A 67603-nucleotide genomic window follows, 5' to 3' on the forward strand; every position below is an offset into this window, starting at 1 on the left:
AATTTAGAACATCTGAAAAACATGCAACAGTGATGTAAAAACTGATACAAACAATCCAGTTTCTTTTGTTTTTCAGTTAGATTACAGTTTAGGTTTTACAATTGCCTCTAACATGTCTGAAATTAGCCAAATCCCCAGGAACATGGTTAACCAAACGAGGACAAATTATAAAGTGGGGTCATTAAATACCAGTTGTAAATACACACATACTGTCCGTCATATGTCGTTCAATCTAGCTAGCTAAACTACTGATTTAAAGAAAAGCTATTTGTTTACAGACATCAAGCTAGGCTAGCGCCATATGCTATGTGCTTAATTTATGTTACTCACCCTCATAGTTGTGTAGCTACGTAACTTGATATGTCCCACTTCAAAGCTTTCTCCCGTTTCCTGATGGGTGCAGGTGAAAGACCGTCGACCATTCTGTGCACATTATTGACATATACTAATAATAAAGCGATGGACGGCGGGGTTAAATAAACTTGGGTTACAGACCCATGGTTACAGAGGAGCCGGCCGCAACGGATGTTCTCACATAAAACGAACGCACCCTCAACGGGGCAGGGATCATTTCATTGGTCAACAATTTTGATAGTGTTGTAACGCAGAAAAAATCCAAGCGCGCAGGAGAGATCCGAGAGCAGCAGATTTGCAAGCGCGCAGAATCAGGCTGAGTGCGAGGAGAAGGTTCAAAGCTGAGAGCAGGAAATCTGTCCACAGAACAACATATCTGAGTCTGAGTACAAAGTTTGAGCACAAGCAGAGCAAATCCAAGCGCGAGCATGACCATTTGAGTGTGAGAGCAAGGTTTTGAGGGAAATTATTACAAAATCTGAACGTAATATCAGTGAGAAATGCTCTCAAATTGAAAGAATGCGCTCTTGAATAAAGATAGGAATATAACTCCATAAGTTCCGCTTTTGGCGCTCTCGTGTAAAACCAAAATAAATTCATAGGGCCTAATTTACTAACACTGGCGCAGTTTGCGCTGCATCTGTTTATGCGAGTTCGGTAATAGCGCACGCTATGCTTCCACATTTTGCGTAGTATTTATCAACCCTGACACCCATCAGGCAATCAGCGTCTTTCCCCGCCCACTACACCGTAAATTGCGCTGTAGATTGCACTGGGAGCCCTGTTAACTGCGTAGCCTTCTCACTCATGGTAGTAACTTCATAACACAACAATTAATAACCCACAACTAACTATCTTTAAAAGGATAAAACACCAAAGCATATAACAATTTGAGACAAACATTTTCTAACACTAATACTTTTACATTTACAAATGTAGCTACACCGCCGAATGGCATGCTGGGTAACATTACAGCTGCTAGCCTAGCTAGCCAGGTAGCATAACAGTCTGTTAAGCTGGGAGAGGCTCCGGTCGGTAAGAACCGAGAAGAAAGTTAGCTAGAGGATGAAGAAAGACCGGAGATACACCAGAACAACGTGTGCTCAAGAGAGGAGCAGTCTGTTGTTCCCAAGTTTTTTGTTTCTAACAAATCGGACATAATTTAGCCACTGTTGTTGCCCGTTACTCGGCCGTGATAACGTTAAAGACGTGTCACTTCAAGCATGCAGCGGACAGGGGCGGACTTTACCATTAGGCAAAGGTCGGCAATTGCCTTGGGCCCCGAGCTACCTAGGGGCCCCCAAAATGCCCCATTAACTTATGCTTAAGGTTTTGTTTTTTCTTTTACTTTTTCGCAAATTATATATTTCTAAAACTCTATTTGCGAAAAATGGCAGCAAATCATTAGTTTCGCAGACCGGAGGGCCCCCACCCCACCTCACTCACTACATTGGACTATTCCATTATCTCACTTACTGCGCATGTGCGAAAGTGACAAGGCTGTGAAGCGCCAAAAGCAAAAAACGGAGAAAAGAAAGTGACAGACAGACAGAGAGCGTGTACAGAGTAGAGTAAAAATGAAGCGAAACTACCCAAGCGGTGCTGAAAAAAGGAGGAAGCGGGAGGAAAGCAAAACGTTTTTAAAAAAATTGCCGAAGTTAACAAACTTTTTTGTGATGCCTGCCACTGACAATGACAACAACGCTACAACCCATGCACTCACTCACTCACTCACACACACACACACACAGACACACACTCACTCACTCACACACAGACACTCACTCACTCACACACAGACACTCACTCACTCACACACAGACACACACTCACTCACTCACACACAGACACACACTCACTCACTCACACACAGGCACACACTCACTCACTCACACACAGACACACCCACTCACTCACACACACACACACTCACTCACTCACACACAGACACTCACTCACTCACACTCACACAGGCACACACTCACTCACTCACACACAGACACTCACTCACTCACACACAGACACTCACTCACTCACACACAGACACTCACTCACTCACACAGACACTCACTCACTCACACACAGACACTCACTCACTCACACACACACACACACACACACACACACACACACACACACACACACACACTCACTCACTCACTCACACACACAGACACACACTCACTCATTCACACTCACTCACTCATTCACACTCACTCACACTCACACACACACACACACACACACACACACACACACACACACACACACACACACACACACACACACACAGAGAGATCAGCCCAAGATGTCCTTCATTTGTTACTCACCCATTAAAGCTGAGTTAATTAGTAAGAGAAAGCCAAAGAAACTCAATGTACATAAATACATTCAAGAGAGAGGAAGAGAATACAAAGACATAGAAGAAAGGTGAGATGAAGAGAAAGATGGACAACTACAAATAGAAAATGGAGAAGGAGAAAGACAAAGACCAAAGGGAGAAGAAGAAAAAGACAGCCAAAGACCAAAGGGAGAAGACGAGAAAGACAGATGCAAAAACAGAGACAAGAGAAATTAAGAAATGGTCAGAAAAAAAGGGAGAGCAGGAGAAATTCAGTGAAAGAAAAAAGGTAAACATTTTAAGTTATTTTTATTAAAATGATGTCTCCATAATTGATCACTTATTGTCTTGTGTGTTTCTTCTCACTTTAGTAACACAAGACAGAAGTCCACAAACAACATGTAGCAGCAAGCAGATCCATATAAGAGATACGCCAAACAAGGTAAATGACAACCAATGGCAGCTCTTCCCTATAAAAAGACAATACATATTATTGTACTGAGAAAATTTTAAATACAATTTTACAGTGGATGCATCTGTTAAACAGAATGTTCTGTGTTTTTCTTTCTTCTTTTTTTCTTACAGATGCAACTCCAGATGTCTAGACATCATTGCTGTGTGAAGACTGCTGAAGAGAAGTTACAAGTAGGACTTTCTTAGAAAAATAAGGATGGACAAAAGGGCGGAAACAAGAGATGTAGAGGGCCCCATGTCTGTGTTTGCCTTGGGCCCCAAAATGACTAAATCCGCCCCTGGCAGCGGAGCAACATTATGAACGCAATCCACCTCCGGTCCCGCTACAGACCGTTGAGAAAGACTGGTTCAGAGCAATGATTAAAACACTGGATCTAAGATGTCTCGCCTCGCTGAAATACGTCCGCCAACCTGCTAACATTATTCAAACAGCGAAGGAGGCTGACAGCGGAGCTCCGTTCACTCGCCCACTACAACAACACTACATCCTAACTTACCTGTGGCCAATGTAGCTTAAAACTATTTTGTTTTGAAAGGGAAACAATGTTAAAGTTGTTTGTATGTGTATTCATTCGGTTTTAGTTTATTTTAATACTTTGCAGTTTGCACAATACAAATAGTTTAGCTTTTGTAACTGTTTCATGGATTCTCCTTCATATAAAGTTATTGTATAATGTCGTGGAGCCAAATCCTTTAGTAATAAAAGCTTTTAGTAAACATGATGACATTAACATGTTTTTGAGATATTCTATGTACTCCTGACAGTAGAATAAGCCATTATAAACCTATATAAAGATGGCCCATTATTATTTATTTAAATTTATTTTAAGAAGTTTGATTACATTATATTTTCGATTTGAATGCACATTTGTTTTTTAAATAACAAATAAATAAGAATTCAATACATTACATCTATGTTATTTTGTCTTAGTTAGGAAAGTAATGTTTAGTTAGGAAGGTCTGGTGCCTTTACTCTCTCCCATATGGTGGAAGGAAGGTATAAGGTGGAAGATATACAGATTATTATTAATTCAGCGACGGTATTGGATCGGTATCGGGTATCGACCGATACACAAAGCCCTGGCATCGGTATCGGTATCGAGACTGAAAAAGTCGGATCGGTGCATCCCTAGTTGTTACAGTGAATAAAACTTGTATAATCCAAAACTGACAAAAAAATACTAAATGGGTGATTTCTGTGAGTTGCTCTTTAAAGGAATATGTAATATTAGGTCCTTGGATGTTTTATTCTTAATTAAAAACACTTTTGAAAATTACAAATCCTGAAAAATGGTCTGTCCTCAGCCAAATTTGAACTACCTTGTCCATAATTTTGTTATTCTGAAAACTGTTATTTCGAAAAAAAAATCTGTACTCATTTAAAGTTTAAGTTGTTATCATTCACATTAATTGATACAAAAACATTAAATGTTACATCAATTCTACAAATAAATGGTATTTTACAACTGTCCCCATGTTTTCGGTCAGCCCTCACGTTACATCTAAAACAACATAAAAAGTGTTTAATACCCTTTAAGGTTATGACTCAGAGGACGTGACATCATTTGACTGAGTTGATGCTGACACTAGGCTCGTTCGAGATGAGCCGGATCTGCGCAGAATCGATCACCGGCGATTGCCGCCATGCATGCCGGTTAGATTTGTGTCCGACTTGATCCTGACTTGCTCTGACGTCATGCACACGTGGGCAACGATGACCTCACGAGCTCAAGGCGGTCGCAGTTTTTAGAGCCAGGAGACGCAGTTGCTCTCCACCGACTGAAAGACCCAGGCGGACGCAGGCGGACCCAGGGGCATGCTGGGAAACGCCGGCCTCTCAGCTGATCAAACAGCTGACTGGTTCAGAATCGACTCAACATGATGACGTTTTATATAAACTTTTTATTGATTTGGAATCGGAGGGATTTTAACTGTGATTTCTCTGATTTATTCTGTACAGAACACATGTTGTGTGGCTGATAGTTATGTTTAGAAGTCGGAGCGACTAAATCTGTTCAGATTATGGATCATCTACAGTCTGTTTTTTATTAAAATCAGCAACAGATCGCATGTAGAGCATTTTGACAGCTACTCTGTCATAATAAAATCAACTGGAGACTGTGTACAAGCTGATTTATGGGTTTGATAACATTTTATTAAATTCTGTCACTTCCTGTTCAGCCTGAAGGCTGCTGGAAACAGCTGGAAAACTGTCCGACTTGAGAGCGGATTGTCACCGCCCCCGGCTGCTGCCGCCTGCTCTCGTCTACTTTACAGGCGAGGCGCAGTTCATCTCCAACGAGCCTAGTGATAAAGGGTAACTTTTTCTCAATCACTTTCATGATTTAAAGCTTGTTTTTGCATGTTTTTGGGGGAGGACGAGCTAAAGAGTCATGCGCTGTCACACTAAAATATCCTAGAAAACAATGAAAGTTTTGGAAAACCAAAACATATCTAAAAACGTTACTGAAATGCCTTGCTTACAAGCTTACAGTTTTGATGCTAGGAAGCTAGCATGCTGAGTAATGGCAGTGAAAATGGCCGACTGTCAGGCCCCGTCACATCAGGCCCTGTCACGGCTGGTCACGGCCCTGTCTGACAGTATTTTATATATCATATTATATTATATTGGCTGAACATGACCATGTTAGTCTCATAACATGTACATTACAATAATAATAATTCCAAATTGGAATACTTACTAAAACTTCATTAAAGAACATAAAAAATAGATTTTCCTGCATCAACAAAATCCATCAGTCCTGTCATGTCACGGTCAGTCCTATCACACATCACATTATGATATAAAAATCGACTATTTAAGGAATTATTCATTAATTAATCTCTTTAAATGGGTACATGAAGGCGGGGGTGTATATCCACTATTGCATATTTATAAAAATCTGTGATGTAAAGGAAGATTTTTTATCGTATGAGTAGCTGGTGGTTATTCTGTGCTTACCATCCACTAAAATTAACCACAAAGTCACATATTTATTATATGAGTTACAAAACATGTGATCAATAAGAAAATGCTATTTGTATCAAAGAAAGTCACAAGGAAACCATTTAGAAATGTATCTGTGACAGGGCCTGACATTATAGGGGGCGAAAAATGTCTTTTATTCAGGCATAAAAACTTGCTGAGATGGCACGATATGTGTTTCTCATAGTTTAAGTCAGTCTGGTGGAAATATGCTGGCTCTATACACGCTAAAAGTCCTGATTATTTACATGGAGTCTGGTGGAAATATGCTGGCTCTATACACGCTAAAAGTCCTGATTATTTACATGGAGTCTGGTGGAGATATGCTGGCTCTATATACGCTAAAAGTCCTGATTATTTACATGGAGTCTGGTGGAAATATGCTGGCTCTATACACGCTAAAAGTCCTAATTATTTACATGGAGTCTGGTGGAGTTTGGTGATGGTGATTTCGGGGCTGTTTCATGTTAAACTAAAAGGATCTTACTCTTTATCTAAAAGCTCTATCTCTGTAGGGATCCTTTCCATAATGTTGTCAGACACTTAGAATAATAATCTGAGTCTGTCAGCGGCAACAACAGAACTTTTAGTGGATGGAAACTTTACCTTTTAATTAGGAGTTTAAACACAGACACAACAGGAAGAATAAATCCATCAAATCAAGTCACAAATAATCAGCATGTGGCCTTGTTTTATTTAATTCATTTAGCATTGAGTTGTTCCACATTCCCAGACATTTAAAACAATTCAATCATTGAGGTTATTCTACAAGTCAGATGAATAAATCAGCTGTTTACTATCTGACCTGGTCTGTTTCCTGCTGCTCCATCATTCTTTAGTGTCCTCTGGAAACAGTTTGCTTTCTATTTTCTGACTTTGTATGATATCATCAGTGTCTTTGCTTTCAGTCTGAACACACCTCAACAGATTTAAAACCACATTCAGTCACAGAAAATACAAACAGGGAAGATAAAATGTCAGAAGAAGATTATTAAATGAAAAGTTCACATTTCTCTCTAACTCTCTCTCTGTATCTGCTGTGTGTTTCCTGTGTTCAGCTACGTCTGTTTGTTTTGGAGGAAAACCTCTCTCTCTCTGTCTCTCACTCTCTCTGTCTCTCTCTCTCTCTTTCTCTGTATCTCTCTGTATCTCTCTCTCTGCATCTCTGTGTGTGTGTCTCTCTCTCGCCCTCTCTCTCTCTCTCTCTCTCTCTCTGTCTCTCTCGCCCTCTCTCTCTCTCTGTCTCTCTCTCTCTGTATCTGCTGTGTGTTTCCTGTGTTCAGCTATGTGTGTTTGTTTTGGAGGAAAACCTCTCTCTCTCTGTCTCTCACTCTCTCCCTCTCCCTCTCTCTCTCTCTGCATCTCTCTCTCTCTGTCTCTCTCTCTCTCTGTATCTGCTGTGTGTTTCCTGTGTTCATCTACGTCTGTTTTGGAGGAAAACCTCTCTCTCTCTCTCTCTCTCTCTCACTCTCTCCCTCTCCCTCTCTCTCTCTCTTTCTCTGTATCTCTCTGTATCTCTCTCTCTGCATCTCTGTGTGTGTGTGTGTCTCTCTCTCTCTCTCTCTCTCTCTCTGCATCTCTCTCTCTCTCTCTCTCTCTCTCTCTCTCTCTCTCTCTCTCTCTCTCTCTCTGTCTCTCTCTCTCTCTAACAACAGAATGAACAGATGATAACAGTGTGTTGTGAATATGTTACATTCAAATTCTATGAGGAGAACTCTAAAGAAAGTCGTTCTCACCCATTCATTCATAAATTGTAACACTGTTTTCCTCCCAAAATATGTATCTGTGAGTTAAATATCATTTTTGGATAACACTCTTATCAATACATTATAGTAATAGTGTTGTTTGTTATATTTGAGGTATTACAGTTTATCATACTGCATGTATGCCATGTATGCCAGTTCACTTGTGTGTAATGATGGAGACGATGAACAGAGCCGTGAACATGTATGGAATAAATAACGATATAAAACAGACGCTCCGCTTATACTTTCACGTCAAGTTCAAGTCAGTTAACTTAACACCCCCCATCTGTTTTTTTCATATATTGCACCCTGCACACACATTTTATACTTTTTCATCCTCAATTCAAACTACAAAGTAAAATGAAATTAGATGTTATAATAATATTAATCCTTTGAGTTTTTGGGACAAAGAGTCTATGTACATGAAGGATTGTTTGTTCCACAATGACAAAACTATCAGATCTGCAGAGGGTCAGTTACTGGCTTGTAAGAGAACTAAAATCCAAACTTTAAGAGTCTGACTGGCCAACAGGAATAAAAGACGGAAAAAGCAATAAGATGAGACAGCCATTAGGCAGAAGGGTTAGAACCCTAGTGCTACCAAAGCAGAAGGTAATAGCAGAACCATTAAAAGGTGAAGGAAGTAAGGTCAATATTGGGATGGCATTTATTGTTGAGGAGTCATTCTGCAGCAATGGAAACAAGTCACACATTTAGAAACTTTGGTTTTTGTCATCACACAAGGCTAATTGATTATGAATTATTGATATAATCAAGTGTAGCAGTCATTAACATGTGTCCTTGTTTTTAGACAGCTGTGATGCTCCACCAGATGTTCCAGCTGCAGTCAGTTAGCTGCACATGTCCAAACTGTGCAGCTTGATGCAGAATCAACAGTAGCAGTTGACAGGCTGTTGTTCTACCTCACATTCCTCCTGTTTAACTACACTGGGCACTTTTCCCCAGGTTTGGGAAAAGACTTGGGTGACCATATTTGGCGGGGGGTTTAGGGGTACCCCCGTTAAGAAAATGTGACGATTTAAAAGAAAATGCAATCTGACAGCATTGTGGAGCATTATTATTACCATATCTGTGTCTAAAACAGTTAGTTGTGATGCTCAGATTGATTTTACATTAACTTGGCTTCGGGACTGTCCAAAACTGCTGGAGTCTGTGATGAAGACTGAAGCTAAAAGTTCAGATATAATATTCACAAAGTCAACATTAATTAAAGTGGTTGGACTCACAGTGTGTGTGTTGGTTGGCTTTCCCAGCTGATTTCTGCTGATTGGAAACATCTCCAACTTTCCATCCGACAACTGAAGAAGGAAAGTGAACCGACAGCAGCTCCTGTCCATCCATCAGGTCACGTGGAGCGGGAGGGAGGGACACGAGCTTCAGCTGTTCGCAGTGATCGCAGCCCCTACCTTTACACTGAAAGGTTGTTTCTACCTTAAAAAATACTGGATTTTAATTCTATCTGACAGATTATAGCCCACAAGAACTTAACCAGTTTCAATACATTCTTTAAGAAGCAATACATCCATAAAATGCACATTTCCGCTTGCCAAAAAGTGATCGCAGCTCCTAGCTTGTGTTTGAAATGCTGTTTCTGAAGAGAACATGAGAGAGCGCAAACAAGACCCATGTTCATGTCTTAATCATCAAAATAATCTGCCTCAGGTTGAGCAGAATAAAAGTGAAATAAAAAGTGACCAAACTAAACTAAAGATTAAAGTCAAAGTAGCAATAGGCTACCACAGGGTAGAAATACTCTGTTACAAGTAAAGATCCTGCAGTAGAAAGTCTACTTGAGTCAAAGAAGGCTACATACTTACTTAGCACTAACTTGAAGTATTCAAAGTAAAAGTACTCACTGTGTACATTTCAGAGTGTGAAATTATGGAGTCTTCAAGGTTCTGAAAGATGATATATTTTCTATTTTAGGCATAAGTCTTATTATGGTGTGCAGCAAGATTAAAATGATAGATTTTTAAAGCCTTCAGTCTGAAAAGGTTTAATGAACAGTCTCTTTTAGCATGTTCATGCACAACACTGATGAGCAAGTTGAGCAAAAGTATGAAAGAGACCATCCATCCATCCATCCATCCATCCATCTTCGTCTGCTTATCCGGTATCAGGTCGCGGGGGGAGCAGCTCCAGCAGGGGACCCCAAACTTCCCTTTCCCGAGCAAAATTAACCAGCTCCGACTGGGGTACCCAAGGCATTCCCAGGCCAGGTTGGAGATATAATCCCTCCACCTAGTCCTGGGTCTTCCCCAAGGCCTCCTCCCAGCTGGACCTCCCTCCACCTAGTCCTGGGTCTTCCCCGAGGCCTGCTCCCAGCTGGACCTCCCTCCACCTAGTCCTGGGTCTTCCCAGAGGCCTCCTCCCAGCTGGACGTGCCTGGAACACCTCCCTAGGGAGGCGCCCAGGGGGCATCCTTACCAGATGCCCGAACCACATCAACTGGCTCCTTTCGACGCGAAGGAGCAGCGTCCCTTCTCCGAGCTCCTCACGGATGACTGAGCTTCTCACCCTATCTCTAAGGGAGACGCCAGCCACCCTCCTGAGGAAACCCATTTTGGCCGCTTGTACCCTGGATCTTGTTCTTTCAGTCATGACCCAGCCTTCATGACCATAGGTGAGGGTAGCAACAAAAACTGACCAGTAGATCGAGAGCTTTGCCTTCTGGCTCAGCTCTCTTTTCGTCACAACGGTGCGATAAATTGAATGTAATACCGCACCCGCTGCGTCGATTCTCCGACCAATCTCCCGCTCCATTGTCCCCTCACTCGCGAACAAAACCCCAAGGTACTTGAACTCCTTCACTTGGGGTAAGGACTCATTCCCTATCTGGAGTAGGCACTCCATCGGTTTCCTGCTGAGAACCATGGCCTCAGATTTAGAGGTGCTGATCCTCATCCCAACCGCTTCACACTCGGCTGCGAACCGATCCAGTGAGTGCTGAAGGTCGCAGGCCGATGATGCCATCAGGACCACATCATCTGCAAAGAGCAGCGATGAGATCCCCAGCCCACCGAACTGCAACCCCTCCCCACCCCGACTACGCCTCGATATCCTGTCCATAAATGTTACAAACAGGATTGGTGACAAAGCACAGCCCTGGCGGAGGCCAACACTCACCTGAAACGAGTCCGACTTACTGCTGAGAACCCGGACACAGCTCTCACTTTGGTCGTACAGGGATTGGATGGCCCTGAGTAGAGACCCCCTCACCCCATACTCCCGCAGCACCTCCCACAGTATCTCCCGGGGGACCCGGTCATACGCCTTTTCCAGATCCACAAAACACATGTAGACCGGTTGGGCATACTCCCAGGCTCCCTCCAGGATCCTTGCGAGAGTGAAGAGCTGGTCCGTTGTTCCACCACCAGGACGGATTCCGCATTGTTCCTCTTCAACCCAAGGTTCGACTATCGGCCGAACCCTCCTTTCCAGCACCTTGGAGTAGACTTTACCAGGGAGGCTGAGAAGTGTGATACCCCTGTAATTGGCACACACCCTCTGGTCCCCCTTTTTAAAAAGGGGAACCACCACCCCGGTCTGCCACTCCTTTGGCACTGTCCCAGACTTCCACGCAATGTTGAAGAGGCAGGACAGCCCCTCCACACCCAGAGCCTTGAGCATTTCCGGACGGATCTCATCAATCCCAGGGGCTTTGCCACTGTGGAGTTGTTTGACTACATCAGTGACTTCCGCCTGGGAAATTGACAATGATCCCCCATCATCCTCCAGCTCTGGCTCTTACATAGAGGGCGTATTAGTCGGATTCAGGAGTTCCTCAAAGTGCTCCTTCCACCGCCCTATTACCTCCTCAGTTGAGGTCAACAGTGTCCCATCCTTACTGTACACAGCTTGGATGGTTCCCCGCTTCCCCCTCCTGAGGTGGCGAACACTTTTCCAGAAGCACCTTGGTGCCGACCGAAAGTCCTTCTCCATGTCTTCTCCAAACTTCTCCCACACCCACTGCTTTGCCTCTTTCACGGCAGAGGCTGCAGCCCTTCGGGCCCTTCGGTACCCTGCAACTGCCTCCGGAGTCCTGTGGGATAACATATCCCGGAAAGACTCCTTCTTCAGTCGGACGGCTTCCCTGACCACCGGTGTCCACCATGGTGTTCGTGGGTTACCGCCCCTTGAGGCACCTAAGACCCTAAGACCACAGCTCCTCGCCACAGCTTCAGCAATGGAAACTTTGAACATTGTCCACTCAGGTTCAATGGCCCCAGCCTCCACAGGGATGCACGAAAAGCTCCGCCGGAGGTGTGAGTTGAAAGTCTGTCGGACAGGGGCCTCCTCCAGACGTTCCCAATTTACCCGCACTACCGGTTTGGGCTTACCAGGTCTGTCCAGAGTCTTCCCCCACCCCCTGACCCAACTCACCACCATATGGTGATCAGTTGACAGCTCCGCCCCTCTCTTCACCTGAGTGTCCAAAACATACCACCTCAGATCAGATGAAACGATTATACCTCTGGTACCAAGTACACTTATGAGCATCATATGTTCGAACATGGTGTTTGTTATAGACAATCCATGACTACCACAGAAGTCCAACAATAAACAACCACTCTGGTTTAGATCAGGGAGGCTGTTCCTCCCAATCACGCCTCTCCATGTGTCTCCATCATTGCCCACGTGCGCGTTGAAGTCCCCCAGCAGAACAATGGAGTCCCCCACTGGAGCCCCATGCAGGACCCCAGTCAAGGTCTCCAAAAAGGCCGAATACTCTGAACTCTTGTTTGGTGCATATGCACAAACAACAGTCAGAGTTTTCCCCCCCACAACCCGCAGGCGTAGGGAGGCGACCCTCTCGTCCACCGGGGTAAACTCCAACATAGCGGCGCTCAGCCGGGGGCTTGTGAGTACAACACAGAAGGAATCAAGTGTAAGGAACATAAATTAATAGTAATAATTATGACTTTGTGAGGCAAAATAACATGAGGAGATACACATCAGATGTTGAATGCAAGGGGGTAACTTTGGTTTCAACATCGGGGGGTTATGAGAAATTGGAATTTTGAAAATCAAACATTTCATTTCGGCATTCTGGGTCATTTTTCTGCAACAATTTGTTTCTTTTCTGCATTAATTTATGGTGCAAATGTCTTCATGTATGTACAGGAAATATAATATGTTTTTGGAGTAGGCTGCACTGAGTTACAGTTTAATTCCAAAGGGGCGTCGCAAACGGACGCCGCTCAAATGCCGCTGGGCGCAATTGTATAGTCCTTCAACCAATCAGACCAACGATCTGGGTGACGCTGCGCTTTGGTAGCCGTCATGTTGAATGTAAACAAAAAGCTGCTCGCCGTTGCTGCGCTGTCGTCATCGCGTAAAGCCCGCCTTAGCGGTTGTGATTGGTGCCTCAAATTAGGGGACATTGAAAATGGATTTGAATGGGCTTTTCGCCAGACTGATTTGTAGAGCAAATTTCAAATTTGCCGGAAGTCCATCAGGGTTTACCCAGGCTAGGGGTGTATCAGTCTCAGTAAAGAGAGTCAACTGATGAACAAAATCATGATATGATTAAATGAACAAATGATCTCCCTCAAGATGAAACGTATAGATTTTATTAAAAGCATTTAGAAACTTTAGACTATATGATGATTGTTTATAGAAACATTTGTTTTCCAAATTTTGAATATATTACAATATGATTAAAAATAAAAAAAGGACATAATAGTAACCAATAACAGTTGATTATTTTTTAGATGTTACATATACATGTGTGATGGTGAACAGACTGAACTTTGATTTTAGCAGCTGATCTTCAGTCAGTGTTTCTGTCCACAGGAGAGACTCTCAGTCCTGCAGAGGACACAGAGACACTGAGGAACCAGACCAGAACCCAAACCCAGCATAAAGAGGTTCAGTGAATGTGGTGTTGAAGGTGTAGAGGTGGATCAGTGAGTCAGAGGAGACGGTGTAGAAGGACAGAGAGCCAGCAGTAACGTCCACATACACTGCTACTCTGTCAGAGACCGAGGAGGAGGTGATGCATGTTTTTCTCTTATTGTGCATGAAAGAGGAACCATGTTCATCAGAGCAGTGCAGTCTCCAGGAATGATCATTCCATCCTAACAAACATTCTTCACTGTCTCCTCTCCTGCTGATTCCTCTGTAACTCACTGCTATATAAACCTTTCCTCTCCTCTCGACCTCCCAGTAACAGCGACCAGTCAAACCATTTCTACACAGCAGCTGAGGCCAGTGGTCAAATCTGTCTGGATGATCAGGATATGACTGATCCTCCTCCTCCACATTTGTCACCTTCATGTTGTTGTCAGACAGTTTGAGGTATCCGTTTACTGTGTTTGTGTCCACTTCCAGATCACAGACATCTGATGGAGAGAACAAGACACAACACAGCTGCAGGTTATCATCTGATGATTTAACAACTTTACTAACAATAACTGAAAGAAAATCAAACGTTCATTTCATATTCAGCTGTAAGTGATGTTTAACAATCCAGTTCTAACAACATGAACAGTTAGTGAAAATGAGAGTCAACATGTCAACAATGTTCAGCTTCTTGTGTTGACCTGATGATGACAGCTGATGATCCAAATCTAGAAACATGAACTGAATAAAGTCTCACTAATAAAACTGTCACATCTTCTTCTACTGCAGCACAAAGCAGCTCTGAACCATGTGCTTTCTAAAACTGCTATTAGCTAATGTTCACTTTATAGAAATACCAGTTAATGTAATTAGTATTTATGGTATGTTTGTGTCTGTGTTGTATATCTGATACCAGGTCTCCCATCAGTGAGGAACTGGACGATAAATCTACCTCAACTCACTTTATTCACCTTTTAAACATCTTTGTGACATTAATTATTCCGTGTTGTGTTTATGAACTGTGAGTTTTGTCAACACTTATTCATTAAAAACATTCAGAGAAGAAAACTGAAGGCTACTTGAACACGACAACTTAAATATAAAAAATAAAGAAACAAAGTTATGCTGTTTCTGGGGGCTGCTATGGGGTTGCTCGACATTTCAGTGAGGATGCTCTGAAAATTTACGGCTTACTAAGATTGATTTATGTTTTTAACTGAAGTTAAAACTAGAGTTGCCGATACAACAACACCATAAAACTGTGAATAGCCCACCGAACATATTTCAAATAGCAGCCAACAAGCCGGTTTAGACAATCATTACTGCAGCTTTCATACAGTAGCTTATATCTGCAGAAGAGTAATGCAGACTAATGGACTAAGGCTGTCAGTATGAAGAAAATATGCCATAACATTGTTAAATATTGCAATAATGATATTATTACGATTAATAAACAGATGTTAAAGTTTTCTCAGTTCTGCATTTTAAATTCAAATTGTTTGCCAACATTCTTGTATTGAACCAATTGAACATTACGTTTAACATTTAACATTAACAGAAAAGGCAGTTAAATCTTAACGTGTTAAAGTTTTCTACTGATCTTTTCTTCCAACTATCTAAATAATATCCAAGTGTGTTTCGCGGTGTGCTTATTGCGGCATTTGATATCGAGATGCGGATAAAAAACATATTGTGCGGCCCTATGGAGGACAGTGTTAATTAGCCGCTGTGGTTACTGCCTTGTATAAGGAGGGACTCCGCCGTCGGACCTGAGTGCCACACAGACGATTGCCTGGTGAACCTTGCCTGCAGCGGTTTCATCAATCCAGCTCGTTGACTCTACTCGGCTGTTTTCTTCTTCGTTAAGAAACGGGGTAATCTGGCTATTCTCCGCAGTGGGAGTGTCACTGAAACAGCCCATTTGTGTAACATCCTGTTATGTTCTTAAACCCCAAACAAAGCACAAGTAGAATTTATATTTCACAGTTACTGTTTTCTGAGAAAGAAAAGAGACTAGCGAGTGTTTTGTTGTTGGAGGAAACAGTTCAGTGCTTGCGTTTAATTTTTTTCCCCTCAGATGTTTCCTGTTTCTGTACGGGACTCTCACACCGCCTCAAACCATAGCTCAAAACACCCTGACAAGTCTGATCTCCGGTTACATGATTGGCCACCGCAGCATTACATGGTGATGAGTCGGTCTGGTGTGTCGCAGCTCTAAAGGATTTAAGGATTAAGTGATTATGAATCCCAAAGGTTAAAAACCCAAGCACTTTGTTACATTTGGAACATTTAAAAAAGTTAAAATGGTTAAATCCCAAAAATATAAATAACATTTAAAGTGGAAACTTTATATTTTATAAGCTAAAAGCATCGGAAGCATTGGTTAACTCTGTTGTGTTCTTGTGAGAATAAGAAAGGAGTTAAATTTTATTTTGAAGGGTAACTTACCTATGTATACAGTAATTTAGGTCAACTACCAACATTTCATATTTAAGTGAAAAAGGGTTAGAGGACAGTTGCTTGAAATGTATTGGTAGCAATCATTTTCTCTAAGGGATTTTTAAGTGCATTGGAGCGTGTTTAGAGTTTTTAAACCAAGGGAGTCCTGAGAGCTGCAGCAGGCAAAAAACGAATTCCAGAATGTAGAACAGAACAGGGTTTCCCAAAAAACTATGGCAATACAAAAAAAACATGGGTTAGGGTACTGAGGCTGGTGGTACTCGGGGATCAAAGGATTGAGGGCACTTGGACTCGGGGATCTGGAAACAGAGGGCAGAGCAGTGGGACCCGGGGATCGGGGAACTGAGAATGGGGGGACTCAGACTTGACAGACTTGGACATGAAAGACTCAGACAGGACAGACTCAAACAGGGCAGACTCAGACAGCACAGATGGGACTGACTTAGACTCAGGGGCGGGGAAAGGAATAGGAACACAGATCGTGATGAGTACAGTAATAACCGACACAGGGATGGGACTGAGGACAGAAACACAGAGGGGCATGGTGACAGGGACAGAGACAGGCACGGTGACGGGGACAGAGATGGGCACTGTGACGGGGACAGAAACGGGCACTGTGACGGGTACAAAGGTAGGCTCACATGGGCTGGAGACAGGGGACGGGTCAGCTAGACTGGAGTCAGGGGACAGGTCAGCTGAAGTTGGCCACTGACAGAGCTCGAGGGGCAGGAATTGGCCGGGTCGCCGACAGGGCACGGGGGGCTGGAGTCTCTGGGAAGCCGGGCACCGGCAAAGTCACTGGGGTGGTCTCAGGGGTGCCGGAGACTGGTAAAGCCTCTGGGGCATTCTCTGGGGGGCTGGAGACCGGCAAAGCCTATGGGACAGTCTCTGGGGGGCCGGAGACTGGCGAAACCTCTGGGGCAGTCTCTGGGGCGCTGACCAGTGGCAAAGACTCTGGGAGGCCGGTCGGCGCAGACTCTGGGAGATCCGTTGGCGCAGACTGCGAGATCGGTCAGTGCGGACTCTGGGAGATCGGTCAGCGCAGACTCTGGAAGATCGGTCAGCGCAGACTCTGGGGGGCTGCACACCAGCTGGGACTCTGGGGTCAGCTCGAGAACACTGGTCATCTCGGGGACACTGGTCATCTCAGGGACACTGGTCATCTCGGGCTCAGGATCACTGGATAGTGAGTACTCTGGGGTGAAGAACGGGACATGGCGACAGGAGCCATGATGTCCTTTTCTGCGTCTTCGGCCTCCACAGGTCTCAGAAAAGATGGCCAAGCAGACACCCTCAAAAGACTGCTGGTGGTCGGGGGTGTACGCCGACCAGGTTGCATCAGGGAGGCTGGTAGTGGAAATACTGGGCCTCTGACTAGCAGCTCGGCACATAGCAAACTGTCCGAACAAGGATGTGAAAGTCTTTGGCTCCTCTCCAGGTGGAGCGGCGGCTTGACTCGGAGAAGAGGCAAAGGGACAGGCTGGGCGACAAACAATGCCCCAGTAGCTACGGTGTTAACAGACGGAAACAGCTTCCTCTTAATTTCATCGGTAACACTTTACAGTAAGTGTACATTAATTAGCATTAGTTAATGCATTAATAAGAATTAACTAACCGTTATTAAGGGTTGAATAAATTGTGTAATAAACATTTATTAACAATGCTCATGTTAACTAAGGTATTAATTGATGCATTATTTACCGTTAGTTGATGCCTTAACTAACTGTTAATCACAGTTAACTAAGGTTTCTATCTTACCATTAGTTAATGCAGTAATAAGCCCTGACTAACTATTAAAAACAGTTAATTAAGGTGTCTATTATATCATTAGTAAATGCAATAATAAGCCTTGACTAACTGTTAATAACAGTTAAATAATGTGTTTATTTAACCATTAGTTAATGCAGTAACAAGCCTTGACTAACTTTTAATCACAGTTAACTAAGGTGTCTATTTTACCATTAGTCAGTGCAGTAACAAGCCTTGACTAATTGTTAATAACAGTTAACTAAGGTGTATATTTTAAGATTAAGTAATGTGCTAAAAAGCCTAAAGTGGAAATAAAAGCTACATCCTTAGTTGATGTTGATGAAGGTATTTCCTAACAACAAGCCTTAATAAACCATCACTAAACAGTTATTAATGCTCTTTGGTAGACTTATAAAGTGGAGAACATATGCACCTATACTAACACTTAATTAATGTGTAACAATACTGAATAAGCCTTACCTAACCATCAATAAACAGTTATTAATGCTCTTTGGTGGACTTATTTTAAAGTGAAGAAGATATGCACCTTTACTAATACTTAATTCATGTGTAACAATACTGAATAAGCCTTAATAAACCATCAATAAACAGTTATTAATGCTCTTTGGTAGACTTATTGTAAAGTAGAGAACATATGCACCTTAACTAACAATTAATGTGTAACAATACTGAATAATACTTGGGAACAAATATATACTTCCGGTTTCGATCTTTTCAAAATAAAATCGCTAACGCTGGAAACTGCAATAGATTATTAAATGAGTGAAACGAACTAATATGTGGGTCACTTAGAGCTAGCTTGGCTGTTATGTTAGCTCTAACATAAGTTAATCGCAGAAAAATCTGCCAGAGAACAGGGTCATTTTGGTTACCTAAAGCTAGATAACTTGCTAGCTAGCGCTTTTATTTTGAAAAGATCAAAACCGGAAGTATTATAAGCGGGCTGAGGCCACGGGCAACATGTGCTGCTGATACTCTGCAAAAGAAAGCAAGGTGTATGCTTATCTTGTTTATCATCTGGCTGATAAAGGAACAAGGTTTGTCAGTGTTTACTCTAATATTGTTTGTATTGTCAGTCACTTTATGATATGCCGTTTAATAGTTTTACGGACTTGGAGAGGAGTATTTCCAAGTAAAGCTAGCATGTCAACATATTTTAGCCTGCAGTTAATTACCAGGCTAATGAGCCTGTTTAGCTACATGAAACGGTGTAACTTGAGAGATAGAAATGCAATTACTAAGGTATATTGGATGTGACAGAAGGTTCAATGGAGAATCATTTTAATATTGCATTAGGCTTTTAATTTAGGTTGATTTCTGCATAGAAAGTGAATAAACTATCCAACCATGAAGACCATCTTTCAGCCGGGGAGGCTACACTATGATAATGATTATTTACGGTCCATAGTATACTGTGATCTATACAAACAAACATTTGAATGCTGTGATTGCTGGCTATCAGATGCATCAATGCATTCATATTCCGGACACTATCTAGATAATGGATAATCATGATCGTCAAGGTAGCTCACCACTCACTAGGTAGAGTGTGTACCATTAAGGCTGCCCTATCATGTTTTGTTGTCATTTGTACAATATGCTGTTGATCTAGTGAACGATCAATTCTTGCATCCGTAACTTTTGCATGCATTTAAAAGAAATTGATATATCCCACTTTGTTTGTTAGGTTTCAAGAGAGGAAAACTATCCAGAAGACATGACAGTGAAGATGACAAGAGCAAGATGACAATTTCCAGTGTAATCTCCATACAGGATTTAAACTGTTATAGCTCTCAGCTCTCTCTATAGTCTCAGTGGAAAGAAAGATGAGAACTGACTCAGAATCAAATGAAAACCTTGTTTACATTTTGAATATGTGTGCATAAAAGAAGGTTGTCATGAAGATTTGATTTCACATTGACAATGTTTCACTAATGTTTAAAACAGTGTGAATGTTTAAGTCAAAGAGTATTAATAAACTATGAATCATTGTTTAGTAATGCTTTTTCAGCACTCTTATGCATTTATCAAGTGTAAGTTAAGGTGCATATGTTCTTAACTTTACAATAAGTCTATCAAAGAGCATTCATAACTGTTTAGTTATGGTTTAGTAAGGCTTGTTCAGTATTGTTATACATTAATTAAGTGTTATTTAAGGTGCATATGTTCTCTACTTTACAATAAGTCTACCAAAGAGCATTACTAACTGTTTAGTTATGGTTTAGTCAGGCTTGTTCAGTATTGTTAAATACTAAATTAAGTGTTAGTTAAGGTGCATATGTTCTCAACTTTACAATAAGTCTACCAAAGAGAATTAATAACTGTTTAAGTATGGTTTAGTAAGGCTTATTCAGTATTGTTATACATTAATTAAGTGTTGCACCGCCAGATATACAGCACAAGGTGTAGGGTTTTATCGATTTCCTTCAGAATCTTTATCCAGCCGAAGCGAGTGGATGTCGTCAAAACTAGCGCTGCAGAGAAGAGACTGCCTGTAAATTAGGCTACTGCCGATGGTGGGTCTCCCTTCCAAGCAATTTACTAGCGTTGCCATAGGAACGCTTTGGCTTTCGCCACCCGGAACAACGTCTATTATTGTTGTGACGTCATGGTGAATTGTCGTATAGTTACACATTAATTAAGTGTTAGTTAAGGTGCATATGTTCTCTACTTTACAATACATTACATTACATTACATGTCATTTAGCTGACGCTTTTATCCAAAGCGACTTACAATTGCTACATATGTCAGAGGTCGCACGCCTCTGGAGCAACTAGGGGTTAAGTGTCTTGCTCAGGGACACATTGGTTGATGTATCGCAGCGGGAATCAAACCCGGGGCTACCACACCAAAGGCATGCGTCATATCCACTGCGCCATCACCACCCCCACAATAAGTCTACCAAAGAGCATTATTAACTGTTTAGTGATGGTTTATTAAGGCATATTCAGTATTGTTACACGTTAATTGTTAGTTAAGGTGCCTATGTTCTCTACTTTACAATAAGTCTACCAAAGAGCATTAATAATTGTTTATTGATGTTTAGGTAAGGCTTATTCAGTATTGTTACACATTAATTAAGTATTAGTAAAGGTGCATATGTTCTCCACTTTACAATAAGTCTACCAAAGAGCATTAATAACTGTTTATTGATGGTTAGGTAAGGCTTATTCAGTATTGTTACCCATTAATTAAGTGTTAGTTAAGGTGCATATGTTGTCTACTTTACAATAAGTCTACCATAGAGCATTAATAACTGTTTAGTGATGGTTTATTAAGGCTTATTCAGTATTGTTACACGTTAATTAAGTGTTGGTTAAGGTGCATATGTTCTCTACTTTACAATAAGTCTACCAAAGAGCATTAATAACGGTTTAGTGATGGTTTATTAAGGTGTATTCAGTATTGTTTCACGGTAATTAAAGTGATGGTTCGGAGAAATTTCACCCTAGGCTGCTTTGCACATTGACCTCGAGCCAAACAACCCCCCATTAGCTTTTTTCCCTTGTTATAACGTTGGTCGAGTTAGCATTATCAGCTGGTTAGCTTGGTGCAGGTGCTAATGGATCCACGTTTGTGCGTCATATCCACTGCGCCATCACCACCCCCACAATAAGTCTACCAAAGAGCATTATTAACTGTTTAGTGATGGTTTATTAAGGCATATTCAGTATTGTTACACGTTAATTGTTAGTTAAGGTGCCTATGTTCTCTACTTTACAATAAGTCTACCAAAGAGCATTAATAATTGTTTATTGATGTTTAGGTAAGGCTTATTCAGTATTGTTACACATTAATTAAGTATTAGTAAAGGTGCATATGTTCTCCACTTTACAATAAGTCTACCAAAGAGCATTAATAACTGTTTATTGATGGTTAGGTAAGGCTTATTCAGTATTGTTACCCATTAATTAAGTGTTAGTTAAGGTGCATATGTTGTCTACTTTACAATAAGTCTACCATAGAGCATTAATAACTGTTTAGTGATGTTTTATTAAGGCTTATTCAGTATTGTTACACGTTAATTAAGTGTTGGTTAAGGTGCATATGTTCTCTACTTTACAATAAGTCTACCAAAGAGCATTAATAACGGTTTAGTGATGGTTTATTAAGGTGTATTCAGTATTGTTTCACGGTAATTAAAGTGATGGTTCGGAGAAATTTCACCCTAGGCTGCTTTGCACATTGACCTCGAGCCAAACAACCCCCCATTAGCTTTTTTCCCTTGTTATAACGTTGGTCGAGTTAGCATTATCAGCTGGTTAGCTTAGTGCAGGTGCTAATGGATCCACGTTTGTGCGTCATATCCACTGCGCCATCACCACCCCCACAATAAGTCTACCAAAGAGCATTATTAACTGTTTAGTGATGGTTTATTAAGGCATATTCAGTATTGTTACACGTTAATTGTTAGTTAAGGTGCCTATGTTCTCCACTTTACAATAAGTCTACCAAAGAGCATTAATAACGGTTTAGTGATGGTTTATTAAGGTGTATTCAGTATTGTTTCACGGTAATTAAAGTGATGGTTCGGAGAAATTTCACCCTAGGCTGCTTTGCACATTGACCTCGAGCCAAACAACCCCCCATTAGCTTTTTTCCCTTGTTATAACGTTGGTCGAGTTAGCATTATCAGCTGGTTAGCTTAGTGCAGATGCTAATGGATCCATGTTTGTATCTTGTAAAGTACTCCACTAATAATGCCCAGAATGATACCAAACATCTACAGTATAGTACAAATAGTTTCTGTACTTATAAAACGAGGCATTAGAAAGTTTGTAACTACACCAGAAGTATATTTAAATAACACTGATGAATAAACCTGATGGATACTCCTCTTGGCTGCTATCGCGCGAGATCCTGCACAGAGCATTTAAGTTAATGTCTATATGAAGACAAAGGAAGAAGCAAACCTCTGCATGGAGACTATGGAGTCTTTTCCCTGATCTCACCCTCTACCAAAAGTAAGTAATTTGATGGAGGATGAACAAATATAGTGGACAAAGGTATGTGGACAACAATAACCCGTAAATTAACAATAAAAAAAAGTTTTCTCATAATGACATGGCTTGGCCGTGAACCTTAAGACAAACATCTTTATCAACCACAAAGTAATGTTAGGAAAAACCTTCATCAACATCAACTAAAGGTGTAGCTTTTTTTTCCACTTTAGGCTTTTTAGTACATTACCTAATGTTAAAATATACACTTTAGTTAACTGTGATTAAAAGTTAGTCAAAGCTTTTTATTGCATTTACTAATGATATAATAGACACCTTAATTAACTGTTTTTAATCGTTAGTCAGGGCTTATTACTGCATTAAGTAATGATAAAATAGAGAGCTTAGTTAACTGTGATTAACAGTTAGTTAAGGCTTCAACTAATGGTAAATAATGTATCAATTAATACCTTAGTTAACATGAGCATTGTTAATAAATCTTTATTAGAAAATTTATTCAACCCTTAGTAATGCTTAGTTAATGCTTTTATAATGCATTAACTAATGGTAAATAATGCATCCATTAATACCTTAGTTAAAATGATAATTGTTAATAAATGTTTATTACACCATTTATTCATCCCTTAATAACCGTTAGTTAATGCTTATTAATGCATTAACTAATGCTAATTAATGTACACTTATTATAAAGTGTTACCATTTCATCTAAGCGGGGGACAAAATGACTCACCAAAGGTCTTTCTTTGAACCACTGCTGCTGTTTGGCGATACTCTCCAGGATTGGAAAATGCTGGCTTGGTTTGGAGTTAACCAAGTCAGCCACAGACTGGTAAAACTGGGCCACTTTCTCCACAAAAAGGCGTCTCTCCGCTGGGTCCATGTTGGTCAGTTCATTCCCAACAGGCTAACCGCTAGCATTTTCAATGTAAGCTTAGCAGTTAGGTTACCTGACAGCCACTAACTTTAATGTTATAGCCAAACTGCTTGTTGTCGTTATGACGTGAGGCACGCATAAGCGCGCGCACACACACACGCGCGCACACACACACACACACACACACACACACACACACACACACACACACACACACACAGCCTCCCTCCCTCCCTACAGTTAATTTGCCTACTCCTTACCACATCGTCATCTACTCTCTCTTCCATCTTTTCCTCACTCACTCCCGTGGCTTCTTCCCTGTCATGATGCTGTTTCTGCTTCTCTGTATAGCCAGCCACCTCTCCTCCTTTCTCTACTTTAGGTAATGCTGATGTTGAAGCAGCTACTACAGCCCCAAACATGTCAGAAATGTAGGCACATTTTGAGGAATCTGCCTGTAGATTCTTAATCTTTTTCTCCTGTAATTTCTCTGCACCTCCATTGCGCGTTAGTGGTCGTTTGTCCATTTTAACGTGGATGCTAAACTTCCAGCATAACCATTACAGCTAGTGTCTCAGGGCCGGGAGGCGTGGCCATAGTGGGATTCATAAATTTGCGGCCCGGGGTGGAAGGGGGTTCCTGGATTTGATTGGGTCAGGCCAGTGCCAATAAAGATAATTAACCAATGGGTCGCTGTGAGTTCTTTATAGGCCGGCACAGCCAAAAAAAAAATAAAAGGCCTATTTATATCGGCGATTCGGCCCAAAAGTGCGTCGGCCCACCGGGAAAATGCCCGGTATGCCCGATGGCCAATCCAGCCCTGATGTGGAGGGAATAGAAGACCCAAATGCAGGAAGGAAGCAAGCAGGCAAGCAGACAGGAAAGTATGAGGTGATATTTATTTGACCAAAAACACAAAATACAAAAACCAAGGGAGTCCTGAGAGCTGCAGCTGGCAGTGCTCTCATGGAGTGTGCCCGAATGTTCTGAGGGGGTGGGGGGTTCCACTCCCTCTACGCTATAGGCCTGGGTGATAGCTTCACACAGTCAATGAGACAGACGCTGCTCCAAAAGAGCCGCACCCTGTGTGTGTAGTTAACAAACAGCCACTGTGTATGTCTGATGTCTGTCGTGCGTAAAACATACTGGAATAACATGCGCACCGGGAAAGTCAGTGAGGGTTGTTAAAACTTTTGGTGTAATGATGGATTTGGCTGTAAAATGGCCCCTCTAATGGAGAGCTCAAATCACACACCCTCTTAGCTGAAATCAAGGTGAAGGAAGAGCGACGTTTTTAGTGACAGCACCTTGAGAGGGGCTTGTGCCAGAGGCTCGAAAAGGAGAGTTCCCCAGAGCTTAGAGCACCAGGTCTAAATCCCATTGAGGTGTGAGAGAGCGCACAGCAGGTTTCTGTAATCTGACCCCCTTCAAAAACGTTTTACCAGAGGGTGTGCAAAGCCTCTCTCTCTGACCTCTCTCTCCAAAGCCCTCGTGGCAGGACAAAATGGCCGCTACATAGGCTTTAACTGTAGATGGAGCCAAATCTCTCTCTCTCCAGAGATGTGGGTTGTCCCGTAAGTTCATAGAAAAAAACCACAGTGTGCACTGTGTATTTTCTCATGAGGAGAACAGATCCACTTTCACTTTCCTGAACCTGCTCCGTAGCCTCTGGAAGAGTGGATTCAATTTCCACTCACTCTGAGGGGGAGCCCCCCTTGACATTAAGTCTAGTGCTGTTCAGAACCCCCAGGATGTACACCACTCTGAGTGACAGCAGGTGTCTGCGTGCCCACAGTAGAAGGCTCCTGGCTATCCTCACACGCCACCCTGACGGTTTATGTACGCCGCCGCAGTCCTGCTGTCTGTTTTGACGATTACATGCCTCCCTGCCATCACTTGTTGATGGCAACAGCTCCAGGCAGCTTATGTGGGGAAGATGGGAAACTGGCCATTTCCCCCCTACCACCTGTGATTCACACATGCCTCCCCAGCCGGCGAGAGACGCGTCTGTGTACACCGTAATGTGTGTGATGTCACTCTCCCCAGGGGAAAAAACCCTGGATGACAGTGTCCGGGGGTTTCCCCAATATGCTAGGTCCAGCTGTAGAGAAGGAGGGATAGTTAGCATACGCCACTTGTGCCATACCGGGTGTAGGTGCATTTGACCGGACCATCTCTGAATCCTTCCCATGTGGAGGAGACCCAGAGGAACCACCACGTGAATCGCAGACATCATGCCTAGGAGGCGCATCACAAACAATGCCGACACTGACGTGTGAGGCGTAATGCGAGACAACAGAGAGCTTAGTGCATCCAGCCTTGGCACTGACAGTTTGGCTCTCATAGTGGTTGTCTGTGAGGGGACCAGCAAGCTCTTTTGCCAGTTTATGGCAAAGCTCGGTGTCTGTAGGTGTTGCACAAACTCCAGTGTGTAGAGCGCAGCCCTCTCCTGGGAAGGAGCCATAATTATTAACTCGTCCAAATAAAAGGGATTTTGATCCCTTTTCTGCATAACAGCTGTAACGCTATCTCCATGCATTTGGAGAACGTGGAAAATACGTGTCTCTCAGATTCATGGAAGTGAGCCATTTGTGGTGGCGCACACATTCCAACACGTGCCTGATCGTCAGCATGTGGAATGGGCGCTTCATAATGTTCACTGGGAACAGAAACTGTTGTTCTCTTCTCCTGGAGGGATGCGGGGAAAAAGCACCTTCACCCGCAGCTCTGACTTCAGAGCAGCTATGACATGGCTGTTTGCAACACACCGTCAAAAAGGAGGAGGAAGGCTGGTAAACTGGGGTGTATAGCCTTTTTGTGATAAGCTTGACAGCCATGCATTCCTGGGTAGCAAGCTTTCCCACATTGCACCCCGCTCTGAGATCGCTAGTTCGATTCTCACGAGCCGTTCTCTCAACACTCTCACCATTCCAAGTAATCAGCTGGGAGGTGGAGAAAAAAACTGAGTAGACTATAAACACACACTCTAACTGTGTGTGTGTGTGTGTGCCTGTCAATTCTGACAGTGTGGCTGGCTCTATTCTAGCTAGAGTGAGACACGCGTTCCCGGTGCCCTGTCACCATCACCTCCACCGCCATTTGCGGAACGGCGAGGTGGGTGCTGCCCGCCAGGCCTCATGGCGCCGCCGCCGTAGGTGGAGCTGGAGCTTGGAGAGGCGCAGACTGCAGCCCGTGGGGCGCCATCTCCTTGAGCCGACACCGCCGTTGTGGCCGAAGTGCCACTCTCTAGGAGGTGTGTTACCGCATCCCCTCCACTACCTACAGCCCGTAGCTGGCCCAGCCTCAGCGGGGAACAGCTAAAGCTTAGCGGTCATGACGAAGATAGCAGAGCTAGCGGTCATGCTAGCGAAAACAGTATTGTTCAGCGCCACGGCCTCCTAGGCGGTACACTGGTACGCATGGAACTGGTTACGGGGAGGGATTAATGAAGGGATTAACCCAATAGCGACAGCCTTTAGAGGGCGAATCCTATACAAAATAGAACTTTTCCATCTTCAGTCCCCCTACAGGTTGTCTCAACGGAACTACAGCTGCAGCTAAAAGTTACATAGTGTTGCTTTAAACACACTCACACTTCCTCAGACCAGGTCTCAGTCTTTGCGGTCCACAATGGTCCACCCTATAGGAAGAAACAAAGACGAAATCAACTTCATACACCAGGGCTGTGGATAATTTCAAGGTTTAACCATTATAGTGTGAAATGAGAATGAGTGAGACTATGTCTACTCTGCAGCTTGTTCATGTCAAAGTCAGGGCAATGCTGTTAAAGCTATCACGGTGTGGTTACACTTAAAGCTCAATTGTGTAATTTTTGGAGTTGATTCTTAGCAAAAACCCCTTTGTTCTTTCACAAATAGGTGCTCATTCATGTGTAATTACTTCGAACAACTAATCAAAGTTTTCTCGTACGCGTAGAATCTGCCATTCAGAATCATTCAGAATGCATACAAGGGATGACTGATAAGGGATTATTGATGGGGGATGACTAAGTTGCCTGCTTTCTTTTCAAAAGGTAACCTATTTGTGTAAATTCAAAGTTTTATAGTTGCTTGGCTAAATATAGCATGGTTGTGCATAATGCTGGAACGACGTATATGATACTTTTCCTCACGTCAATGATGAAAAAGGATTGTCTACCTTTTAACATAAACATAATCATATGTGTTGTGATTACCCTGGCAGAAAACATATGTCATGCAGTTGTAACAAAGACTAGCTACACTAGAACAGCTGTGTGTAAACGATGGAGATACTAAGAGCTAATTTCGGTTGTTCATACTGCTCAGAGAAATACATTAAAAACACAAACCTACGTTGCCTCTCTCCTACGCTGTAAACATTGCCTTGCACTATTGATCTCGTAAAATATACAGAATAATGATAGCACTGATACTTTACTAACATTAGCTTGCATATGTTATGTTGGGAACCTGATAGCTGATGTTAGCAATGAAATGGTACCAAAATAATGTAAAACTATTATTACACTGGAAGGAACACTCATGGACGAACTCGTCGCCAATTTCGGGTTCGGCCACCGTAGGAGTTTAAACGCGCTCGGAAGAGGTGGGGGGCTAGAAAGTAATATTCACTTGGTTGTCATATACAATTTCACCGCTAGATGGGAGAAATTCTTACACAATGTAGCTTTAAGCCGCCTACACATGATACATGATTTGCTCTCTGCGCACCACTAGATAGGGCGCAGAACAAAGTGCAGAGAGCAAAGCACAGCACAGGTAAATGTCATCAAGGGTGGCAAGGAAGCTATTTCCCATTGCTAGGTAACAACATGCCATTATCTCATTGAACCCAGTCTCACGGAAGTTCGTGATGGCATCAAGAAAAGAAATCTATTAGATCGTGATACCATCACGATATTTTGAAGAGTTTCGTGATGGGGATCAAGTTTTTTAAACTAATGTATTTCAATAGGACGCATCTTTCGTGATCACAACACAATTCTTTTTGCCAGTCGGCTGCAGCAGAGAAGCTATACACAGCTTTGCTATTATTGGTATTTTTAGCCCAATAACCACTGTTTTAATCAACATTTATTCACCAGATCTTGTCATGGTCTATATGTATTTAGCCAGGGAAGCTGGATTGCTTTGTTATTTATTGATATTTTTTAAAACTATAACACTACATCTATCAACATTTATTTATTACCATGGTATTTATTTCTTTATTTTAATAATATTATTTCGGTCTTATTACCGGGGAAATATTATAGTATGCTGTAAGACAGAACAGTAGGCTACGATATGAGCCGAGCTCGACACATTCTAATTTTGCGGTTGATAAATATTAATAGCAAAGACTAAAGGAAAAAAAAACATGAGTATATTTATGTTTGGGACTTAGTTTGATAAAAATCACAATGCATTATTAGTTGTTTTAAATAAATGACTTTTTTGAAATAACAATTTATAGTAGGCCTAACATTAATTATTATATTCAGAAGATGATCCTCATATCAATCACCCTGGTTACAGCTTGTAGCAATCCTAACCTTCGTAGCCTTTACTGAGACTATGTTTTCAAAACTAAGAAGGGACTAGTTTTAGGAAGCATTTTCAGGAAATTAAAATTAAAAACAACATGTGTTTTGACATTTTTGGCACACTTCTACCTCAGCCTACTGCACACAGACTAAAATAGAGACCTGTGGTGTCATCCCAACAATCTCCTTCAACCATTTCACTAACTGAGGAAAGGTTCGTGACATAGGTCAGAGGGTATCAGAGGTCATAAGTGATGAATCAATTAATCGTCTCTGCTCCTATAGACACCACACATAGGCCTAATGTTGCTTGAGGCTGCAGGGGTTGTGCAATAGTTTCATGATATGATGTATATAGGATGCATATAGGTGTGTAGGTTGGTCTTGTCATTGTTTGTGAAAGATGAGCAATAGATTGTGGCTGTATGATGTGCTTCAGTCTGAATACATATCACTTGGTTAATGTTGTTTTTTATTATAAGTATATGTCAGCTGTATGATAATAGAGTATATAAAGATTCGCCTGCAAACTGATCTCCATGATATGTAAAAATTAAAACTTTGCCGTAGGACTATAGCAAACACATCGTTGGAAAGGTCTGAACCTCGACAGTAACATATGTCAGTCTGAAGAGGATACATTACTCCTGCTTTGAAATATTGACCTCTGAACCTTGAACCCAGTACATGTTTGAAGGCTTGTCATTTAGCAACAGCAGGTGCTACACACATAGGACCATCTGTTCTAGAAGGCTCTGGACCTTAGCTGTCATGTAGATATGGTCTCCAAAGTTTACCCACTGTAAGCACTGTCAAATATGTCCTCATACCTTCTCACAGTGCAGACGCTTTGCTGCTTGCTCCTGCCTCTGCTTGCATATTTCTGCTGATCTTCTTGCTGATCTTCTTGCTTTTCAACTATGAGAAACTATGAGCAGCGGCTCCTGGATACTTGTAAATCACTGGACTATACATTTTTTGTAGACATAGTAAGCTATTGCCATATTTCATTTCTGTAATTTTTCTGCGTGAGCGTGGTCTGCCAATAGGTCAAGCCTGTCATACAGTGACTGGAAACGTGATACTTAGCTAAAGCTAATTAGCAGCAAGATGCCTCCCTAATCCGTGGATGACTACCACAAACTCCTTCAGACGATTGCAGTTCTGGAAACCAAAATTTACCGGTTAGAAGTAAACGTGGAAGTGAACGGACCATGTGGGAATGACACCACTTTACGACGGACCGAAAACAATGGACAAAAGCATGCTAACACACGGCTAATTAGCACCAACAAGACTACAACAAAACTGGAAGGCTGTGGAACGGGTAATAAATCAACAAGTGGTAGTCCTCGCTGGAACTCTTTTGGTGCAAAGAGTAAATCATTTTCCTGGAAAATGGGAGGACGACTAACGGGCAGGACACAGCGCCCTGAGATCTGTGATATGACCGGCTGGCCTGCATTCATTATCACCCAGGCAGAGCGCCTCCTCAACCATTGTACTTAGTAGGACACAGCCGTGGACTGCTGCAAAAGGGAGAATTAGCAACAAAATGCCTCCCCAAAAACCGAGTGTGCAACTAGATAACAGATTTGCTCCAATGCAGTACCCTCCATCTGATGACCTGGATTGCATCTCATTGTCACACAGCAGGGTAAGGATTGGTAAAAATCTACAGGGAAAGCTAATGACTGGGCCTCAAACTCTGATTGTCGCTGACTCTGCTGTAAAACATGTAAAAAAAACAGTAAAAACACCAAAATATTCTGTTTTCCCAAAGACATGGGCCCTCATTTATCAACCTAACGTAGAAACCAGCGCAGATATGAGCGCAGAAATCATCTTACGACATGCTTCACGTGGGATTCATGAAAAGTTCGTATCACACCAATCACAGCGTAAGAATGGTCGTACATTGATAAATGCGGCGGCTGGAAACGATCGTCATTTAAATATCACGCCCCAATATATTCTGGGTTTTGAGGCCTCGCCCCTACAATTTACGACATGGCGAGACGTAATCCGGCTGAGAAGCGGAACTTTTCAGAGGTGGAGATTGAAACCCTGATATCTCTGGTTCATTTGCACTAACGTGTGTACTATTTGGCAGCCTGAAAACTGGTATTCAAGGCTGTAGAAAGAATGCGGGATGAAAAGAGATCACTGATGCGGTCAACAGTGTTGCCGTAGTAAATCGGACTCCAGCTGAAGTTTAGCCTATTTAATTTATACATCCTTGACAGTGATACATTTTCTATAGTCCTAATAGTAATATACAGGCTTCTATTGCAATCTATTAGGCCTACATGTAGGTATACCTATAATTAAATAAACACACGGTAGCGGAGTTTATGCAGTGTCTTTCATTTTACTCGTGTTCGTCGGAACGAGGCAACAGCTGAGGGAGAGCGCGTGTCCTCCGCCCCCCCGTGCTGGACCCTGTCTCCTGACAGCAGAGGGGCTGGAAAAACAAGCCGAAATAACTTGGTCAATGGCAGAAATAAATCATTCACTTGAAAGAGAAACAAAAACCTGAAGAATAAATAAAAATGTTGTGCATCGTCATGTTTCCTGTATTGAATATCATTGCCAAACATAACACTATAGGCTACCTTTTAAAAGTGAAGAATAATATCCTGTCTCCTTCATATAGCCCTCAGCTGGGGCTGTTCTGGACACTGCTCTCTGGGCATCGGGTCATCTGGCTCCATCGCTACATTTATGGCACCGTGTCTTCCTGTGCAATGTTGTGCAGAACCCCACAGGCTAAAACAATGTTGCAGACCGGCGCATAGAGGTCTTCTAAAAGAGCCAGATCTGCCATTGCTGATACGTGATCAACTGATGACTTCTCCTTCTCCTGTTAAACTGATTATATGCTGCACCGCAAGTCCACACTGACTCGAAAACTTGCGTACACGAGTTCAGACCAGACGTGAGATTTGATCGCAGCCTACGCTCACGTCCAAATTGATAAATGCCGAGCTTTGCGTAGGAATCGGCGTACGCCCGTCGTACGCCTGTTTTAGGTCATACGCACGTTTCATAAATGAGGGCCAATGTGTCTAACTTGGCCCAAAGAATCCCGTATATCGTGGCAGCACACCCAACTGTGAAGAAAATTATACTGCATATAGGGTCACATGATGTGGTAAAGCAACAGTCTGAATTGCTGAAACTGGACTTTATGGATCTGCTGAACACAACAGCTCCCTAAATGCGGAGGTGTTTATCAGTAGCCCAGTAGCCCTCTACCGTCCATTCTCCGCAGTTCATTGACAATTTTAACTTTTTCTGGGACAGCAGTAGAGTCCGGATCGGGCCAAATTTTTCAGTCTGAGCCCAGCCCGCGTCCGACAGAGCCGTGACCAAACCCGGCCCGAGCCCAACAGGCATTAAGAAATTTGTGTTTGAGCTCGACCCCAGCCCGACACAGTTAAAATCAAATTTTTTTCCTCATACTAATGACACATGTTATGTTTGTTTGTGTGGAAAGCCCTTTTTTATTAAGCAACTGTAGGAAGGCATTCGGTAATTCAATTCAATTCAATTCAATTTTATTTATAGTATCAAATCATAACAAGAGTTATCTCGAGACACTTTACAGATAGAGTAGGTCTAGACCACACTCTATAATTTACAAAGCCCCAACAATGTAATGTCATGTAATGGTAATGTCAACAGATGAGCGCATCAGTGCACACGGGGCAACAAGAGCACGTTAAGCTGTTAAAATGTTCAATGTGTTAACCTTTCCTGATAGCTTCGTTTCTGACCGTGATCAGAAAACCATGAGAGACTTGTTACCTGCAGGGCCGACATTGTAAAATGAATAACCACTTACTCTGCTCCGGTTACATCTACAACACGTCTGCCTTCTCTTTCTCTATCTCTCTTCTGCTCACTTACCACACACAAACTCTCTCTCTCTCTCTCTCACACACACACACACACACACACACACACACACACACAAACCCACACATGGTCTGGCCTGTCGGGTACCTGTGGGCCTCGGGTCGGGTATCCATTCCTTAGACAGCAGACATCTTTTTAAAGCAGATGGACTTTTCCTTAACAAGCCAGGAGTAAAGCTGTTCACCCCTAACCTACTTTACTTTCTGCGCCACACATCTTCTCCCTCGGCCAAGGACACCAGACAAGAGGAATCTTAACAAGAGGAGGCACCGCTGCAAGGATGGTAGCTAACTCCTTCACCCCAGACTGATAAGGATGCTTGTGTACAAAATGCAGCAAGCTTTAACTGATATGTGCCGGATCCAGGCTGCACGCCTATTTGCACTCATGACTCTTTCCAGGACAAGCCTGGGGCCTGTGTATTAAATTCTTCCTCAAATTATGTTTTAATAGGTAATAGAAAAAGAATGGTTAATCTGCTAAATAAGAAGAAGCACTTAACTGCAAACTTAGCAAATTTAGCATCCATTCTTCGCCAGCCACAGCCTGTCCCAAATAATGAGGCAGAAAATTATTTTAATACGCTAACACTGGCCTTACTAAATGTCAGGTCTTTGACAGAATAATACTTTTAATCAATGATTTAATTATTAAGCACAATCTTGATTTTATGTTTTTAACTGAAACCTGGTTAGACCATAATAACAGTGGCACTGTTCTTATCGAGTCAGCCCCTCTTAACTTCCATTTCATGAGTGAGAATAGATTGAATAAGAAAGGAGGTGGAGTCACCATTTTGTTTAATGACTCATTCCGATGTACGCAAATATCTTATGGAAATTTAGCTTCTTTTGAATATGTGGTATTCCTAAATATCTACAGGTCACCTAAATACTGTGCAACCTTCTTTGATGACTTTACTGAACTGCTGTCTATAATCTGTATTAAGTTTGACCGTGTAATTATTGTTGGTGATTTCAACATTCATGTTGACAACCCCCCGGATAGATGGACCAAAGAACTGTGTTGTGTTTTTGAGAACTATGGACTGACTCAGCATGTGATGGAGCCCACACACACAAGGGACACGCTCTGGACTTGATTATCTCCAAGGGTCTAAACATTTCTAAGGTTGTGGTAACTGATGTTGCTCTCTCTGATCATTCCTGTGTTTTCTTTATTGACACTATCTCTGTGCACAAAAGTGTCCAAACAAAGGTAATCAGAAAATGGTATATCATTGAAAACACCAGGGAAACATTCATTCAGCTTTTCTCCTCCACAGCCGCCCTCTTTGGGGCCTCAGTCACTGAGCTTGTAGATAATTTCAAATGTAAAATTTCAAATGTTACTGATGCCATTGCTCCCATTAAGATCAAAGCAGTCTCTGGTAAGAAAGGATCTCCATGGAGAAATGTCATACTGGTAAGAACAGAAAAAAACTGTGGAAAAGCTGAACGCAGATGGCGGAAAAACAAATCTCCAGGTCCATTATAACACCTATAAAGAGAGACTTCGCATTTATAATTTGGAACTAAGGAATGCAAGGCGGTCCTTCTTCTCTGACATTATCGCCAGAAACAATAATAATTCACGTGCTTTGTTTGCTACTGTTGATAGGTTAACAAACTCTCCAGCAATGACTGCAATGAATTTGCCATCTTCTTCAAAGACAAAATTCAGAAAATTAGACAGTCAGTGCCTCCATATCAAGTACAGGATATGTGTTCAGTGTCCAGGCAAAACAAATTCCAATATGACACAATTTCAGACGATCAATGAGCAACTACAGGCCATTATCAAACCTTCCATTTTTAAGTAAAATCATTGAAAAAGCGAATTTTCAACAACTCAACCGTTTTGATGCCTTCCAGTCGGTTTTCGACCACGCCACAGCACTGAGATGGCTCTTGTTAAAGTCTTTAATGACATCCACTTAAACAAAATTGAATTAAAAAAAATCCACTTGGCAAAATTTCAGTCTTAGTATTACTTGATCTCAGTGCTGCATTTGACACGGTCGACAATGACATATTACTAGACCGATTGGAAAACTGGGTTGGCCTTTCTGGCTCAGTACTGAGCAGGTTTGAATCCTACTTAAAGAATATGGACAACTTTGTGTCTATAGATAATTATGCATCTGAACATACATGCAGAGTTCCCCAAGGCTCCATTCTGGGGCCTCTTCTGTTTAACATGTACAAATGTTCCACTGGCTCAGATTATAGAAAACAACAAAATAACTTACCATAGTTATGTGGACGACACACAAATTTACATAACCTTATCGCCAGTGGACTATAGTCCAATAGAACAACTGACTAAGTGCATTGAATAAATTAACGACTGGATGTGCCAGGACTTTCTTAAATTAGATTAAGAAAAAAACTGAGATGGTTGTTTTTGGAGCAAAAGAGGAATAATTAAAAGTCAGCTCTCAGCTTCAAACGACAATGTTAAAAATAACTTACTGAAGTTGCATTGTTGAAAATGTATGCCAATCTATATAAGCATATAAAGAGAGTAAGACCGGTGGGACCGGCCCATTCTGGGAATGGCAAGGAGGATTACGTGTATAAAGCAACGGCTTATACATTGTCCCATACTAGCCTAAAATCTTGTATTTCATCTGCTTTTATATTTTTAATTATCTTTCAATGCTCTTTAATGTTTAATTTCTTATAATGCACTGTATCTTTTATTCTCGTATTTTATCTGTTTACATTTTTTTTTTTAATAATCGCTTTTAACTTTAATGTTTTATGTAAAGCACTTTGAATTTAGCCTTGTGAGACCGTCCTGATCTCGCGAGCTCCAGTTTTCCACTCGCAGATCAGTCTGGCATCTTGAGATAGAGAAAATTTGGAGCCGTTAGCCAAACGACTGGGTCAATCAGCGTTGGTTTTGAGGTGGGTTAGGTGGTGATATACAGATGGTTTATCCAATCAGCTAACCAGTATTTTAGCCCTAATTCAGTTAGCCACTCGCTAATGCTTTTTTTCCTCTTGGATCCTTCTTTTGTAATATGGTCCGGGAACCTGAAATGGTGCCTTTATTCCTAAATTCTCGTTACACAAACGGCAAATATCTTTTACCGACATGTTGCTTGCATGCTGAGCTAACGAGCTATGCTTTGCCTGCAGCAGCAGGGGCGGGCTTGTGGTTGTATTTTCATACGCTTCGTGGATCTGATTGGTTGATTTGGCCCGTCTATCACCAACATAGGTGATAGACAGATGGTTCATCCAATCAAGTAACCAGTATTTCCGCCCCTTCCCAAAAGTTCTCCAACGGAAAGTTCCCAGATGGATATGCCGAGCAAATGCAAAGCAATCCATCTGGCGGAGTCAGGTTACTTTGAATTGCCCTGTTGCTGAAAGTTGCTATACAAATAAAGCTGCCTTGCCTAATGAGCTATTTTCACCTATTTAACGATTCAATTTTTTAAATCATTTAAAACACCTCCCACTATAGACACGCCCCAGAATCTGTTACAAAGCTGGTGGGGTGGGTGGGAGGACATGTTCAACTCCTGTGTTTCTGCTGTCTGCCGTGAATGGGCTTCATTCCATTTCAGATTGCCGCCGACCGAGCAAACAGTACATGAGACAAATCCATGAAACTGTATTTTTTATTATTATTTATCTTTATTGTTTAAAACTACAATTCTTTGAATGCGTCAAGCTTGGCTCATATCATAGCCTACTTTTCTGTCTTACAGCATACTGTATATATTTCACCGGTAGTAAGACCGAAATGATATTAAGATAAATAAATGATTATTATATTTTATATATACTGTATATTATATATCATAGTATAAATGTTGAAAGATGTAGCATTATATGTTTAAAAATATCAATAAACAAAGCAATCTAGCTTCCCTGGCCGAAAAAGAATAATAACATTAAAAGAAATACATATAAACCATGATGACATCTGGTGAATAAATGTTGATTAAAACAGCGGTTATTGGGCTAAAAATACCATTAATAGCAAAGCTGTATACTGCTGCAATGCTGCAGCCGACTGGCAGAAAGAATTGTGCTGTGATCACAAAAGATGCTTCCTATTGACATACATTAGTTTCAAAAACGTGACCCCCATCACGAAAATCTTCAAAATATGGTGATGGGATCACAATCTAATAGATTTCTTTTTGTGATGCCATCATAAACTGCAGTGAGACTGGGTTGAAAAGTGGGTACTCAACTTGAATGTATGTTGCATAAAAGTGATATGCAAGTTGATTAAATCTTATTTTGTTAATGCCAATCGAATCCGGTTCCGGACCTCTGACCTTGAATAAAAATCAGTATTTGTGTTATAAGATTGAGAACTGTAATACACATCACTTAGATCCTCCATTAAACATGAACCAGAGTTTCTCAATTTGTGACAAAAAAAGTGTCCGTCCATACCTAAGAGTGTCCAGTCTCCAGTTTGGATCCTCCAGTAAAGTAGAAAGCAGCTTCACTCCTGAGTCTCCTGGATAATTGTAGCTCAGGTCCAGCACTCTCAGATGGGAGGGGTTGGAGCTCAGCGCTGAGGCCAGAGAAGTACAGCCTTCCTCTGAGATCATACAGCCTGAGAGACTACACACACAGAAACAAACACACAGACCCACACAGACACACACACAGTTGGTCATGACAATTCAGGTACGACCTGGGCCACAACCCGGGAGCAATAGATTACAATTACCTTGAGTACTAGAAATGGGCGAGGCTCTACAGTCCAGCTTTACACAACAAGAACTAATGTTGTGTAGCTATTTTAAATTGTCATTGTCCAGTAGAGAGATATAAATAAACCTTATATTATCGCAAACTCAGGAAAACTCCAAGGAACTTTCTTTAGAAAAATCCAAAAGCCTTTATTGTAATGACTTAGTCATCTTAAACCTTTAAAGGTCCCATGGCATGAACATTTCACTTCATGAGGTTTTTTAACATTATTATGTGTTCCCCCAGCCTGCCTATGGTCCCGCAGTGGCTAGAAATGGGGATAGGTGTAAACGGAGCCCTGGGTATCCTGCTCTGCCTTTGAGAAAATGAACGCTCAGAAGGATTGATCTGAAATCTTGCTCCTAATGAGTTCAAAACGAGCAAGGTTGCCTCCCATTTCTCTGCTTTGCCCCACCAATGAGAGACATCATGGCTTTCAAACAATCAAAGTGGCAGTTGGTCAGGGCCACACCCCCACCCTCCACCTTGCCCCCCATCTCTCCTCCTCAATAGCTAAAGACACAGAAATGGCACATCCTATGGAAAGCTCATTGTGGGACTGGCTCTAGTGGCTGTCATTCTGCACCAAGGTTGAATTTCAGGAAAGAGACTTCAGATACAGTATTAGGGGACCACTAAGGTCTATAGAAAAGCATCCAAAAAGCACCATGTCATGGGACCTTTAAGGAACTCATCCTCAACAATAACTTAGTCATCAACAGTCCTGTAGATTGTAGGTTTTATTCAAGGCCGATAATTAGATGCAGGAGCTGCAGAGCCCTGATCAACACCATCCGCCATCTTGGATCGTGAAGCTTTGCTAACCTCTCCTATATATGATTGTCCAATCCAAAGATCACCAAACAATTTGAGTCTTGGAAGTGCTTCTCTTTTATTTTATAAACCTTATATTATAATTGTTATGCAGTGATTACATTTTAAAGCACAAATAAACAGATGATTTTGTGGAGACTGATTTCTCCCTCTGAATATTTATTGGAGCAGCTGGATAAGGAAGTAGGTTTACGCTAGTATTGATTTTTGACTGGGAATGCATTGAATTGCTCCGTTCTGCTGTTGTTGAAGCTGCTTGTAAAAACCCAGCATAATTAGTGAGTCACTAATTTTAGGCTCAGAGCTGAATGCTAAATGTAACCTATTTTGCACTGCTTCTAATGCTTTTCCTCCGTTCTAACTTACTGTGTGTTGTGTAGGACCTTTATATCTCTGTCTGTGACGTCAACATGACTATCCTGATTCGGTCTGGTTTTCCCATGGGCAAGTATCACTGTATTGATGTTGACTTTATTTATGTGAAAACATTTTAATGTTACTGTAGAAGCTACATTCCGGTGTCAAAGACACTATTTTATTTCATATACTGTATATACAGCAGAAAGGCCTTAGAAGCTGAGCTTTTATTTTATTTTAATATACATCTTACTGTGAGAGAGACATGGTATTGTAAGACATGTATTGTCATAATTTTATTAAAAATAACAATTTCCACTATACGATCACAGTTAAAAGAAGTTTAATAAAGAGCAAAACTCCTGATAACTACTGTGTGCTTCTATGTCTCTGTCTGTGATGTGGACATGCCTATCCTGATTCGCTCTGTTTTCCCCATGTGCAGATGTCAGACCAACCTGAGAGTTTCCAGTCTGCAGTGTGGACTATTCAGTCCAGGAGACGCCAGCTCCACTCCTGAATCCTGTAGGTCATTGTTACTCAGGTCCAGCTCTCTCAGACTAGAGGACTGGGAGCTGAGAACTGAGGACAGAGCTTCACAGCTTCTCTCTGACAGGTTACAGCCACTCATTCTAAAAGGATTCAATAAAAATTCAATCCATGAATTATGACGGAAGAAAATAACCGTTCAGGGGTTGATACTTTTTAATTAACTGAACACCAACCTGAGAGTTTCCAGTCTGCAGTGTGGACTCTTCAATCCAGGAGACACCAGCTCTACTCCTGAATCCTGTAGGTTGCTGTTACTCAGGTCCAGCTCTCTCAGCCTAGAGGACTGGGAGCTGAAAACGGAGGACAGAGCTTCACAGCCTCTCTCTAAGAGGTCACAGCCACTCAGTCTGAAAGGGATTCAATAAAAGTAAATCCAATAATTAATATATGAAGAAATTAACAATTTAGAGGTTCATTATTTTCAAATAGTTGAGCACCAACCTGAGAGTTTCCAGTCTGCAGTTTGGACTCTCCAATCCACAGGATAGATGCTTCACTCCTGAATCCTCTAGGTTGTTGTTACTCAGGTCCAGCTCTCTCAGGTTAGAGGACTGGGAGCTGAGAACTGAGGACAGAGCTTCACAGCTTCTCTCTGACAGGTTACAGTCATTCAGTCTGAAGAGGAATCAGTAACACATAAGAACACAGCTAAAAACAAACAAATTATAATTAAAGAAAAACTCCATTTAATGTGGATAGTTACAGTATGTGCACATACAGAGCTTTGTTGGAGGCTTTGACCACTGGCAGCAGCCTCAGAAGAGCCTCTTCTGAAGCAGAGTATTTCTTCAGGTCAAACACGTCCAGAATGTTTTCGGATGAAAGTAAACTGAAGACCAGAGCTGACCACTGAGCAGGAGACAGTTCATCTGTGGAGAGACTTCCTGAACTCAGGGACTGTTGGATCTCCTCCACTAGAGAACCATCATTCAGTTCATTCAGACAGTGGAACAGATTTATGCTTCTCTCTGCAGACAGATTCTCACTGATCTTCATCTTGATGTACTCAACTGTTTCCTGATAGGTCTGTGAGCTACTTCCTGCATATTTCATCAGACATTGTAGGTGTTTCTGATTGGTCTGCAGTGAAAGACCCAGGAGGAAGCGGAGGAACAAGTCCAGGTGTCCATTTGGACTCTGTAAGGCCTTGTCCACAGCACTCTGATGGAGACGTTTTACTTTAGGTTTGACTCTGAGGACTTTAGTAAGACAGGAGGTTGTTTGTTCTCCTGACAGCATGTTGACTCCAGAGTTGATGAATGTCTGATGGACATGAAGAGCAGCCAGAAACTCCTGAACACTCAGATGGACAAAGCAGAACACCTTGTCCTGATACAGTCCTCTCTCTTCTTTAAAGATCTGTGTGAACACTTCTGAGTACACCAAGGCTTCTCTGATATCAATACCACACTCTGTCAGGTCTGATTCATAGAAGATCAAGTTGCCTTTCTGCAGCTGCTCAAAAGCCAGTTTTCCCAGAGACTCAATCATCTTCTTTGTCTTTTTATTCCAGTTTGAATCGGGCCCAGCTCCTCCACCAGATATGATGTTATTCAGTTTGGACTGAATGACCAGGAATTGGATGTACATCTCAGTCAGGGTCTTGGGGAGCTCTCCTCCCTTTCTGGTTTCCAACACCTCCTCCAGAACTGTAGCAGTGATCCAGCAGAAGACTGGGATGTGGCACATGATTTGGAGGCTTCTTGATGTCTTGACAAGGGAGATGATTCTGCTGGCCTGCTTCTTGTCTCTGAATCTCTTCCTGAAGTACTCCTCTTTCTGTGGGTCAGTGAACCCTCTGATCTCTGTCACCATGTCAACACAGTCAGCAGGGATCTGATTGGCTGCTGCAGGTCGTGTGGTTATCCAGAGGTGAGCAGAGGGAAGCAGTTTCCCCCTGATGAGGTTTGTCAGCAGCACATCCACTGAGGTGGACTCTGTAACATCAGTCAGGATATCAGTGTTGTGGAAGTCCAGAGGAAGTCGACACTCATCCAGACCGTCAAAAATTAACACAACCTGGAAGTCTTCAAATCTGCAGATTCCTGCTTCTTTGGTTTCACTAAAGAAGTCATGAATAAGTTCCACCAAGCTGTACCTTTTCTCTTTCAGCACATTCAGCTCTCTGAAAGTAAATGGAAATATGAACTGGATGTCCTGGTTGGCTTTGCCTTCAGCCCAGTCCAGAGTGAACTTCTGTGTTAAGACTGTTTTCCCAATGCCAGCCACTCCCTTTGTCATCACTGTTCTGATTGGTTCATCTCTTCCAGGTGGAGCTTTAAAGATGTTTTCTTGTCTGATTGTTGTTTCTGGTCTGTCTGATTTTCTGGATGCTGTTTCAATCTGTCTGACCTCATGTTCTTCATTGACCTCTGCAGCCCCTTCATCTGTGATATAGATTGCCGTGAAGATATTATTCAGAAGAGTTGGATTTCCTGCTTTTGCAATCCCCTCAAACACACACTGGAACTTCTTTTCCAGGTTGGACTTGAATTTAGGGGGGCACACTGCAACACAAGTTTCTGAATGACCTAACAAACAAACAACAAATTAAATAAGGTAATCTAAACATTTAAGGCTGTATCAGTTTTAAGAAAAACAACACTTGATCTGATGCAAATGTGTACAGTTTAGTAACAGCATAGTTTGGAAATATACACTTCTCACATGTTGGCTCCATTTCCTCTTTCCATCATGATAAATCTATTAAAATCCTCTTACTGTTCTGCAGACGGTCAGCCAGCCCCTCCTGCTTCATTCTCCTCAAGAAGTGCAGTAGGATCTTCAGAAACGCCTCTCTGCTGCTCCTCTTCTGCTCTTCATCCTCACCGTCCAACACTTCATACTGCCTCTGACTCTCTAAACATTCTGGGTAATCTGGACTCAGAACCTTCTGAAACTTCTTCAGCTCATTCTTTACAAAAGTGATGATGCTTTCCTCCAACAGCTGGAACAGAAAAAGTGAACATTTAGTTTAATGAACTCAACATGTGATTCATCTATCAGTCTGAAGGCCTGCTGGTTAGAAAGGAGCAGCATTAAGACTGTTTGGATCTGAATGGTAGTTTATCATTTAATCTGTAGTTAATAATGAAAACTTTGTTTTAATATGTACACACCATAAATATGGAGTACAGGTCTGTTTGCTGCTGCTGGGCAGACTGACCACCGAGGCCCTCTGAGCTACCCTGGTGAACTCTGTAGAGAAAACATCAATTGTAAGAACATTTAATGATCTGCGCACAGTCCTGATGATGACTCTTGAGGTAACACAACGGAGTGTGTAACATGTAGTGTAGTGTTAACTAGCGTCACATGCAGTGATGTTTCGATTGCTTCTAACGTCCATTTTGGTGCATAAGGGGGCAGTGCTGGCATTTCATTGGCACCGAAATGATGCACTGAAATCCGTGTTACTATTCGGTCCAGTAGATACCGGTCGTTGAGGCACAGGGGCATTTTTTAGCACCGGGTGTCGGTATCCAAACCTATTCTGGACAATAGGCACACATGCATGGACGCGATCATTGGCTAAATCACCAAATCCATTGATGACATCGTAACGAGGATTACTCTACGGACATTCCCAAATCAATCCCAATGTTCTGTCTGATGTGGTGGTGAGTGGTACGGGGGCTCCACAGGGGACTGTGCTGTCTCGCTTTCTGTTCACGTTATACACCACAGACTTCCAGTACAACTCAGAGTCATGTCACCTACTACTACACCTAAATGTTACCACACCGTTGACTTCAGGGGAGAAGGAGAATTTTCCAGTTCTGTTGTTTCTCCATCATTTTGAACTCATTAGTAATTGTTATACTGTGTCTTTAGCTGCATGCTACCAGCCGGTAAGCTAAACTGTGTCTCTTGTTTTTTCTTTGGTTGTGCGTAAGTAGGCTGGGGTATAGAGAGAAATAAATACTGGGTGACTTGTAGATCATGCTTCTAATTTAGTTAGTCCAAATTGAAAGCTCATTTGGATAAATTCTGGAATTCAAAATCAAAATTCGTGACACACAGCATATTGACAAACGCCTACAACTCTTTGGTTTGGAGATTTTGGAAGTACAAGAAATACATGTATGCGCTCCGGAGAGTTATGAGCAGTGCGAGGTAGACTGGATCAATAGAAGTATATTAGCAGGATAATTGCCTGACATCTGGCGCATGCCCCTCTGTGTTGCTACGGGAAACAACAACACATTACAAGCTAGCAAGCTACAAGCTGAAAATTGCAAGTTTCCCTTGAATTAAGATTGTGCAACAAGGCAGGCCTGCTTAGTTCTTTCGGGGAATTATTGAAAAGATTTACAAAGAATGTTTATGGCATTTCCTCTCTAACTGGGACATTTTGGGACCGATTGGTGGGATTGCTGTGAACCAAATACACATGGAGATAGACTGGTACTTTTAATCATGTATCCAGCTAATTTAAATAGCTCATGTTACTGTATTGTGTGAAAAGTTAACCTAATATAATATTGTATGTGGCGGTTTCTTTTGCGGGTTGCAAATGTTCCACCAACACAGGTTCCTTCCTAACACTATTTAGCAGAGCCACCGTTGCTGCATCCGGAGCTTAGCGCCGCCCAAGATGATTGTGATTGGTTAAAAGAAAAGCAAACAACTCAACCTCCTATCCCAGCATATATATGAGCATATATATGTGATACTGCCAGACCTTACTCCACAGCGATGTGACATAGGTCTAGCAATTCGAGACTAAGTGCAAAGAGACAATACAGGGATAATGTGGACTCTAACTACCAGGTATCCAACAGCAGGAACATGTGGTCTGGACTAAGAACCATCACAGACTACAAGAGGAAACCAGCAGTGCTTAGGTAACCGGGACCTGATGGCCAAGCTCTTAAGGTGCAGATCTGGAAGATGTCTTCCTAGACATTTTCAACCTGTCACTGCTCCACTCTGTAATCCCCACATGATTCAAGAAGACCATCAAGGGCGTACTGGCCATTGGGAGGTTCGGGAGATTTGCCGAATGGCCGGTTCATCCCGGGCCGAATCGGCCGTCATATTTCAATTTCAGATGTTGAGATTAAAAAGAAAAAAAACTATTGGAGCAGGATGCAGCTAAATGCGCTAAATTAACTGACATGCTCTTTAGTGGAAAGGCCAAGGTTAGCAGTGTAAGCGAGAGCAGCACTGATGAAGCAGGACCAGGACCCAGCGGAAGAGACATGACAGGTGCACTATTGGTACGTTTGGCAATAATATGTGTACATTAGGTCAAAGCAGGTTTGAAAAGGAATATGCATTTATTATGCTATTATAACAATTACTTCTTAAACTCATTAATATATATATATATATATTTTGTATGTAAATACAGTATGTTACGTATTCAGGTTGAATTATTTTTTCTATTGTTATTAGTTAACTCCAGTCATAGTGGCCATGAGGAGAAAGAAAATGATGAAGAGGAGGAAGATAGGCAGGAGGAGTGTAGAGCAGGAGGAACCAGCACAGATACAGTGAAAGGTACAAGTCTAAAGCCAGCACACACACCCCTATCCTCATCAACGGGACTGAGGTGGAGGGTTTCACCAGCTTCAAGTTTCTGGGTGTTTACATCTCTGAGGACCTCTCTTGGACCCTCAACACCTCTACCCTGATCAAGAAGGATCACCAGCGTCTCTTCTTTCTGAGGAGACTCAAGAAGGTCCACCTGTCTCCTCAAATCTTGGTAAACTTCTACCACTGCACCATCAAGAGCATCCTCACCAACTGTGTCACAGTTTGGTATGGTAACTGCTCTGCCCATGACTGGCAAGCATTGCAGAGGGTGGTGGAAACTGCCCAATGCTTCACCGGTTCCTCACTCTCCTCCATCTCTCCGCGCCCATACCAGCAGGTACAGAGGAGGCTTCTTTCCTGCGGCTGTCACCCTACTGAACTTTTGCTCTGCATCCCGGTGAATATCTGACCTACTAAGCCTCCCCTCCGTTTTCTTCCTGAATCCACCATGTGTGTTTGTGTGTGCATGTGCGTCAGTCACGGGGAGAACTGAGCATCCCCGCCCGCTGCAGAGACCTGACAGGATCTAAACTGCAGCTGCTTCGGCGACTTTAGAGTGAAAAAACATTACAGTACATTGATGTTAAAATGTATGCAGGTTGGCAGGACGGCCTGAAATGTTTTGCACGGTCTTTCGCTATACGTTTTGTTGGTAACTTGTTCACACCTCTTCTTTCGTGCGAAAGGGAAACACACTGTCTGAGGTCACATACGGGCACCTGATGGGCACAAGGCTACATTGTGCATGCGTCGAACCGTGCGGCACACACACACTCTGAACCGAGACAAGCGGACCGAGTGGTTCGGATGTTTTTTCATGAACCGTACCACCCCTAGTACATACTGTAATTACACCTATACATAGCCATATGCTACTGCACTTCATACTACTCATCCTGCACATACACTTATACTTACTACTCTTATGTTACCACACTGCACATAGCTGTACATACTGTACATATCTGTCCATATGGTTATTTCGCTATATCCTATATATCTCTGCTTCTCCCCATAGAAAGCTTACGTATATTTAGGGAGTGAGGAGTCGCAGCATTAGCCTAGACCGGTGGGGGAAGGTGTGTAGCCACAATCACAGACCACAGCCTCCCTATCTCTCCTTCCCTGCAGCTCTTAGTTATGCAGTTATAGTTCTAGACTACCGGGATACCTCCTTTGACACACTGAGCTTCTCTCTCCTCTCTCTTTCCATCTGTGTGTATCCATGTCCCAGAAATGCTTTTTACAAACCTAGCTCTGGGGAGCTTATTCCCCAGAGTCCTTATGTTCTTTTTCCAACCAGCATGTTTCCTTGGATCATGATGGCACCTACATCATGGTGGCAGCTGTCGCCGTGGTCCTGCTCTACGCCCTGCTGTGCCCTATTACACCCTGCTACGCTCTGCAATGCCCGGCTTTGACTTGCTATGTCCATCCAACGCGCTGCCACACCCTGTTACGCCCTGCTGTGCTCTACTTCTAGTCATTAGCTTCATTGTGACTATTACTGCCATTGTTTATCACACCCTCAACCGGCACAGTCAGACACCGCCTGGTAGACCAAGAGCCTGGGTCTGTCCGAGGTTTCTTCCGAAAAGGGAGTTTTTTCTTGCCACTGTTGCAATTACGCATTCATGCATGCTCTTGGAGGAATCACTGGAATTGTTGGGTCCTTGTAAATTATAGAGTGGGGTCTAGACCTACTCTATCTGTAAAGTGTCCTGAGAAAATTCCTGTTACGATTTGACACTATAAATAAAATTGAATTGTGTATACACACACACACACACACACACATTTGGAACCAGATATTTACATTCAACTCAAAAAAAAAAGAAAACTTTTATTTCTTGACTGTACATTAAATCCAGAGTAAACTTTTTCTGTTTTAGATCAATACATATTAACATATTTTTTGCATTTGTTAAATGTCAGAATCGAGCGAGGAAGAATTTGTATGTATTGTTTTTATCACTGTCATCAAAGTCAAAAGTATACATACACTAAGTTTATTGTGTTTCTAAACAAAAAGAAAACTCCAGATGATTCAATTCTGAGCTTCAGAAGCTTCTGATCGGTTAATTGATTTCATTTGAGTTAATTGGTGGCACACCTGTGGATGCATATAAAGGTACACCTCAAACACAGAGCCTCTTTCTTTGACATCATGGGAAAATCAAGAGAAATCAACCAAGACATCAGGAAAAGAATTGTGGACCTCCACAAGTGTGGCTCATCCTTAGGTGCAATTTCCAGATGCCTGAAGGTCCCACGTTCATCTGTTCAGACAATAATACGCAAGTATAAAAAACATGGGAATGTACAACCATCATACCGTTCAGGAAGAACACGGATTCTGAGTCCCAGAGAGGAATGTTTTTTGGTGCGAAATGTGCGAATCAATCCCAGGACAACAGGAAAAGACCTTGTGAAGATGCTAGCTAAAAAAATATGTTAATATGTATTGATCTAAAACAGAAAAAGTTTACTCTGATTTAATGTATGACAGTAAAGAAATAAAAGTTTTTGTGTTTTTTTCTGAAGTGTATGTAAATATCTGGTTCCAACTGTGTGTGTGTATATATATATATATATATATATATATTTTTTTTTTTTTTTGTTAATACACTATCTATATTATTCTTACTACTAATATAATGTCACTGCTACTACATTGCACATATATGTACATGTTGTTCATACATTGTTCATATTACATAGCCATATTTATTCTGCTCTTATAACGTAAAAGTGCAATATATTTATTGCCCTGCCTATGCACCACCTGTCTATACTTGTATATCACATTGCACTTTTCTGCTTTTTATTGCACTTCTGGTTGGACGCCAACTGCATTTCGTTGTCTTTGTACTTGTACACTGCACAATGACAATAAAATTTAATCTTATCTAATCTAATCCCAAATTCCCGGGCTAAATTTTTGTCCCAGTACATCCCTGAGGACCACCATTGTCCCTGTCCTGTCGGCAAACAGACCAAAGCCCTCTGCCTGAATGACTACTACCCAGTAGTCTCACATTGCCAGACCTTCCTCCACAGCGTTGCAGGGGAAGGTCTGACTAGTCCACACCGTATTCTGGGATGGGAGAAAAACGTGCTCTGGTTTATTGGCATTTCTTTAAACCAATCACAATCGTCTTGGGTGGCACTAATCTGTCTGGTGGTTACGTGTCAGTTAAACTTTTCATCTCCAATCCTATCTGTGTTTGTGAGAAGTGGCGCTGTCCTGAGTTGAAAGCATACTTTGACTTAATAGGCGTGTGTGTTCGCGTCGGACGCTGTCCATTTGTTAAGGTGAACTTTTATTTTTTTTTAAAGGGCGTGCGCCTGTGAGCACCCACGGAGGAAAACTAAATCTGCACCTATGAGACCATTTACAACAACCTGACCACATTCCCTGCTCCTTCAACAACCACACCTGCCCCTCCGCCCCCCCAACCTTTCAGTTACTCTTTAATTTCTCTCTGCTGTCCCCTGTGATCAGGGGGATTAACAAGTTTGTTTATTGTACAGAATTGTTAAAGGTAGTCTGTATATGCATGGAGATGAACTGTTAACCACTACATTTGCAACAGCAATGTACCACAGATGTCGCGGCTTACACTGTACCGCAGAGCTCTCGCTATTCACCATTTGCCACGCCCATGTAATACTTCAGGTCCCGCATTGGCGCAGCTCCCCGGGTCATCAGGGGCGACTGGCGCAGCTCCCCGGAGCGTCGGGGGCAACTGGCATCGGAGGCTTGGGCCCCGTCATAACTGCTTGCAGTTCTAGTTTTTTTATAATTATTCATGTAAGAGTCATTGTTACTGTTATATTGCTGTATGAAGACTGTTGTTCATATTGTTCTTAGAAGTTTGATGAATATATTATGGCAGTTGTTGAGATAATTAGAAAAGGCTGATAAAAAAAGTCTGTTAGTAAGGGCAATACATACAATGCTGTACATTTTTATAGTTGACCAATGCACCTTGAATTATTTTAGTTGATCATTTTTTTTTATTCTTTAGCAATAAGGATCATGTTTGTTCTGCTTCCATGTGCATTGTATTTGGCATTCTTAGCATACAATTTGTGTTGTCCAGGAAACTGGGACTATAATTTGGGAGGATTGAACAATTTTGAATCAATTTCCTAATTGTACAATCCTCCAAAAATTATAGTCTTATTTCACTGGACCAGTAACTATCTAGTGATGTAGGCTACTGTACATTCATGTAACAACAGGGAGAGGACACCTCCATGGTTTTTGACCTTATATTTAGCTGGAGGGAAATAACTGATGAATATACTCTGTTCCATTCATGTTTTCAGTGTGCATGGAATTTATCACTTTATTATCTTTATAATTTCTAGATTTGAGACTGAAACCATTCAATGAGTCACTGTCATTTGCAAAAACAAACAGTTGTAGGCTACACTTTGCATTAAAAACGAGCAGTGCAAGTTAATTTGACTTAGGAAATTTATATTTTAGCCCATGATAGAGAGAGGGAGGAACAGAGTGAAAGAGATATTTACGCATCATATTTTAGCGTTGTAGAAAATTGATCTTCATGGTAAATTTCCTGAGTTACATTATGTTTTGCTTACTTTTAAAGCAAAGAGTACAACTGTTAATTTGTGCAAATGATTAGTAGCCTAATCTTTGAATGGTATGATTATGATGGTTTCAATTCAGAGCAGTGGTCAGTTAATGTACAGTATATGTTTAGGCTGCTTACGCATTCAGTCAGTCTATGATTGTCTGCTACGCTTTCTCTCGTTGTTTCATGACAGCGGCCGTGTTTCTTTTCTTTTTATACAAATAATGTGTTTCACGTCATCATACTTCCACAAGAAGCTGCTGCTCACTCTGTATAAAGTATGAACAATGCGTATTCTCCATTTTGTCATCAGTAAATCTGTGACAGACCTCGCGGTCTTTTGAGGAAAGCTGTGGATGCGCATCTATCTAAATGACTTCAGCCTGGCTCAACCTAGTCGCTCCTCCTCAGCCTGGCTTGGCCTTCGTGAAACGCACCAAGCCAGGATGCACAGATTAGACTAGGTCAAGCCTTGATTTATCGGTTACCCTGGATTTATATATTCTGCTTTTGTGAAACAGGCCCCATTTCCACAAACACAGTGGATCAGTAACTGTTCACCAAAATGTCATCTGATCAAAGATGCCGTCTCATGTCAGTTGATAATCGGTCGTTGGCTCTGTGTTGACTAATAAAGTAAGTTAATTTTATAAATGTATTTATACAGTAGGTGTACACTGTGATGTCACTGCTGACACATTTAATTGAGTCCTACAACAGACTACAAAGCTCTGGATCAAGTCCAGATTCTTCTTCTCCTCAGGAGAGTCAGATAATTACAAAGTTCACTTTTAAATTCTTACCTTCTGTTACATGTCCCTCTTGTGTGTGTCTTGTTTTCTCCCTCTCTCTCTCTCTGTTTCTCATTCTGCCCTCCTCCCTCTGCCTCTTGCACACCTGAGTGTTATCAGTGCTCAGGTAGAGTGAGGGAGGTGATAAGAAGGCAGAGAGTGGAGAGCACATGGAGAGCACACCAGTGAGGAGTTTTCTCTTCATCGTTTTTTCTTCCACAACAAGCAGGTTTGTGTTTTCCCAACCTCCATGCACATGTAGGTGCTGGAGTTTTGTTGTTTTAGTTTATTGTGTTAGTTTGGGCTGGAGATTCCCGGTAGTTCAGTTATTCTTCTATTTTGTTTGTTCTAGGATTAGTTTACCCTTTTTAGGTAGTTTAGAGGGAGACACGGGGAGAAGCGGGGAGCGACGGCCCACTGCGAGGTTGGTCCAGCGTCTTCCCATCTTTTGTTCTTTTTGGCCGGGGCCTCCAGTCCCTTTTTTGTTTCTTTGTTTGTTACTTTTGGGAATATTCATTATTTAATAAAGCTTGTTGGATGATTGTTAACATTGTGTGTGGCATCCTTTTTATATGTTGCATCCTCCAATCCCTTTTGAGCCTTTGTTTGTTCCTTTAAATGGAGGCCGTAACACCTTCCATCAGCAGCTTGTCCATCACTAAACTCATTTAAACAAAAGATAGACCAGTCACTCTTCATGGAAATATAGCTGGATTCCGGTCCTGGTTCAGGTCTTTGCTGCAGACTAATACAAACACATGGACGAATACTTTTCACCAGATACAAGAATCAATTTGCCCTGTTCTATCATTATATCAATAATGATATATATGTCGTATTTTGAGAATTGAGTGTCAGGATGAATACTATAAATGGATCTGTCTCAGAGTAGATCATGTTGTGAACATGTGAATGTTTCTTAGTGTTGCACTCTGAAGCTTTGCCTAAAAATGAGTCTGATGATTTTCGATTCAACTTCAGAAAATCAAAAAATTGACGACTTGTGATTTCACTTGGACTCTATATCCTCCCAAAGCCCAAAGATTAATTATGATCTTTTAAAAAATGTTGTTCTGATGAATCAACTCTTCATGTTTCTGAAAACAGATGGACTTTCAGCCATTGTAAGAAAGGTGTTTTTTTTGCGGTTCAGAGCTGGCTGGTGGTTCTGGTCCTGTTATCACTGGGCATCAGATCAAAACCACATTTTGTGGCATCGCCGAACCTCGATTATGAAGCTCTAAGAGAATCAGATAATAAAGTTCACTTTTAAATTCTTACCTTTCATCAATAGCACCTTGACCAACTTTAAAGCCAATAGGATGATCCATAGACAGGTCACTCATCATGGAGACACAGCTCGGTCCAGGTTCAGGTTTATGCTCAAGTTTAGGCTTAATCTTAGGTTTAGGTCCAGCTCCAGGTTTCTGCTGCTGCATCCTGATACAAAAAAAGACAATGATGAGTAACTTTCTCATGTTCATCAAAATATATTCTGATGAAAGATGCCATCTCATCTCCGTAGATAAGTTGTTGGCTCTGTGTTGAGTATTAAAGTAAGAAGTTATTAATGATATATTCAGTGTTAATCATGTTGGTGGAGTAATGCTAGTGCTGAGGTCTAACATGGAGAAGAGTCCATCATCTGAGCTTTGGGCTGGCTGTCAAGGTCCCCACAGAGAGTTGTTTTAGAGGGAGGGACGCTCAACACCAGGTAGACCAAAGAACTCATTGTGGATTTCAGGAAGTCTAAAGCTGGCACACAGACCCCCATTCTCATCAACAGCACTGGGTGTTATAATAATAATAATAATAATAAATTGAATTGGTATAGCGCAAAACAAAACAAAAGATTCAGGCACAGATGAAAAGGGGAGGGGGGCTACGGATAGGCAGTGGTGAAGAGATGGGTCTTGAGGCGGAACTGAAAGATGGTTAGGGATTCAGAGGTGCAGATCTCTTGGGGGAGGGAGTTCCAGAGCCTGGGATCTGCCCTGGAGAATGCTCCGTCCCCAAAACTGTGGAGGTTGGACTTGTGGATGCAGAGGACACCGGCTGAGGTGGATCTGAGAAACTGTGAGGGTTGGTAGGGGGAGAGGTCAGTGAAGTATGAGGGTGCGAGGGCTTTGTAGGTGAGGACCAGGTTTTGTAGGTGATCTGGTGGGAGATAGGAAGCCAGTGGAGTTGTTTTATGACTGGGGTGATGTGGTGCCAGGATTTGGAGCAGGTGGTAGGTCAGGCGATGTTGCGGAGGTGAAAGAAGGAGGTTTCAATGACATGACGGATGTGGGGCTCAAGGGAGAGGGTGGAATCAAAGATAACGCCAAGGTTGCGGGCCTGGGGAGATGGGGAGACGATGGTGTCCTTCGATGGTGAGAGTGGGATTATTGATTATGCTGAGTGTGGGGTTATTGATTATGCTGAGTGTGGATTTGGAGCCTATGACGAGGAATTTTGTTTTATCGCTGTTGAGTTTGAGGAAGTTGTGTTGCATCCAGGTTTTAATAGCTGACAGACAAGAGTTGATGTGGGAGAGGGGAGGATTGTGGGGGGATTTGGTGCTGAGGTAGATCTGGGTGTCATCGGCATGACAGTGGAAGTCCAGGTTGAAGTTACGGAGTATCTGACCAAGGGGGAGGATGTAGATGATCAGAGGAGGGGGACGAGAACAGAGCCTTGGGGAACGCCTTGAGTGACTGTGGTTATGGCAGAGGTGTGGTTATAAAGAGAAATGAAGTGGGATCTGTTGGAAACGTAGGAGCGGAGCCAGCTGAGTGCAGAACCTTCGATACCGAGGTCTTTGAGTCTGGTGAGCAGGACGTTATGGCTCACGGTATCAAAGGCTGCACTGAGGTCGAGGAGGATGAGAATGTTGAGGGAACCTGTGTCAGCAGAGGTGAAGAGGTAATTGAGGACTTTGAGGAGAGCGGTTTCTGTGCTGTGGAGGGGGCGAAAACCAGATTGGAGGGGTTTGAATTGGTTATTGGAATGAAGATGGGTTTTTAGTTGTGAGGCGACTATACGTTTCAGAATTTTAGACAGAAAGGGGAAGTTGGATAATGGGGGGGGTAGTTGTTTTGATGGAGGACGGATCCAGACCAGGTCTTTTAAGGATTGGGGTGACAGAGGCAGTTTTGAGGGCAGAGGGGACAGTTCCAAGGAAGAGTGAGGAGTTGAAGAGGTTAGTGAGGTAGGGGCATAGGAGGGGGAGGCAGGACTTCAGGAGTGGAGTAGGGACAGGGTCAAGGGAGCAGGTAGTGGGTTTGGAAGAGCCGATGAGTTTAGAGATTTCAGGAGGGGTGACCGAGTCAAACTGGGAGAGGAGGCTGTGTGGAGGAGGGGTCGGGAGGTCAGGAGAGATGGGGAGAGGAGGGGCCGTGGTAGGTGCTGGAGTAGATACTGAGAGGTCAGATACAGGGGATAAAGATTGGTAAATTATGTGGATTTTGTCAGCGAGTAGAGGTAGGCAGGGTGTTGGTCCGAGGCTTGATGAGGTTGTGTTCTGGGGTTTTGGCAGGGGTCGGTGAGGATGGTGGAGAGGTAGGCAGATTTGGCAGCAATGATGGCGTCTCTGTAGGCAGTTAGGTGGAGTTTGTCCATCATTAAACTCATTTAAAGAACCGATAAACAAGTCACTCTTCATGGAAATATAGCTGGATTCAGGTCGTGATTCAGGTCTTTGCTGCAGACTAATACAAACACACGGACGAAAACTTTTAACCAGATACATAAAAAATGAACAACAATGACTTATGATTTCACTTGGACTTGATATCCTCCCAAAGCCCAAAGATTAATTATGATCTTTTAAACAATGTTGTTGTTGCACTGAATCAACTCTTCATGTTCCTGAAATCAGATGGACTTTCAGTCGTTGTAAGAAAGGTGTTTGGCAGTTCAGAGCTGGCTGGTGGTCCTCGTCCATCATTAAACTCATTTAAAGAACCAATAAACAAGTCACTCTTCATGGAAATATAGCTGGATTCAGGTTGTGGTTCAGCTCTTTGCTGCAGACTAATACAAACACAAGGACGAATATTTTTAACCAGATACAAGAATCAATTTGCCCTGTTTCATCATTATATCAATAATGATATATATGTCTCATTTTGTGAATTGTCAGGATAAATACTATAAATGGATCTGTCTCAGAGTAGATCATGTTGTGAACATGTGAACTTTTCTTAGTGCTGCACTCTGAAGCAAAAGTGCACGTCACTTTGACTCAACATGAGTCTGATGACTTTAGACTCAACTTCAGAAAATCAAAAAATTAACAACAATGACTTGTGATTTCACTTGGACTTGTAATCTCCCAAAGCCCAAAGATTAATTATGATCTTTTAAAAAAAAATGATTGTTGCAATGAATCAACTTTTCATGTTCCTGGAAACAGATGGACTTTCAGCCGTTGTAAGAAAGGTGTTTGGCAGTTCAGAGCTGGCTGGTTGTTCTGGTCCTGTTATCACTGGGCATCAGATCAAAACCACATTTTATGGCATCGCCAAACCTCGAATATGAAGCTCTAAGAGGATCAAATAATAAAGTTCACTTTTAAATTTATACCTTTCATCAATAGCACCTTGTCCAACTTTAAAGCCAATAGGATGATCCATAAACAGGTCACTTGTCATGGAGACACAGCTCGGTCCAGGTTTAGGTTTCTGCTCAAGTTTAGGCTGAATCTTAGGTTTAGGTCCAGCTCCAGGTTTCTGCTGCTGCATCCTGATACAAACAAGGACAATGATTAGTAACTTTCTCATGTTCATCAAAATATATTCTGATGAAGGTGTTTGGTAGTTCAGAGCTGGCTGGTGGTTCTGGTTTTGTTATCACTGGGCATCAGATCAAAACCACATTTTCAAGAAGCTCTGAGAGAGTCAGATAATAACAAAGTTCACTTTTAAATGATTACCTTTCATCAACAGCTTGTCCATCTTTAAAATAAATAGGACGATCCATAGACCGGTCACTCTTCATGGACACACAGGTGGGCTCAGGTTCAGGTTTCTGCTGCTGCATCCTGATACAAACAAAGACAGTTGGTGAGTAACTATTCACCAAAATGTAATCTGATGAAAAATGCCATCTCATCTCAGTTTATAATCAGTCGTTGGCTGTTTTCTGACTAATAAAGTATATAGTTAATATTCTATGCATACAGTATATATTTAGTGTGAAAAGTTCACTTTTAAATTCTTACCTTTCATCAGCAGCTTGTCCTTCATTAAACTCATTTAAAGAACCGATAAACATGTCAGTCTTCATGGAAATATAGCTGGATTCAGGTCGTGGTTCAGGTCTTTGCTGCAGACTAATACAAACACACGGACGAATACTTTTAAACAAATACATGAATCAATTTTCCCTGTTTTATCATTATAATGTATCAATAATGATATATATGTCTCATTTTGTGAATTAAGTGTCAGGATAAATACTATAAATGGATCTGTCTCAGAGTAGATCATGTTGTGAACATGTGAACTTTTCTTAGTGCCGCACTCTGAAGCAAAAGCTCACATCACTTTGACTCAACATAAGTCTGATGACTTTAGACTCAACTTCAGAAAATTGACAAATTAACAACAATGACTTGTGATTTCCCTTGGACTTGATATCCTCCCAAAGTCCAAAGATTAATTATGATCTTTAAAAAAAATAGAAATTGTTACAATGAATCAACTTTTCATTTTCCTGAAAACAGATGGACTTTCAGCCGTTGTAAGAAAGGTGTTTGGCAGTTCAGAGCTGGCTGGTGGTTCTGGTCCTGTTATCACTGGGCATCAGATCAAAACCACATTTTCAAGACGCTCTGAGAGAGTCAGATAATAACAAAGTTCACTTTTAAATTATTACCTTTCATCAACAGCTTGTCCATCTTTAAAATAAATAGGACGATCCATAGACCGGTCACTCTTCATGGACACACAGGTGGGCTCAAATACAAATACTATAAATGGATCTGTCTCAGAGTAGATCATGTTGTGAACATGTGAACTTTTCTTAGTGTTGCACTCTGAAGCAAAAGCTCACATCACTTTGACTCAACATGAGTCTGATGACTTCAGACTCAACTTCAGAAAATCAAAAAATTAACAACAATGACTTGTGATTATACTTGGACTTGATTTCCTCCCAAAGCCCAAAGATTAATTATGATCTTTTAAAAAAGAAAGTATTGCAATGAATCAACTTTTCATGTTCTGGAAAACAGATGAACTTTCAGCCGTTGTAAGAAAGGTGTTTGGCAGTTCACAGCTGGCTGGTGGTTCTGGTCATGTTATCACTGGGCATCAGATAAAAAACCACACTTTGATGAAGCTCTGAGAGATTCAGATAATAACAAAGTTCACTTTTAAATTATTACCTTTTATCAACAGCTTGTCCATCTTTAAAATAAATAGGACGATCCATAGACCGGTCACTCTTCATGGACACACAGGTGGGCTCAGGTTCAGGTTTCTGCTGCTGCATCCTGATACAAACAAAGACAGTTGGTGAGTAACTATTCACCAAAATGTAATCTGATGAAAAATGCCATCTCAGTTTATAATCAGTCGTTGGCTGTTTTTTGACTAATAAAGTATATAGTTAATATTCTATACAGTATATATTTAGTGTGAAAAGTTCACTTTTAAATTCTTACCTTTCATCAGCAGCTTGTCCTTCATTAATCTCATTTAAAGAACCGATAAACATGTCAGTCTTCATGGAAATATAGCTGGATTCAGGTCGTGATTCAGGTCTTTGCTGCAGACTAATACAAACACACAGACGAATACTTTTAAACAAATACATGAATCAATTTGCCCTGTTTAATCATTATACTGTGTCAATAATGATATATATGTCTCATTTTGTGAATTAAGTGTCAGGATAAATACTATAAATGGATCTGTCTCAGAGTAGGTCATGGTGTGAACGTGAACTTTTCTTTGTGCTGCACTCTGAAGCAGAAGCTTTGACTCAACATAAGTCTGATGACTTTAGACTCAACTTCAGAAAATCAAAAAATTAACAACAATGACTTATGATTTCACTTGGACTTGATATCCTCCCAAAGCCCAAAGATTAATTACGATCTTTTAAAAAATGTTGTTGTTGCAATAAATCAACTCTTCATGTTCCTGAAATCAGATGGACTTTCAGTCATTGTAAGAAAGGTGTTTGGCAGTTCAGAGCTGGCTGGTGGTCCTCGTCCCGGTATCATTGGGCATCAGATCAAAACCACATTTTGTGGCATCGCTGAACCTCGATTATGAAGCTTTGTGATACTCAGATAATAAAGTTCACTTTTAAATTCTTACCTTTCATCAACAGCACCTTGTCCAACTTTAAAGCCAATAGGATGATCCATAGACTGGTCACTCGTCAAGGAAAGACAGCTGGGTTCAGATTCAGGTTTACGCTGAAATTTAGGCTTCGGCTTAATCTTAGGTTTAGGTCCAGCTCCAGGTTTCTGCTGCTGCATTCTGATACAAACAAGGACAATGATGAGTAACTTGAATCAATTTGCCCTGTTTTATCAATATATATATATATATATATATATATATATATATATATATATATATATATATATACATATATATATATATATATATATATACATATATATATATATATATATATATATATATAGACACATATATATATATATATACACACACACATATATATATATATATATATATATACACACACATATATATATATATATACACACATATATATATATATATACACACACATATATATATATATATATATACATATATATATATATATATATATATATAATGATATATATGTCTCATTTTGTGAATTAAGTGTCAGGATAAATACTATAAATGGATCTGTCTCAGAGTAGGTCATGGTGTGAACGTGAACTTTTCTTTGTGCTGCACTCTGAAGCAGAAGCTTTGACTCAACATAAGTCTGATGACTTTAGACTCAACTTCAGAAAATCAAAAAATTAACAATGACTTATGATTTCACTTGGACTTGATATCCTCCCAAAGCCCAAAGATTAATTATGATCTTTTAAAAAATGTTGTTGTTGCAATAAATCAACTCTTCATGTTCCTGAAATCAGATGGACTTTCAGTCGTTGTAAGAAAGGTGTTTGGCAGTTCAGAGCTGGCTGGTGGTCCTCGTCCCGGTATCATTGGGCATCAGATCAAAACCACATTTTGTGGCATCGCTGAACCTCGATTATGAAGCTTTGTGATACTCAGATAATAAAGTTCACTTTTAAATTCTTACCTTTCATCAACAGCACCTTGTCCAACTTTAAAGCCAATAGGATGATCCATAGACTGGTCACTCGTCAAGGAAAGACAGCTGGGTTCAGATTCAGGTTTACGCTGAAATTTAGGCTTCGGCTTAATCTTAGGTTTAGGTCCAGCTCCAGGTTTCTGCTGCTGCATTCTGATACAAACAAGGACAATGATGAGTAACTTGAATCAATTTGCCCTGTTTTATCATTATATATTTATATATATATATATATATATATATATATATATATATATATATATATATATATATATATATATATATATATATATATATATATATATACATGTATATATATATATATATACTATATATATATATATATACAGTATACAGTATATATATATATATATATATATATATATATATATATATATATATATATATATGTCTCATTTTGTGAATTAAGTGTCAGGATAGATACTAGAAATGGATCTGTCTCAGAGTAGGTCATGGTGTGAACTGGGCAGTGGTGGCCTAAAGGTTAGAAACGCAAGCTTGTGACTGGGAGGTTGTCGGTTCAATCCCCAGACCGACAGGATGAAATCTGGGTGGGGAAAGTGAAAGATCAGCACTTGTCCCTCACTGAGGAGCCCTTGAGCAAGGCACTTAACCCCAACCGCTCCAGTGGAGCTGTTCAGTGGCCAGCAGATCAGACTGTTCACCCCACTTCCATCCGGGAAGCATCTCCAATATCTCCCCACCTGTACCAGCAGGTTCGGAGGAAGCTTCTTTCCTGTGGCTGTCACCCTACTGAACTCTTGCTCTGCATCCCAGTGACAATCTAACCTACAACCCCCCCCCGCCCGGACAATTTGCACTACCCTACCCCACCCATACTGTTCTAATTATTTATTTACAGATGTCCATCCATCCATCCATCCATCCATCTTCGTCCGCTTATCCGGTGTCGGGTCGCGGGGGGAGCAGCTCCAGCAGGGGACCCCAAACTTCCCTTTCCCGAGCAACATTAACCAGCTCCGACTGGGGGATCCCGAGTTCCCCAGGCCAGGTTGGAGATATAATCCCTCCACCTAGTCCTGGGTCTTCCCCGAGGCCTCCTCCCAGCTGGACGTGCCTGGAACACCTCCCTAGGGAGGCGCCCAGGGGGCATCCTTACCAGATGCCCGAACCACCTCAACTGGCTCCTTTCGACGCAAAGGAGCAGCGGCTCTACTCCGAGCTCCTCACGGATGACTGAGCTTCTCACCCTATCTCTAAGGGAGACGCCAGCCACCCTCCTGAGGAAACCCATTTCGCCGCTTGTACCCTGGATCTCGTTCTTTCGGTCATGACCCAGCCTTCATGACCATAGGTGAGGGTAGGAACGAAAACTGACCGGTAGATCGAGAGCTTTGCCTTCTGGCTCAGCTCTCTTTTCGTCTACGGTGCGATAGATTGAATGCAATACCGCACCCGCTGCGCCCGATTCTCCGACCAATCTCCCGCTCCATTGTCCCCTCACTCGCGAACAAAACCCCAAGGTACTTGAACTCCTTCACTTGGGGTAAGGACTCATTCCCTACCTGGAGAAGGCATTCCATCGGTTTCCTGCTGAGAACCATGGCCTCCGATTTAGAGGTGCTGATCCTCATCCCAACCGCTTCACACTCGGTTGCGAACCGATCCAGTGAGTGCTGAAGGTCGCAGGCCGATGATGCCATCAGGACCACATCATCTGCAAAGAGCAGCGATGAGATCCCCAGCCCACCAAACTGCAACCCCTCCCCACCCCGACTACGCCTCGATATCCTGTCCATAAATATTACAAACAGGATTGGTGACAAAGCGCAGCCCTGGCGGAGGCCAACCCTCACCTGAAACGAGTCCGACTTACTACCGAGAACCCGGACACAGCTCTCACTTTGGTCATACAGAGATTGGATGGCCCTGAGTAGAGACCCCTCACCCCATACTCCCGCAGCACCTCCCACAGTATCTCCCGGGGGACCCGGTCATACGCCTTCTCCAAATCCACAAAACACATGTAGACCGGTTGGGCATACTCCCAGGCTCCCTCCAGGATCCTTGCGAGAGTGAAGAGCTGGTCCGTTGTTCCACGACCAGGACGGAATCCGCATTGTTCCTCCTCAACCCGAGGTTCGACTATCGGCCGAACCCTCCTTTCCAGCACCTTGGAGTAGACTTTACCAGGGAGGCTGAGAAGTGTGATACCCCTATAATTGGCACACACCCTCTGGTCCCCCTTTTTAAAAGAGGAACCACCACCCCAGTCTGCCACTCCTTTGGCACCGTCCCAGACTTCCACGCAATGTTGAAGAGGCGTGTCAACCAGGACAACCCCTCCACACCCAGAGCCTTGAGCATTTCTGGACGGATCTCATCAATCCCGGGGCTTTGCCACTGTGTAGTTGTTTGACTACATCAGTGACTTCCGCCTGTGAAATCGACGACAATCCCCGTTATCCTCCAGCTCTGCCTCTAACATAGAGGGCGTATTAGTCGGATTCAGGAGTTCCTCAAAGTGCTCCCTCCACCGCCCTATTACCTCCTCAGTGGAGGTCAACAGTGTCCCATCCTTACTGTACACAGCTTGGATGGTTCCCCGCTCCCCCTCCTGAGGTGGCGAACAGTTTTCCAGAAACACTTTGGTGCCGACCGAAAGTCCTTCTCCATGTCTTCTCCAAACTTCTCCCACACCCGCTGCTTTGCCTCTTTCACGGCAGAGGCTGCAGCCCTTCGGGCCCTTCGGTACCCTGCAACTGCCTCCGGAGTCCTCCGAGATAACATATCCCGGAAGGACTCCTTCTTCAGTCGGACGGCTTCCCTGACCACTGGTGTCCACCACGGTGTTCGTGGGTTACCGCCCCTTGAGGCACCTAAGATCCTAAGACCACAGCTCCTCGCCGCAGCTTCAGCAATGGAAACTTTGAACATTGTCCACTCGGGTTCAATGCCCCCAGCCTCCACAGGGATGCACGAAAAGCTCCGCCCGAGGTGTGAGTTGAAAGTCTGTCGGACAGGGGCCTCCTCCAGACGTTCCCAATTTACCCGCACTACACGTTTGGGCTTACCAGGTCTGTCCAGAGTCTTCCCCACCCCCTGACCCAACTCACCACCAGATGGTGATCGGTTGACAGCTCTGCCCCTCTCTTCACCCGAGTGTCCAAAACATACGGCCTCAGATCAGATGAAACGATTATGAAATCGATCATTGACCTTGACCCTAGGGTGCTCTGGTACCAGGTACACTTATGAGCATCCCTATGTTCGAACATGGTGTTCGTTATAGACAATCCATGACTAGCACAGAAGTCCAACAACAAACAACCACTCTGGTTTAGATCAGGGAGGCCGTTCCTCCCAATCACGCCTCCAGGTGTCTCCATCATTGCCCACGTGTGCGTTGAAGTCCCCCAGCAGAACAATGGAGTCCCCCACTGGAGCCCCATGCAGGACTCCAGTCAAGGTCTCCAAGACGGCCGAATACTCCGAACTCCTGTTTGGTGCATATGCACAAACAACAGTCAGAGTTTTCCCCCCACAACCCGCAGGCGTGGGGAGGCGACCCTCTCGTCCCACCGGGTAAACTCCAACACAGCGGCGCTCAGCCGGGGCTTGTGAGTATCCCCACACCCGCCCGGCGCCTCACACCCTGGGCAACTCCGGAGAAGAAAAGAGTCCAACCCCTATCCAGGAGTATGGTTCCAGAACCGAGACTGTGCGTGAGAGGTAAGCCCCACCAGATCTAACCGGTAGCGCTCCACCTCCCGCACCAGTTCCGGCTCCTTCCCCCACAGAGAGGTGACGTTCCACGTCCCCAGAGCCAGCGTCTGCCGCCCGGGTCTGGTCCGTCGAGGCCCCTGACCTTCACTGCCACCCATGTGGCATCGCACCCGACCCCAACGGTTCCTCCCACAGGTGGTGGGCCCATGGGCTGGAGAGATGGGAGCCACGTAGCTTGTTCGGGCTGTGCCCGGCCGGGCTCCGTGGCAAACCCGCCACCAGGCGCTCGCCGACAGCCCCGCCGTCTGGGCCTGGCTCCAGACGGGGCCCCGGCTTCCTCCGGGCAGGGTCACTCCATCTCTACCTTGCTTCTTCATTGGGGTTTTTGAACCATTCTTTGTCTGGCCCCTCACCTGAGACCACTTTGCCTTGGGAGACCCTACCAGGAGCACAAAGCTCCAGACAACACAGCCCTCAGGTTCACAGAGACACACAAACCTCTCCACCACGATAAGGTGATGGTTCACGGAGAAGTGATGAGATGTACATACTGTAATTACAGCTATACATAGCCATATTCTACTGCTCTTCATACTACTCATCCTGCACATAGACTTATTCTTAATTCCAGCCAAAGGTGTTCATATACACACCAAGGTGCCTATAGGAGCAGAGCTGATGGATTGGTTCATTATTTATGACCTCCGATACCCACTTTTAAATTATTACCTTTCATCAACAGCTTGTCCATCTTTAAAATAAATAGGACGATCCATAGACCAGTCACTCTTCATGGACACACAGGTGGGCTCAGGTTCAGGTTTCTGCTGCTGAATCCTGATACAAACAAAGACAGTTGGTGAGTAACTATTCACCAAAATGTAATCTGATGAAAAATGCCATCTCATCTCGTTGGCTGCTTTCTGTACGGAAGAGGATTAGGGCCACTGGTGAAAAATGTATTTGAGTTCTGACTTAATTCTCAGAATTCTGATTTTAAACTCAGAATTCTGAGATTGAAGTCAGAATGTTTAAAGTCAGAATTCTGAACTCAAATAAAATCTTCATCAGTGGCCCTAATCCTCTTCCATATTTCTGATTAATAAAGTATATAGTTAATATTATATACATATATTTTGTGTGAAAAGTTCACTTTTAAATTCTTACCTTTCATCAACAGCTTGTCCATCTTTAAAGTTAATAGTATGACGCATAGACCGGTACATCACTGGGCATAATATTAAAATCACATTTTGTGTTGATTGTCAAACCTAGACCATGAAGCTCTGAGAGAGTCTGATAATAAAGTTTTTAATTCTTACCTTTCATCAACAGCCTGTCCGTCTTTAAACTCATTTAAATGACCCATAGACCAGTCACTCTTCATGGACACACATCTGGGTCCAGGTTCAGGTTTAAGTTTAGGCTTAGGCTTAACCTTAGGTTTAGGGCCAGCTCCAGGTTTCTGCTGCTGCATCCTGATACAAACAAGGACAATGATGAGTAACTTTCTTGTGTTCATCAAAATGTAATCTGATGAAAGATGCTCTCTCATCTCAGTTGATAATCAGTTGTTGGCTCTTTTCTGACTAATAAAGTTAGTAGTTGAATATTGTATACATATATATTTAATGTGAATCATGATGGTGGAGTGATTTGATTGCTGAGCTCTAACATGGAGAAGAGTCCATCATCATCTCACCTCTGAGCTTTGGTCTGGCTGTCATGGTCCCCACACAGAGTGGTTTTAGAGGGAGGGGCTCCCTCCTCTCTGTCCTCACACTGACTCATAGCAGAGTCCACACCTGCTGGGAGACATGACCTCTGTCACTATAACAAGCTTTTCATCACAGGACACATTAGTCTCTCATTCCTCTCTAACATGTCACACATACTGTAGAAAACAGAGAATCAGCTGCTCTTTCCTTCAGACACACACAAACCAAGTCTGTCTCAGTAGTTGGAAGATGGCTGTGGGTTGAATACAATGCATGACACCAGGAGGATCTAAGTTGTCTGAGAAGTTCTGACACATCCTTAATTTTTCACTGATGATTTAAGCTGTCACACATCAGATAATGTAGTTCTACTATCTGTCCACTAGATGGAGCTAACTGACCATCTAATGAGCTAAAGATCAGCATCATCAACTCTCTGCTATGAGCAGCAGTGTGATGGATGCTGTTATGTAGCCTAATATCTAGGGCTGAGCGGGAAGTGGAAGAGCGGAAGTGGAACAACTAATGAATTTAGCTGATAATTATTGTGTACTTTTACTTTGACAAACTAAAGTACATTTAGCTGATAATACTTGTATACTTTTAACTCAGTAATATCTTCAAAGCAGAGCTTTAATTAGCACTAACACAGACTTTAACAGTGTGTATTGGTACTTTTACTGCAGCACAGAATAAACAGAGGCCTCAGATTCTGTGGGTTTGAAATATGAATAATAAGTGAGTTTCAGTAATGTTTGATGAGTCATTTATTGTCCACACTAACAGATCAACTCCAGTCCTGTCTCACTTTGTCAGCAGAGCTACATTTGAGGTCTCACATATTGATTTGGAAACAGCTCCTTTATGGTTAGCATTGGTTAGCTCCTGTTGTTAGAGCAGCTGGTGATGCTGGTGATGCTGAACACGGTGGTAGATTACGAGTTGAACAGTTAAAGTTAACGCTAACCAAACTAAACTCTTCTCCAAAAAAAAACACATATTTATAGTTTAATGAAAGATCAAAAATATGCTGAAATGTGTTACTTACCAAATGTTTAACGTGGAGGAAACATCTGCGTCACAACGAGACAAAGTGAAAGTTAAAAACTGCAGCCACACAAAGAGCAGGAAGTACACCAGTGAGAGAGGAAGGGAGGGGGATAGAGAAGCTGTATTATCTTCCACAGTGTTCACCTGAACGCGTCAGAATAATCTCATTATATCAAATATTAAACTAGAACTGCAAGCAGTTATGACGAGGTCAAAGACTCATCACGCCAGTCACCCTGACACAAGTCGACCACAGCAAGCCCGCAAAAGCGAAAGCCAAAGCATAACGTGAGGAGACAAACGTCAGGAAATATCTAGAGGTGTGAGTCGCAAGTTCGGTAGCCTACATTGCCGTTGCAAATATCCCAGAGCCCTAAAGGATTTTTGACAACCTCTGGTCCGTCTGATTTTCTATAAAAGCTTGTAAAACATCAACCCTGTTGTCCATAGTCAATCTACGAACATCATTTATTTTCAGGAAAAACTGGGCTATTAGAATATTTGTGCTGCACTGAGGTCAATTGAATGTTAGAAATGTTGTAGGACCATAAAGACAAATAAATAAATAAAATGGAACATGAATCTCACAGATATATATTGATATCACACACACAGCAATGCCACACAAGCATTTGTGTTGTCTAAAACAGTACTATATATTTGGAGTCCTCCAGTGCAAAAATAAACATATTGAACATTATAACTCATATAAAAGGACAACCTATTTACATTTCTTACATACAGTGTATCAATCTTGCATGTAACAGTATGGATTAATTGCAAAAAGACCCTGAAAAATTCTGGACATCTAGGCTGGTTACAAAACCTTCTGGAAGGGCTAGGAAGACAACAAAGACGTCAGCAGAAAGGGGCGACTGTTAGCTTTTAGCTCCATAAGATCATATAGGATGAGTTCGAAAAAGTTGGTTTTATGCATTGTGCAATATTATTTTTTAGCAGAAAAGCACCTGGCCTATATCATGTGATTCAGCTTGATTCAAGGAACAGGTCTATGTAAAGTTTCCTAATGTGCAATGTAAAATTTGGGAGTTATAGGCAAAAACACGTTTTACGTCATTATAGCGCAACCGAGTGGTCCATATGTGTACATTTTAGTAGTTGCTCACATTAGTGTAAGTGGTGAATCCAAACCTGGGTCCAATAGGCCACGCCCACTTCAGTACCACACTGTAGGTGTGGCCTCAGGAGTGGCCCTAGATAATACCCTCAAAATTTCGTAAAAATTGCATGAGCCGTTCATGAGATATAAACTTTTTGTACTTGGCTCATTCATTCATTCATCAATTTGTTTTGGAGGCCCAGAGGGTCATGGCAAACAGGAATCTAAAGTTTTGTGTTGATAGACTTAATTGCCGAGATATGGCAAAGTTTGTTTTCATAGCTAGCTACACAAATTTGTTCATGCGTAATTTGCGTAATTTTCATCTAATAAAAATTCTTTTTATAACGTGTGAATTTTTATTTTTTAATGTGCAATGTACAGTTTGGGAGTTATAAGGCCAAATGTGTTTTTTCTGCTATAGCGCCACCTAGTGGTGGAAGTAGCTGAGTTTTTTTTGTCCGAGGTCCTTGCAGGGATCTGGACCAGTCCTGAAAATTGCACCCCCCACCGTATACGGTTTGGGCTGTAGTATCAGTTTTAGGAGGAGAAAAATAATAATAAGAAACCTTAGGAAAGCAATAGGGTTCCACAGCTCTGCTGGATCTGTAAACCATGTTTCATTGCAAACGCGGATCCCAGCCCCCTCGGGCTTGGACCCCTAATAATTACACAGGGGACATTTTACTGCCCTGAGAACTCTTACGTTAACACTATATATCAGTATATAGACTCTATATACTGATATATAGTGTTAACGTAAGAGTTATTATTATTGCTGCGCTGTTGTATACTCTATATTATAGAGTATACAACAGCGCAGCAATAAAACTTAGTTCAAGATATAATTTAGTGGCCTACATCACATTAAAAAGCAAGGTAGAATATCAATATATGCTATAATACAGTAATACAGACAGTAGCTCAGTCCGTAGGGAGTTGGGTTGGGAACCGGAAGGTCACTGGTCCAAGTCCCCGTACGGACTGAAGTATGGTGGTTGACTGGTAGGTGGAGAGGTGCCAGTTCACCTCCTGG

At 42.2% G+C, this 67603-nt stretch overlaps 1 protein-coding gene across 1 annotated transcript; it reads right to left on the reverse strand.

Annotated features, from left to right (window-relative positions):
• Positions 1 to 13477: 13477 nt before the first annotated feature.
• Positions 13478 to 52055, reverse strand: LOC114552809 (NLR family CARD domain-containing protein 3-like). Its single transcript, XM_028573888.1, has 8 exons — positions 51973 to 52055; positions 42872 to 42950; positions 42474 to 42699; positions 40471 to 42274; positions 39926 to 40099; positions 39659 to 39832; positions 27425 to 27471; positions 13478 to 14265 (listed from the first exon to the last, which is right to left on the reverse strand). The coding sequence occupies exons 1-8, from the start codon at positions 52038 to 52040 to the stop codon at positions 13727 to 13729; spliced, it is 3111 nt and encodes a 1036-aa protein (XP_028429689.1). The 5' UTR covers positions 52041 to 52055; the 3' UTR covers positions 13478 to 13726.
• Positions 52056 to 67603: the final 15548 nt, after the last annotated feature.

This window comes from Perca flavescens, chromosome 3 (genome assembly GCF_004354835.1).
Source record: "Perca flavescens isolate YP-PL-M2 chromosome 3, PFLA_1.0, whole genome shotgun sequence".
NCBI classification, from domain to species: domain Eukaryota; kingdom Metazoa; phylum Chordata; class Actinopteri; order Perciformes; family Percidae; genus Perca; species Perca flavescens.

What these genes read in the sequence shown, in the direction of transcription:
- LOC114552809 (XM_028573888.1), bottom strand. Translation starts at nt 52,040, where the DNA reads ATGATGAGTGACCTGTCTATGGATCATCCTATTGGCTTTAAAGTTGGT. An exon ending in ACCTGTACTCCATATTTATG is followed by an intron (nt 42,700 to 42,871) that starts GTGTGTACATAT and finishes TTTCTGTTCCAG; the next exon opens with CTGTTGGAGGAAAGCATCAT. An exon ending in GGCTGACCGTCTGCAGAACA is followed by an intron (nt 42,275 to 42,473) that starts GTAAGAGGATTT and finishes TAGGTCATTCAG; the next exon opens with AAACTTGTGTTGCAGTGTGC.